At 41.7% G+C, this 72089-nt stretch overlaps 2 protein-coding genes and 1 long non-coding RNA gene across 4 annotated transcripts in view; 1 reads left to right on the forward strand and 2 right to left on the reverse strand.

The window, feature by feature from the left end:
• Window positions 1–2896: 2896 nt before the first annotated feature.
• LOC115207687 (NACHT, LRR and PYD domains-containing protein 12) lies at window positions 2897–36850 on the reverse strand. 2 transcript variants are annotated; one of them, XM_029775061.1, is made up of 12 exons: window positions 36229–36508; window positions 21486–21664; window positions 21213–21376; window positions 21027–21068; window positions 17675–19502; window positions 15385–15558; window positions 14606–14782; window positions 14256–14429; window positions 13627–13800; window positions 4064–4234; window positions 3926–3975; window positions 2897–3780 (listed from the first exon to the last, which is right to left on the reverse strand). In XM_029775061.1, exons 2-12 carry the CDS (start codon window positions 21641–21643, stop codon window positions 3245–3247), a joined length of 3648 nt encoding a protein of 1215 aa, XP_029630921.1. In that variant the 5' UTR covers window positions 21644–21664; window positions 36229–36508; the 3' UTR covers window positions 2897–3244. The 2 variants fall into 2 exon arrangements, with proteins under 2 accessions (XP_029630921.1, XP_029630930.1); XM_029775070.1 differs by having other exon boundaries at window positions 3696–3780; window positions 3901–3975; window positions 36229–36850.
• A 13478-nt stretch (window positions 36851–50328) lies between these two features.
• On the reverse strand, window positions 50329–50628 carry LOC115207694 (uncharacterized). The gene is made up of 2 exons (XR_003881039.1): window positions 50541–50628; window positions 50329–50411 (listed from the first exon to the last, which is right to left on the reverse strand). It is a non-coding gene; the product is annotated as an uncharacterized LOC115207694 (long non-coding RNA).
• A 13294-nt stretch (window positions 50629–63922) lies between these two features.
• The window catches only part of LOC115207697 (basigin), an 8315-nt gene continuing 148 nt past the window's right edge, over window positions 63923–72089 (forward strand). Inside the window, exons 1-8 of the mRNA XM_029775087.1 lie at window positions 63923–63955; window positions 65800–65844; window positions 66237–66584; window positions 67370–67630; window positions 68121–68402; window positions 70725–70821; window positions 71824–71962; window position 72089. The exon at window position 72089 is cut by the window's right edge and continues 148 nt beyond it. Coding sequence (XP_029630947.1) covers window positions 65835–65844; window positions 66237–66584; window positions 67370–67630; window positions 68121–68402; window positions 70725–70821; window positions 71824–71962; window position 72089 — 1138 coding nt within the window. The 5' untranslated portion in view covers window positions 63923–63955; window positions 65800–65834. The remainder of the gene's footprint in view (window positions 63956–65799; window positions 65845–66236; window positions 66585–67369; window positions 67631–68120; window positions 68403–70724; window positions 70822–71823; window positions 71963–72088) is intronic.

Genomic DNA, 72089 nt, shown 5'->3' on the forward strand with positions numbered 1-72089 from the left:
TGACCTAGTTTACTAGAACCCTGTTCACTTGTTATGATGAAAATATGGAGTCCTTTTGAAAGTTCACAAGAGACATGCATCTCACCAACATCGGATGTAATGTTTAGCAATGCAACGGAAGGTTCTCCTTTCAGGAAGAGCTCATGACGTCTGGCTGCAGTTTTGCAGCTGTGAGCTGGACCCTGTCACTCTGTTCCGCCACAGACTCTGGCCTGCCCCCCCCCCCCCCCGCCCCCCCACATCTGCTGCAAACAGCAATTTCAGAGGACCTCCTGTGCCAGTTTGCAGCCCTGCAGCTGGAGTGTGGGGTGTCTTTGAGGGGGATTACCTCGGCTTTCCATAAATCCAATACATGCTGGAAGGTAGTTATTGTATTTTAAATTGGAAATCAAACCATACATGTAAGTGTCCTCTCTGTCCACAGGTATGTCAATCATAACAATTAAGGAACAACTATAAAGTCATTCTTATATGCATTCAGTGTTTATCGTTTATAAGGGGAGATAAATTCAACCTCAGTTGTCTTTTTTATATATATTCTATCATTGCCTTCCCGAAAGCCAACCCTACTTCCAAGTCGTGGGAGGAGGAAACAGGTAAAGTACTGGATTGCCAGACAGGGCAAAGTTTTGTGGGTGATGGTTAGTCTATACTCCTTCCACCACCCTCTCCACCAGTCCCATACTACCACCCCCTCTCCTCTCCTCCAGTCCCCCACCACCTCCTCTCCTCCAGTCCCGCATACCACTACCACCCCCCTCTCCTCTCCTCCAGTCCTCCACCACCTCCTCTCCTCCAGTAAATACTACACCACCTCTCCCTCATCCAGTCCCCCACCACCTCCTCTCCTCCAGTCCCCCACCCACCTCCTCTCCTCCAGTCCCATTACTACACTACCACCCCCCTATCCTCTCCCCATCCCACATACTACCAACCCCAGATCCTCTTCTCCAGTTCCCACACCACCTTCCTATCCCCAGTCCATACTACCACCCCCTCTCTCTCTCCAGTCCCCCACCACCTCCTCTCCTCCAGTCCCATACTACCACCCCCCTCTCCTCTCCTCCAGTCCCCCACCACCTCCTCTCCTCCAGTCCCCCACCACCTCCTCTCCTCCAGTCCCATACTACCACCCCCCTCTCCTCTCCTCCAGTCCCCCACCACCTCCTCTCCTCCAGTCCCGCACTACCACTACCACCCCCTCTCCTCTCCTCCAGTCCCCCACCACCTCCTCTCCTCCAGTCCCGCACTACCACCCCCCCTCTCCTCTCCTCCAGCCCCCCACCACCTCCTCTCCTCCAGTCCCGCACTACCACTACCACCCCCTCTCCTCTCCTCCAGTCCCCCACCAACTCTGAACTACCCATAAACATATATGCTACACACACTACACACTAACACACACAAACTAGATGTTGCCAGTTCAACCCCCCAGTAACCAAGCTGTCAGAGCAGCAGTCCCTTAAAAAGCATGGGCTGAGGCACACCCCTAAATGTTTGTAGAGTTGCTGAGTAACGGAGGGTAAACAGTATCCAAAGAAAGAAAGGGAGTCTCTCAACAATGGTTGTATTAAATTGTTGGAATCATGTGGCGTGTGACTTCCTTCCTTGATGTTTAGAACAGCAGTGTCTGCCCATCCGTCTGAAAAACGTATCCCTTCAGATAGCTGCTATTTTTTTGAAGGTTTTACTTGCAATGATTGTGATGTGTGGTTGTTTTTGCCTACTTTAGTTGAATGCATAGTCAGTGTGGAGTTGAATGGAAATATTTAGTTGAATGGAAGTCGCTAAATGTAGTTTAGTTTGTAGAGCATGGCGCTTGCAATGCCAGGATAGTGGGTTCGATTCCCGGGACCACCATGACTAAGTTGTTTTGGATAAAAGCGTCTTCTAAATGGCAGATGATTATTATATTATTATTTTTGTAGAAATGTGTCTTGTCATTGTTGTCTGTCTTCAGTCTAGAAGATCTCAGTTGCATTGAACCAAAAGTGGTTGTGGTTTTGTACTATTTTGAGTACTAAACGTTGTCCAGTGCTCATTTTGTGATAACCGATGTGTTACTGTTGTCTGTGGTAAGCAACAGCCAATTTTTTTTTACTGTACTTCACCTCTAACAGGCTACATTTCAGGCTCCTATTGGGCAAAACATAATCCAAAACACAACCAGAACAAACTGCAAATGCATCGGAGTTTGTAGTCATTGCGTGTAAGAAATATGGGACTAAATATTAAAGATTTGACTACTTTAATACACTCCAAGACAGTGTTTCCCAACTCCGGTCCTCGAGTACCTCCAGGGAAACAACAAAATGTGTGCCGTTGGGAGTAGACTACTCTGGGACCGGAGTTGGGAAACACTGCTCTAAGTGAATTGGTCAGAATACTTATGACTTCTTCAAATGGGTGGACTAGATACGTAACGTGCTTTCATTTCTAAACGTTGAAACAGATATGCATAAAATATACCCTCAAATAAAAGGTGAAATTATATACTGTCTAATATTAAATATTTGATATCAAATCCAAAAATGCTGGACTATAGAACCAAATTGTAGCTTTACTGTCAAAATACATATGAGGACCGTATACGCATTTCTATTCCCTCTACTCAGTCTCCCTGCTTCTGCTCCTAACCTGTTATGTATAAAAATAATCAAAAGGAATTAAGGTTGTGTGTTTATACCTCTATCTGGTCTAGAAGGTTGTGTGTTTATACCTCTATCTGGTCTAGAAGGTTGTGTGTTTATACCTCTATCTGGTCTAGAAAGTTGTGTGTTTATACCTCTATCTGGTCCAGAAAGTTGGGTGTTTAAACCTCTATCTGGCCATCCACCAAATTCACTTCAATATTCACCACCAACATTGACCAATATCAGTCAATGCTAAAATTAAATGAGTGTCTAAACCAAAGCTTTATTTCTCTTGAGAAACTCTGGCCTCCTGTACACAGACAGGTGTATGTTTCTTGTATGATGCAACACATTTAACAAACGAGTAATATTTACAAATGATTTGATCACACTTAATAAAATATCTCGTATTCAAAGTCAAAGGCGTTTTACAGAACATGGATGTATAGTCACAGGAATACAATATAATCCTCTCACGACAACTGTGATTTATTCATGTCCATATCTGAATTCATGACCACTGTCAACGCCATCAAGTCACACGGTTAGAACAGGATGGTGTGTGTGACTGTTGTCATGGAGCCCCAGGTGTTCCTCCAGGACCGAAAAGGCTACTCTACCTGGCACAACGACACTGAGCAAGGGTTACAGCCGGTTAGTCCAAAAGCTGGATAGAGGGGCTCAGTGAATGTGGTGTGGAATGTGTACAGGTGGGTCAATGTGTCAGAGAAGACCGTGTAGAAGGACAGAGTGCCGGCCGGCCAGTCCAGATACACTCCTATTCTGTCCCTGGAGGGGTCCCTAAAGGGGGGGAATTCAATATCTGCGCCATTATGACAGAAATGTGTTTTGTACTCCATACACCAGGACTTGTCATTTTGTCCAATGACAAAGTCATTACTGATGCTGCCTTTTCTTTTGATTCCTTTGTACGTCACGCCGAGAACAACGTCATCAGTTGACTCCATTTCCCAGTAATGACGCTCAGTCAGACCCTCTCTACAAAGAACCTGAAAAGCACCATAAAATCTCTCCGGGTGATCAGGATATGGCTGTTCCTCAATCTCATATCTCACCACTCTGTTTCCTTCAGACAGAGAGAGGTGTTTGTTTGCTGTGTTTGGGTCCAGTGTGAGATCACAGGCATCTGTAGACAAGAGAAGAGGTAAGAGGAGAGGATCAACTGGATTAAATCAGGAGTGTATTGTTACATGGGCTGTCAAACGATTTTAAAACAATGTTTATGTGTAGTATAATACTTTTGTACCATGTCAAGTATAATGCATTCTTACACTTCTTCAGCAGCTCCAGATTCACCCAGCACTCTTCGTTGTGGTCAATACTGTGTGAGAGGCAGGAGAACAGACAGTGTGAATATACTCAAAGGTCTTAATAGAGTATCTTGCATTATTTTCATCAACTGCACTTACTTGATTTTCAGTCTACAGTCTGGATCTTCCATCGTAGCAGAGAGCATCTTCACTCCTGAGTCTCCTGGGTGATTGTAGCTCAGGTCCAGCTCTCTCAGGTGGGAGGGGTTTGACATTAGTGCTGAAGCCAGAGAATCACAGCCTTCCTCTGTGACTCTACAGAATGGCAGCCTGCAAGGAGAGGTAATGACGATCCTTGGCACTTAAATCCTGCTTTTATCACTCACAGCAGATTCAGACATGAGACCAAATTGCAAGGCTCAAGACACGCCCACTTTATGATACACCTATCGGCCAAAGGATTGCTTTCAAAATAGAAACAGACAATATTCATAGGATTACCTGTGCAAACCACCTTTTCTCCTGTACTTTACTAGCGGGGAAAAGTGTGAAACTATGTCTCAAAAGGATGGGGGTATCGTCGGAAATCGTAGACATGGGACAAAAAGTTTTGACCCACGTGTTTATTTATCATAATTGATTTATCGATGGGGATTAAACGCACCGATACAGCAACTACTTACAGTAAGTGTTCCCGTTCGTGGGATATAACATTGTTGATGTTTGATAAGATGATAATGTAGCCTAAACAAACTCGCCAGTCAGAAAAGAAAGCTGACACGAAAAATCTAAATCAATCAATTTGTTATCGTTCTCCTATTGTCTAATAAATATGCATTGGTTCTCTTCAATTCTAGAGCGATGTATATTGATGTTCACAACTGTTGGGTGCAATTTTTGGTACAAAACATTTCCGCCTTGTGTTTAAGCAGTGCTTCATTTAAGCTTCTCCGTTTTAGACTGTTTTGTTCTGGAACCTATTTGACCAGATCCGGTACCTCATGGAACATCATGGCCCGGTCCTTGATGACTTTGTAGAGTGGTGTGAGGAATCACACTTGGTCCTCAATACCAACAAGACCAAAGAGATGTGCATACAGTAGACTTCAGGAAGCGTACAACACCTACCTCTGCAACATCTATCAGAGGTCAGCATATAGAGATTGTAGAGGAATACAAATATCTGGGTGTCCTTTTGGACAATAAGCTTCAGTGGAGTAAATGTACAGACCTGATCTACAAAAAGAGCCAACAGAGACTGTACTTTCTCAAAAAGCTGGGATCTTTTAATGTAGACTGTACTATATCGACTCGGTTTTACAAATCTTTTATTGAGAGTATTTTAACTTTTTGTATTGTTTGTTGGTTTGGCAATGCCACTGTCAACCAGAGAAATATGCTGAGAAGGATTATCACCACAGCAAGCAAGGTACTTGGAGTCAAACAGACAGGCCTGGATGAGATCTTTAAGGTCAGGGCCCTCCGCAAGGCTCACAAAATCATTTTAGACCCAAGCCACCCCCTGTGCCCGGACTTTGAACTACTCCCCTCTGGGCGCAGGTACAGGGCACCTCTCAGCAGGTACAGGGCACCTCTCAGCAGGTACAGGGCACCCCTCAGCAGGCAAAACATAACTAGACATTCATTTGTGCCAGGTGTGATATCCCTCCTAAATAGCTCGGGTTAATGTTCCCATCGACTCAGTAAGGCCAGCAGGCTAGTCTTTTTATTTTATGTATTATTATTATTTTTATTGGTACGTAACTGTTATGAAAATTGTATTGTCAATTTTGTTTTGTATTTAAACGCCACTTTAAATGTGTACATGACACTGCAACAAAATTTCCCCATGGGAACAATAGTCAGTAAGTAAGTAAACTAAGTAAGTAAACAAACCTCTCCTGGCATGAAAAATAACTTTTTGCAATGTAAAAATTGTAAATGTAAAAGCGATCAAAGTTCTTTCGAGTCGCCTCTTAGTTAATTCTCCTGCCCCCACAAAAAAATTTAATGTGAAAAAGTAGATTTTATGGTTTACGCAACATTGTAACCTATGTTTGAGACCAACGCATGGTCGTGGCTGTGTGAGAAGCGCGCCAGTATCTCTCACATAAGTAGAATGAGATTCACTTTCTATGATCTCTCTCCCTCTCTGCTCTGATAGACATGAGCCTGCAACTCTCATCTCTCCAGCGTTGCACTTCATTGTTTATTTCCTTATAAAATCATAGCCGCGAAGGGTTCTGAACGAACTGCAGCACCCCATGATAAATTGAAATACATTTGACAAAGTTGTATAATTACTGCTCTCTGTTCAGAAAGAAATTAAATCGTTCAGAATAGCCTACACCACGAGAAGGCCTATAATTTAGCCACAGAGTATCAATAGTTAAATATATATATATATATATATACTGCTCAAAAAAATAAAGGGAACACTTAAACAACACATCCTAGATCTGAATGAAAGAAATAATCCTATTAAATACTTTTTTCTTTACATAGTTGAATGTGCTGACAATAAAATCACAAAAATAATCAATGGAAATCCAATTTATCAACCCATGGAGGTCTGGATTTGGGGTCACACTCAAAATTAATGTGGAAAACCACACTACAGGCTGATCCAACTTTGATGTAATGTCCTTAAAACAAGTCAAAATGAGGCTCAGTAGTGTGTGTGGCCTCTACGTGCCTGTATGACCTCCCTACAACGCCTGGGCATGCTCCTGATGAGGTGGCGGATGGTCTCCTGAGGGATCTCCTCCCAAACCTGGACTAAAGCATCCGCCAACTCCTGGACAGTCTGTGGTGCAACGTGGCGTTGGTGGATGGAGCGAGACATGATGTCCCAGATGTGCTCAATTGGATTCAGGTCTGGAGAACGGGCGGGCCAGTCCATAGCATCAATGCCTTCCTCTTGCAGGAACTGCTGACACACTCCAGCCACATGAGGTCTAGCATTGTCTTGCATTAGGAGGAACCCAGGGCCAACCGCACCAGCATATGGTCTCACAAGGGGTCTGAGGATCTCATCTCGGTACCTAATGGCAGTCAGGCTACCTCTGGCGAGCACATGGAGGGCTGTGCGGCCCCCCAAAGAAATGCCACCCCACACCATGACTGACCCACCACCAAACCAATCATGCTGGAGGATGTTGCAGGCAGCAGAAAGTTCTCCACGGCGTCTCCAGACTCTGTCACGTCCGTCACGTGCTCAGTGTGAACCTGCTTTCATCTGTGAAGAGCACAGGGCACCAGTGGCGAATTTGCCAATCTTGGTGTTCTCTGGCAAATGCCAAACGTCCTGCACGGTGTTGGGCTGTAAGCACAACCCCCACCTGTGGACGTCGGGCCCTCATACCACCCTCATGGAGTCTGTTTCTGACCGTTTGAGCAGACACATGCACATTTGTGGCCTGCTGGAGGTCATTTTGCAGGGCTCTGGCAGTGCTTCTCCTGCTCCTCCTTGCACAAAGGCGGAGGTAGCGGTCCTGCTGCTGGGTTGTTGCCCTCCTACGGCCTCCTCCACGTCTCCTGATGTACTGGCCTGTCTCCTGGTAGCGCCTCCATGCTCTGGACACTACGCTGACAGACACAGCAAACCTTCTTGCCACAGCTCACATTGATGTGCCATCCTGGATGAGCTGCACTACCTGAGCCACTTGTGTGGGTTGTAGACTCCGTCTCATGCTACCACTAGAGTGAAAGCCCCGCCAGCATTCAAAAGTGACCAAAACATCAGCCAGGAAGCATAGGAACTGAGAAATGGTCTGTGGTCCCCACCTGCAGAACCACTCCTTTATTGGGGGTGTCTTGCTAATTGCCTATAATTTCCACCTGTTGTCTATTCCATTTGCACAACAGCATGTGAAATGTATTGTCAATCAGTGTTGCTTCCTAAGTGGACAGTTTGATTTCACAGAAGTGTGATTGACTTGGAGTTACATTGTGTTTAAGTGTTCCCTTTATTTTTTTGAGCAGTATATATATATATATATATATATATATATTTAACTATTGAGCCTAGCTGTGGATTGTAGCCAAATAACAAGGAATAGCCTACAGTCGGGAACATGTTAGACACTAGACATCCTGAGTGGCACTGCGGTGTAAGGCACTGCATCAAATTGTATTGGTCACATACACGTGTTTAGCAGATGTTATTGTGGGTGTAATGAAATGCTTGTCATCTCAGTGCTAGAGGCGTCACTACAGACCCGGGTTCGATCCCGGGCTGTATCACAATGGCCGTGATCGGGAGTCCCATAGGGCGGCGCATAAATAGCCCAGCATCATCCGGGTAAGGGGAGGGTTTGGTCGGGTAGGCCGTCTTTGTAAATAAGAATTTGTTCTTAACTGACTTGCCTAGTTAAATAAAATATGCTTTAGGCTAGAGAGAGAGGGGCATTTGGCATAAGCAAATCGCCATCACCAGTGAGTGAGCAGCGCATCATTGGGTGAGTCAGTGAAACAAGAAAAACATTTTTAGGACTATAATTTCCTCCTCATATTGTAGCCTACAATGTGTCTCTCCACACACCTAGGCCTAGGCTGTTGATGGATTCAAGACAAGGTAGTTTTATTAATCTCAGATTGTCAGTTTGTCACTGAGGTAAAGTTGGTTTTATATTCACATATTCTAACATTCAACAGACATTCAACAGACTAATTCACCGTTTGTCACAGAATCATCAAACTAGATATGATTTATTCTATAAATGTCTAGTATACTTTTACAACTTTTGTTTTGTGGAAAAAATCCAGTTTTGATTTGATAGAGGGCATGTAGACCGTCTAGAGGGCATGGGGTCAAAGTTCTAACTAGTCTGTTATACCCTGTTAGAAGGGGCCTGGCATAAAATTCTGCATCTTCAGTCATATTCAATTAGATTACAGGAAAAAACTACAGGATGAAGGGGTCAGGTCTGATTAACAAAGAACAGCTGGATGGATCAAGAGGACCAAGACAACCAAGAGGATCAATATGGACATTCCACAGTGGAAATAAGGAAAACTAAGAGTGAACCATAACATACACTACCGTTCAAAAGTTTGGGTCACTTAGAAATGTCCTTGTTTTTGAAAGAAAAGCAATTTTTTTTGTCCATTAAAATATAATCAAATTGATCAGAAATACAGTGTACATTGTTAATATTGTAAATTATTATTGTAACTGGAAACGGCAGAGTTTTAATGGAATATCTACATAGGCGTACAGAGGCCCATTATCAGCAACCATCACTCCTGTGTTCCAATGGCACGTTGTGTTAGCTAATGCAAGTTGATCATTTAAAGGCTAATTGATCATTAGAAAACCCTTTTGTAATTATGTTAGCACAGCTGAAAACTATTGTTCTGAATAGAGAAGCAATAAAACTGGCCTTTAGACTAGTTGAGTATCTGGAGCATCAGCATTTGTGGGTTCGATTACAGGCTCAAAATGGCCAGAAACAAAGAACTTTCATTTTGCACATTCTAAAGTTCAAACAAACAGTAACAGAATACCTGAATACTTCTCTGCATGCTTTAGTGTCTAGCAAGCCAAGACCACTGGACTTGGTGTGTGTAGGAGCAATTTATTTTCATGGATAGGGTGGTGAACCTAATAAAGTGGCAACTGAGTGTAGATATCCCAAACAACTCCTTTTGAGCAGTGTCTGTCTGTTATACGTTTGATCAATGGGTATAATGGTAAATCTGATCCCCAAGGTCCTCATAGGCTCACTTGGATATATAGAGTTGGAGGTAAAGAAACAAATATGAAACTAGGCCATTAAAACATTGGCAGAATTCTTTCATCCACATCCACTCACATAAAATATGTATTTTAAAGTATAAATGCCCTTCTAGGACCAATGTCTTTCTGGATGTTTTAAAAGATTTGCAAATAGCACAGTCTGTGATGGTCTTTTGTGACTCAGAAAAGTTCCAAAACTGTTTTTTTAAATAATTCCAACACTCAGACTGTAATAAACTCCAACTGGACTTAAAAACTTGAACAGTCTATCTCCTTTCCCAGTTTCATCAACTGTTTTGAATTCACACTGTTCCAGATGCAAAGGGGGCTGTACCTAATAAAGTGGCCACTGAATCTATAGACTCTCCAGAATGTGTTCTGGGAATACCCGGGGTATTAAACATTTGGCTGTAAGTGTTGAACAGGTGAATCTATTACCTCAGAAGATGGTACCATTCAGCTTGTCTGAGGATGACAAAGAAGGAATTTTACAAAGCCAAAATTGAAAATGATTGGAAGGGGCCTCTTTGCTGTTAAATTAGATACGTATAAATACATAACTGTTGTGCCTTTTAACTACTTTAAAATGTGGATCCTGGACTTCCTGACGGGCCGCCCCCAGGTGGTGAGGGTAGGTAGCAACACATCTGCCACGCTGATCCTCAACACTGGAGCTCCCCAGGGGTGCGTGCTCAGTCCCCTCCTGTACTCCCTGTTCACCCACGACTGCATGGCCAGGCATGACTCCAAAACCATCATTAAGTTTGCTGACGACACAACAGTGGTAGGCCTGATCACCGACAACGACGAGACAGCCTATAGGGAGGATGTCAAAGACCTGGCCGGGTGGTGCCAGAATAACATATCCCTCAACGTAACCAAGACTAAGGAGATGATTGTGGACTACAGGAAAAGGAGCACCGAGCACATCCCCATTCTCATCAACGGGGCTGTAGTGGAGCAGGTTGAGAGCTTCAAATTCCTTGGTGTCCACATCAACAACAAACTAGAATGGTCCAAACACACCAAGACAGTTGTGAAGAGGGCAAGACAAAGCCTATTCCCCCTCAGGAAACTAAAAAGATTTGGCATGGGTCCTGAGATCCTCAAAAGGTTCTACAGCTGCAACTTCGAGAGCATCCTGACCGGTTGCATCACTGCCTGGTACAGCAATTGCTCGGCCTCCGACCGCAAGGCACTTCAGAGGGTAGTGCGTACGGCCCAGTACATCACTGGGGCTAAGCTGCCTGCCATCCAGGACCTCTACACCAGGCGGTGTCAGAGGAAGGCCCTAAATATTGTCAAAGACCCCAGCCACCCCAGTCATAGACTGTTCTCTCTACTACCGCATGACAAGCAGTACCGGAGTGCCAAGTCTAGGACAAAAAGGCTTCTCAACAGTTTTTACCCCCAAGCCATAAAACTCCTGAACAGGTAACCAAATGGTTACCCAGACTATTTGCATTGTGTGCCCCCCCCCAAACCCCTCTTTTACACTGCTGCTACTCTCTGTTAATCTTATATGCATGGTCACTTTAACTATACATCCATGTACATACGACCTCAATTGGCCCGACCAACCAGCGCTCCCGCACATTGGCTAACTGGGCTATCTGCATTGTGTCCCACCACCCGCCAACCCCTCTTTTTACGCTACTGCTACTCTCTGTTCATCATATATGCATAGTCACTTTAACCATACCTACATGTACACACTACCTCAATAAGCCTGACTAACCGATGTCTGTATATAGCCTTGCTACTCTTATTTTCAAATGTCTTTTTACTGTTGTTTTATTTATTTCTTTACTTACCTACACACACACACACACACACACACACACACACACACACACACACACACACACCTTTTTTCCGCACCATTGGTTAGAGCCTGTAAGTAAGCATTTCACTGTAAGGTCTTCTTCACCTGTTGTATTCGGCGCACGTGACAAATAAACTTCGATTTGATCTGTTGCACTAAAAATGCAAACATTGATTTAGCATACAATTTAAGATTGTAAATATTGTACAACTTCATATAGAACAAATTGCACTTGAAATTAAAATGTCTTTAAAGTTATTGCAAATAAATGCATATTTTCACTTTTTTCTGCGACAATCACTGAATTAGTTATTGATTTCTTCATCTTTAAAGGCAATATTTGAGATTTTATGTATTTCTATCAAATCAAAACTGGAATTTCTACTTAAAGCAAAGGTTGTAAAAGTATGCTAGACATTTATAGAATAAATCATATCTAGTTTGACGATTCTGTCATAATCACTGAAAACGTTATTCATTTATACCGCTTTAAATGGCATTTGATAGATTATGTATTTCTATCAAGTCAACTGGAATTGTTCCTCAAAACAAAGGTTGTAAAAGTATGCTAGACATTTATAGAATAAATCATATCTAGTTTGATGTTTCTGTGACAAACGGTAAATTAGTTATTGATTTATACCGCTTTAAATGGCATCTTATAGATTTGATGTATTTCTATAAAAATCTAAACTGAAATCTTTCCTCAAAACAAAGGTTGTAAAAGTATGTTAGACATTTATAGAATAAATCATATCAAGTTTGATGATTCTGTGACAAACGGTGAATTAGTTATTGATTTTTACATTTTTAAATTGCTTTTGGCGAATGTCTGTTGAATGTCTGAATGTGTGAATATAAAACCAACTTTACCTTGGTCAGTTTGTCAGTGTCAAAGTAGCCTGCCATTTCAATCATTTGTGCGGTATAAAAACAAAAGTTTCTGCCCATGTCTCCAGTCATGTAAAATGACGTAGAATTGCATGAAATGCATTTATAAAAAGGCCAACGTTTTACCCGACCATAGGCTACTAAAAATGTTTACAGCAGGGTTGAAATGTAAAGGCTATGTTCCTGCTTGAGCGGATAATGCATTCACGTTAAACGCTGCATGTCGGATAATGCATTCACGTTAAACGCTGCATGTCGGATAATGCATTCACGTTAAACGCTGCATGTCGGATAATGCATTCACGTTAAACGCTGCATGTCGGATAATGCATTCACGTTAAACGCTGCATGTCGGATAATGCATTCACGTTAAACGCTGCATGTCGGATAATGCATTCACGTTAAACGCTGCATGTCGGATAATGCATTCACGTTAAACGCTGCATGGCGGATAATGCATTCACGTTAAACGCTGCATGGCGGATAATGCATTCACGTTAAACGCTGCATGTCGGATAATGCATTCACGTTAAACGCTGCATGTCGGATAATGCATTCACGTTAAACGCTGCATGGCGGATAATGCATTCACGTTAAACGCTGCATGTCGGATAATGCATTCACGTTAAACGCTGCATGGCGGATAATGCATTCACGTTAAACGCTGCATGTCGGATAATGCATTCACGTTAAAAGCTGCATGTCAGATGAATCAGAAATTACCTTCACATTTCTTTCAAGGAATCTGTAATGCTTCAGTTTGACAGCTTGAATAGAGCCCTAGATGACACCAATCATGGATACGTAGCCACAAGGAATCTGTAATGCTTCAGTTTGACAGCTTGAATAGAGCCCTAGATGACACCAATCATGGATACGTAGCCACAAGGAATCTGTAATGCTTCAGTTTGACAGCTTGAATAGAGCCCTAGATGACACCAATCATGGATACGTAGCCACAAGGAATCTGTAATGCTTCAGTTTGACAGCTTGAAGAGAGCCCTAGATGACACCAATCATGGATACGTAGCCTAATGTCGCATGTCTTTGGGTAAAAGCCATGGTAAAAGTTGACAGGAGATTGTGATGGGACAGTTAAAAAGTCTCGTGGGCCGATACCTTAGAAAGAGTTGGTTGGATAGAGAGTCATTTCATGCTAATTTATTAAATTAAGCCCATATGTATATGCAAATGAGTTGTTATTTTCAAACGTTATTATTCAATCAATATAATAACAAAACATAGAAAAGAGAGTAGCCTACCAACCTCAGAGTCTCCAGTTTACAGTGGGGATTCCCCAGGGCAGCAGACAGCAGCTTTATGCCTGAATCCTTCAGGTCGTTGTTACTCAGGTCCAGCTCTCTCAGGTGTGAGGGGATGGTCTTAATGGCTGACGCCAGTGCTTCACAACTTGCGTTATTGAGATTACATTGATAGAGCCTAAATGAAACATTTCAAAGAAAAATATGAAGACAGATATTCTCCAGTCCCTGCCAGCCACCACCACGATTGAAACAGTTTTACTCAGCTACCTGTTTTGTTGGATTTGGCCCAAACCTTTTAGCCTGTGTCCCAGATCTCTTTTTGATCCATGCACAGTTTTCTCCTATATCAGCTGTTGAACTCTGTAGCTGTCTTAAAATCAACATTGGCCTCTTAATGACATCCCTCTTAATTATTTTGACCTTGCTCCAAGGAATATGTACTTAGTGTCTTGGAATTTGGTATAACTTTCCCTGATCACTGCCTGTCCACAACATCCATGGGATGTTTTAGAAATCCTCCATAAAATGTCTTTAACATTAAAAGTGTGGAGTTGAATGTGGAGATCAGTGAACATAAATCAGGCTATATCCTTCAGGTAATACAAACCTGAGAACAAGAAACATACTGACCTCAATTTCTCCAGTTTACAGTGTGGACTTTTGAGTCCAGTGGAGAGAAGCTCCACTCTTGAATCGATCAGGTCACAGTGAACAATGTCCAGCTCTTTCAGATGAGAGGAATTTGAGCTGATAGCTGAGACTAGTACTTCACAGAAGTTGTTGTGTAGTGTATTTCGATTCAGCCTGTACACAAGATGTATTTCATTTTATTAAAACATGCATTTTTTTGTAATTCAAAGATATCAACATGCTAAATCAAATGCCTGCATTTATTTTGTAAATCAAACAACCCCTGACAAAGAAATGAATGACTTTGAATTCACAGTCCAAATGAATGTACTAACAGAAAAACTACTGACCTCAGTATCTCCAGTTTACAGTGTTGACTCCCTAGTCCAGTAGAGAGTACCTCAACTACAGAATCCTGCAGTGTGAAGTTACTCAAGCCCAGCTCTCTCAGGTTGCAGCTGAGAACTGTTTTCATAGACGAGACCAAATGATCACGTCCCTCGTTTGAGAGTCCATTCCCGCAGAGACTGCAATTGCAGATATAATGCATTTTAAGGCAGCTTGTTTCATCAACACATTGAGGCAGATTTTTTTTGTGAGACATGCTATTATAAATGTACGTGTAATTACATGTTACTTAACCTCTTGTGGACAGATGCACGTAACATAACTGGTATCGTAGCATCTGTCACCAGACTGATGCGACGACGAATGAGAAAGTTTGTTTTGGCGTGGCATTAGCACATGGTTTGCAGTAACATGTAATCTTGGACAACCAGAACTAAAATCTTGCATAATTGCAACAGATGCTCGATTAATGCCGCATTCACGTGCTAGTCAGAACAAGGAAACTATTACATTTCCGACTTGCTAACTAGTTGAACGCGGCACGCGTATAACTACAACCAGTTAGCAAGTCAAAGATTTCTGAGTTTCCTAGTTGCTACTAGCACGTGAACGCGGCATAAGTCAATTTGAGGCAAATGTTTGCCTAAATGGTCATTGTAGTGACAAAGAAAATATTAACACATACAAGAAAGAAAATGTTACCTCATCATTCAATGGCACTTGCTGACATAAAATGTATTTTTCTATTTTAATCAATCAAATAAATAATCTCTTCAATTGCCTCAGTGCTTCCAGTTTACAGTCTCGGCTAGACAGTCCAGTACAGAGCACATCCACTTCTGAATCCAGCCAGATTGAATCTATCAGGTGCAGTTCTCTCAATGGTGAGTTTGGTAACTGGAGAGCTGAGGCCAACGTTGCACAGTACCATCTATCCAGATAAACGCCTTCAAATCTGCAGAAACAGAGGAAAATTTAGCCTACATTTGAGTCATTTAGCAGACTTACAAGAGCGATTAGGGTTAAGGGCCTTGCTTTTCACCTAGTCAACTCAGGGATTCGAACCAGCAACCTTGCAGTTCCTGGTCCATCGGTGTTAACTGCTAGACTACCTGCTGCCCTAATTATTCCTGTGAGGATTTGGATCTGCACAGTTCTCCATCATTTCTGTTTGCACACAGGCCCCGAGTTAAGCGCGCTTAAATGGAATGTTATTCCCTTTTTATGTGCTTTTCTCTGAGTATTTTTGACCTTGAATGCTATTCACCCACTATTCATTTGAGGTGGAGCTTGAATAAATGAAGGTGTGGTGGAGATGTGTCTACAAATATGCCGTATTCTGCCCTTGACTTAATTCCACCACCTTTACGCGTGAGGAAACCATGAATAAGGTCGAGCAAACCTGACGGTTCCAAGTGGAATTTTTGTATTTTATTTAACCTTTATTTAACTAGGCAAGTCAGTTAAGAAGAAATTCTTATTTACAATGACAGCCTAGGAACAGTGGGTGAACTACCTTGTTCAGGGGCAGAACGACAGATTTTTACAGCTCAGGGATTCGATCTAACAAACTTTCGGTTACTGGCCCAACGCTCTAACCACGAGGCTACCTGCCACCCCAAAAGTTCAATGTTTGAAAAAGCATCTACTTTCTTTTTTTCCGATAGAAATAAAAGCATTTTCCATGCACTGTAATTTATAAATTGACAAGTGAATGAGTAAATGAGTAATCCATTTGGAGAAGGGGTTTGTAAATACACAGTAATTGTTTTAGATTTTTCTTTATTAACCCTGGAGAGTGCCAAACATTCAACTTGAGGCCCCCCAGAGTGCCAAACATTCAACTTGAGGCCCCCAGAGTGCCAAACAATCAGGCCAAAAAAGCATGACGCTAGAACGTCTATACCATTAAAGCTGGAGTCCGCTCTTGGTGAAACTGCCACGTGCTTTTGGGATATTACAACAACAAAGAAGTTACTTCAAACAACGAACACTGTTTTGTTCCCCCCAACATCATTGCAGGCGCGATAGAACACGCTGCTGGACACTCCTCTCCTCCATTTCTTAAACAAAACAAAAACACTAATAAAGATATTGGGGTGAACAGTGGCGCTGTGCGGATTCCAGCTTTAAAGGGGATATCCAGTAGAAATTGAGAGTTTTCAGTTGAGAAATTATATTCTAGGGTTGGAAATTATTTTTTTACTGTTAAAGTAGCAGCCATATCAGCCAGGGAAACTAATTGTTCTCACTTTATGATTGAACATTCAGATTTTTCTCCCTGACTGTGGCGCTATTTACCTAAATTATTAGGATTTTCTTGTGATCACAAAAACTACTTATTTTGCTCAAATAGAGATATCATTAAATTGTGTTTTCTTTGGAAAGATAGGCCTGGCTAAGAAAATAACATTCAGTTAAGTAGCCTTCCTCTCCTCTTATAGTTGGGCATGCGAGATCAAGTGGGCCTAGTATACTCTGGGGGCCCATGCGCCCGTCATCTCACACCTGTGTCTGAATTTAAAAAAAATATTTAAACAAATAATTTTGACAGTAACCCTCCTTTTTAATTTCCACATGTAGCAAGCGTGGTGTCCAATCTACATGGGTGGTAGGTGAATCAGACAATATCGTTTTCATGCATCTAATTGCTGCCTGCCTCTGCTTCCTCAGTTAATTGGCTATCAAGTTAAAAAAAAGTTAGTGAATCAGGTCGGACTCGGCTGGAGAGTGAGTGCGTTGTTCAAGATGGATAAACAAAAGGTAAGACCAAGTTGTGCACAAAAACCTAGCACAAAAGCTTTATCTGATCAAGGTCGTGCCATATTACCGAAGATAACCACATCATGGGGGGGGGGGGTCCCAAATGCCGACTTTATGGGGGTCCGGAGAAACTGAGCTACACCAGTGCATATGTTCCATACTAACAGCCATCCAAATACAGACTATGCTGATTTCTCAAAAGCATGCTTATTGCAGTTCAGGTCAAAGAGTTAATGGGTAATGAAATAATAACAATTCAGTATATTCATTGTTATTTGGTATGTGTGAATTTTGACGATCTTTCTTACATTGCCTTTCTGCAGTTCCTCACAGCTGGAAGAAGTCTGAAAAACCCCTTTTGGGAGGTTTTATATTTCTTCAGGACAAACTCATCCAACACCTTCTCTGACATCAGAAGTACATAGGCCAGAACTGAGCAATGAGCGGGTGAGAGCTCTCTGTCTGCTTCCTTTTCTGACAGATATCTCTGAATGTCTTCATGTAGGGAATGGTCTTTAACTTCCTCAGTCAAAGAGAAGAGATTGAGGCACCTCTCAGGGGACACATCAATTAGATCCATCTCCTTAAGTATTATCTTCATTTCTTTAACAATCTCTGAACTGTTCTCTGTCTTTGGCAGCAGGCCTTGTAGGAGACACTGAACGGATTCCATAGACATTCCAAGAAGGAAGCGGAGGAACATGTCCATCTCTCCATTTTCTCTAGACACAGAATTGTACATGGTAATCTCCATCAACTCATCTAAGGGAAGGTCTACAGGCTCCTTCTCCAAGATAGCTTTGAGATATGGTTCTGAACCTTCCATCAGGAAAGACTTGAGGCTCGATGACGTCTTGAGGCTCTTGGTTGTGAAACAGTGGAAAACAAAGAGGGCAGCAACAAACTCCTGAATGGTCAGATGCATGAAGCAGTACACCTTCTTTTTGTACACCTTCTCTTCTTTAAAGATTTCTGTGCACAACGCAGAGTAGACTGCAACTTCACTGATGTCAATGCCATATTCATTCAGGTCTTCCTCATAGAACATGAGATTGCGTTTCTCCAGATGTTCAAACGCTAGCTTTCCCAGTTTCAGAAGGAAGTCTTTATTTGATTCCCAGATCTTCTGTTTATCTCTCTCATGCCCAGGATCCTTTTGTGCCAGCTGTATTTGAATAAGCAGAAAGTGAGTGTACATCTCAGTCAGAGTTGTAGGGATTTCTCCATTCACATTTTCTCTCAACAGTTCCTCAAGAACCTTAGCGGAAATCCAACAGAAGACTGGTATGTGGCACATGATTTTGAAGGTTCTTGATGTTGTAATGTGTGCAATGATTCTTCTGGCCACTTCCCCATTCTTGACCCTCTTCTTGAAGTACTCCTCTTTCTGTCGCTCATCGAACCCTCGTACTTCTGTCACCAGGTTGATGTATCTACGGGGAATCTGATTGGCTGCTGCAGGTCTAGAGGTTATCCAGATCAGAGCTTTGGGAAGCAGCTTCTCCTCAATGAGGTTTGTCACCAATACATCTACATTGTTACCTGTCTTTGTAACATCAGTCACCCTCTTGGTATTGAATTTTAGTGGATGTCGCTTTTCATCCAGACCATCAAAGATGAACAGAACTTTGCTCGTAGCATATATATTTGCATTTTCTATCTCTGTAAGTTCAGGGTGGAAGTCATTTATAAGTCCATGAAGACTTAACTCATCATCTTTGATTGAATGCAGCTCTCTGAAAGGGAGCACAAAGATGAAATCCAAATCCTGATTGGCTTTTCCTTCAGCCCAGTCAAGGACGAACTTCTGCACGGAGACTGTTTTTCCAATGCCAGCAATGCCCTTTGTCAGCACCGTTTTGATGGGTCTCTTCTCTTCTTTCTCTTGTCCAGCTAAGGGTTTGAATATGTCATTAGAGTTGATTGGAGTGTATGACGATGTTTCTCTCCTGGATGTATATTCAATCTGCCAAACCTCATGTTCTTCATTAACTCCTTCATTCTCTCCCAATGTGATATAGAGCTGTGTGTAGATGCTGTTCAGGGAAGTTTCTTCCTCTTCAGTGCCTTCAAACACAAAGTTAAACTTCTTCTTCAGACTGGCTTTATGTTCCTCTTTAACTCTCTGTATGAGTTCTGTAAGGACAGAGTCAGAATAAAACAGCTTAGTTAGAGCATAAGATGAAGTTTTATCCACCTTTCAACTCATATGGATGAGACTGTCTACTAATAAACCACTATAAGGTCTAGTGTGGTGCTGTGGGGTTTTCATGAGACTGTCTACTAATAAACCACTATAAGGTCTAGTGTGGTGCTGTGGGGTTTTCATGAGACTGTCTACTAATAAACCACTATAAGGTCTAGTGTGGTGCTGTGGGGTTTTCATGAGACTGTCTACTAATAAACCACTATAAGGTCTAGTGTGGTGCTGTGGGGTTTTCATGAGACTGTCTACTAATAAACCACTATAAGGTCTAGTGTGGTGCTGTGGGGTTTTCATGAGACTGTCTACTAATAAACCACTATAAGGTCTAGTGTGGTGCTGTGGGGTTTTCATGAGACTGTCTACTAATAAACCACTATAAGGTCTAGTGTGGTGCTGTGGGGTTTTCATGGGACTGTCTACTAACAAACCACTATAAGGTCTAGTGAGGTGCTGTGGGGTTTTCATAGTGTTTTTCTTAATGTGTCACTAGTCAACTAATTCTTCACCATTCCTCATCCTACTCCTTTATCAGTAGTCATCTTCAACTCATTTCATTCCTCCTCCTACTCCTTTATCAGTAGTCATCTTCAACTCATTCCATTTCTCATCCTACTCCTTTATCAGTAGTCATCTTCAACTCATTCCATTCCTCCTCCTACTCCTTTATCAGTAGTCATCTTCAACTCATTCCATTTCTCATCCTACTCCTTTATCAGTAGTCATCTTCAACTCATTTCATTCCTCCTCCTACTCCTTTATCAGTAGTCATCTTCAACTCATTCCATTCCTCCTCCTACTCCTTTATCAGTAGTCATCTTCAACTCATTCCATTCCTCCTCCTACTCCTTTATCAGTAGTCATCTTCAACTCATTCCATTTCTCATCCTACTCCTTTATCAGTAGTCATCTTCAACTCATTTCATTCCTCCTCCTACTCCTTTATCAGTAGTCATCTTCAACTCATTCCATTTCTCATCCTACTCCTTTATCAGTAGTCATCTTCAACTCATTTCATTCCTCCTCCTACTCCTTTATCAGTAGTCATCTTCAACTCATTCCATTCCTCATCCTACTCATTTTGAGTCCACACTTACTTATACTGTATCTATGGTAACATCTCCGATGAATACTCTCTTCATAATGCATTATATGTGCATGCATATGCATAATACGCAATATAACCTATTAGCTCCTATGTCATGCATCATAATAATGCATATGTGCTTATAATTAATGATGTATTTTGTCTTCTTTGTCTTTATCTTCATATTGTGGTGGTAGTGGATGGCAGTGTGTGTTCCTCGACACGCTCTGGGTCTCTCTGCACACTGGGGACAGGTAGAATAGATCACCATGCAACTCACTGCGGAAAGAGAGAGAGGGATTAACCACAAAACTTTTATTTTAAACACACACACACACACACTCTAAAGTAAAACGTTTGACACCTTACCTTTTTTGTGTGTCACTGCATTGTGCAACCTGGGAGGGGTCATCTAGAATTTGAAAAAAATGTAAAATATATGATATTCTCCTACAGTTCTGAAGGTGACTTGATTGAATACAGTATGAATTTAATGTGCCGGTGGATACTTTTTCCTCACAGCTATGTAAAGAAAGTGGAAGAGTTATGTTTTTACCGTTGTTCTGAATGACGTTCTGAGTGATGTTCTGAGTGATATTGATGCTACCTCCTACTTCATTATTGCTGATCACTGGGGCACATAGATTGCTTCCACCCTCAGCTGTGAGGGAAAACTGGGGATTGTATGCTGGGGAGAATGGGGATTGTAGGCTAGGAAAACTAGGAGAGACAAAGAGAGAAATAGAGGTAACACTGGCCCCTGTGTCCTCACCCTTGTACTACAACACAAGGCAAAACCGACAAACCATTTCAGGGAAATTGGTCTCACCTTTGTCGACAGGGCGTTTCTCCACCAATGAGACTGTTGCCCTCTGCTATCCTCCCTTCAGTGTACCCCTTTTTTCTTCTCCAAGACAAACTTTTATTTTTGGAGAAAGCGGTTGTGTCCCCATCTTCTCTCCTCCCTTTGGAGCAATTGCTCCCCATCTCTTTCTCTCAAGTCTCAATCTACGGAACATGAGTGAACTCATGAAAATCTATTGTTGTATTCTTCAGAACTCCTAATATCTAAAACGGCAAATGTGTACTAAACCATACCAAATTAAAGACAATAGCTGTTATCTAGAAAACAGTTACAAATATATTTTACTCTTATGCATTTCAAATCCATTCGAGTTTGATAAATTGTGGAGAACACTTAACCTTCAGTTCCACCATATCAGTAGCATCTGATTTAAAGGGGAATGGAAACAGTTTAGGAAGTAAATCTAAGCACTAAACATGTTCATTTAACTTAAAAAGATCTCTATTTTTTTGTATTTTGATCGCCGACAAGGTTTATTTCAGCTATGGTCAGCGCCATTTTAAATTGCCATAGCAAATTGTCTGTGGTATTGAGCTTTCGCGCAGAGTGTATCGAAGAGAGTGAGATTAGGTGCGGACAACGAAGATGGCAACAACAGGTAGTAATTTAAACATTAACTTCATAGCGCCAGACTGTAAACTACCATTGGTAAACTACCATCGGCTGTCCAAGGAACCACAACTTTTGAAGAAGTGGCTCCATGTCCCGAAGAGGAAGGACGCTCGAGCCAGTAGGATGTGCAGACAGCACTTCGCGGAGGCAGACTTCGCGATGAAGGGCACTTTTGATGCGGCAACCGGGAGTTTCCGAATGGAAAGGAGTCATAGGCCTATGTTGAAGCCCTCTGCTTGCGCCTCCATTTGACATTAAGAGGGTTATGGTGTAGGGGTTACCGACCAACCATCTTCAACATCGCTGACTTTGGAGAGTCAAGCAAAAGCAACTGAACAGAGGCGGCGACACGAGTCAATGCAATGCCAGGAGCCTGAGGTAACGTTAACCGGTCATGAATGTTGTTGACTATGCTGACGTTAGACACCGGACAATTTTGTTGCAACTCTAGTTGAATGTAAGTCGATAATTGCGTCTGAAGTGTTTTGTGTAAAACCCCACTGCAAATAACGTTAGCAAGCAACTCAACTGCAACTAAAGTTGCAACAGTTTCTGTGTACCCGTGTTATTAGGTAACGTTAGTTAGCTAGCTTCCACCTCAGTTAAGTAACGTTACTATAATACATTTTTGTTGACAGATTTGTTTTTGTAATGTTTTGTTAGCTCCACCTCATTTAGCTAGACTGAAGTTGACATTGCTAATGTTGCTGAAAAAAAATGTCCCTGTATTTGCTGTGTGTGTGTGTGGGTTGACAAAGCATACAAGACAGGTAGCTTGTTGATACCAACTGATATTAGGGTTCAGTTGTCTTAACAAAACATTTGTTTGTTTACAGGATGACATCTTCATACCTGAAAATGTTTTCATCCTGGAGGAGACTGTGCAGGAGCCATATTTCTAAGGCTATTGTTTATTTCAAGTATATGCAGTGATTCTTGAATATAACTATAACCTAATAGATGCCTTAATTGTTTTCTACCAACAGGAAAGACTGGTTAGTACAGCATGCCAAACTGACCCCTGGGTGCCAGAGTGTTCCTGTGCTGCAGTGGAGAAGAGGTCCACTGGGACTAGAGGTCGACCGATTATGATTTTTCAACGCCGATGCCGATTATTGGAGGACCAAAAAAGCTGATACCGATTAATCAGCCGATTTTATTTATTTATTTGTAATAATGACAATTACAACAATACTGAATGAACACTTATTTTAACTTAATATAATACATAAATACTATCAATTTAGCCTCAAATAAATAATGAAACATGTTCAATTTGGTTTAAATAATGCAAAAACAATGTGTTGGAGAAGAAAGTAAAAGTGCAATATGTGCCATGTAAAAAAGCTAACGTTTAAGTTCCTTGCTCAGAACATGAGAACATATGAAAGCTGGCGGTTCCTGAGTCTTCAATATTCCCAGGTAAGAAGTTTTAGGTTGTAGTTATTATAGGAATTTAGGACTATTTTTCTCTATACGATTTGTATTTCATATACCTTTGACTATTGGATGTTCTTATAGGCACTTTAGTATTGCCAGTGTAACAGTATAGCTTCCGTCCCTCTCCTCGCTCCTACCTGGGCTCAAACCAGGAACACATCGACAACAGCCACCCTCAAAGCAGCGTTACCCATGTAGAGCAAGGGGAACAACCACTCCAAGTCTCAGAGCGAGTGACGTTTGAAACACTAACTAGCTAACTGGCTAGCCATTTCACATCGGTTACACCAGCCTAATCTCGGGGGTTGATAGGCTTAAAGTCATAAACAGCGCAATGCTTGAAGAATTGCGAAGAGCTGCTGGCAAAACGCACGAAGGTGCTGTTTGAATGAATGCTTACAAGCCTGCTGCTGCCTACCATCGCTCAGTCAGACTGCTCTATCAAATATCAAATCATAGACTTAATTATAACATAATAACACACAGAAATACGAGCCTTTGGTCATTAATATGGTCGAATCCGGAAACTATCATTTCGAAACCGTTCTGTATTTTATCTAACGGGTGGCATCCTTAAGTCTAAATATTCCTGTTACATTGCACAACCTTCAATGTTATGTCATAATTATGTACAATTCTTGCAAATTAATTACGGCTTTTGTTAGGAATAAATGGACTTCACACAGTTTGCAATAAGCCAGGCAGCCCAAACCGCTGTATATACTGTTAGGGTTTGACCAAGTATTTGTTTGCATAACCTATATAATATAACAAAGAAGCTATGCTACAATATTAAGTTTATACTCTATATGATGAGAGCATACTGCTGTGTGAGAGGAAGGGGCTCATGGGATGGTGAGTCATATGGAAAGAATGCAGATGCTGTAAATCAGGGATGTGGAAGAGCTTGTTAAAAGATAAGGGCAGGATATGGGTGAAATGTATATGCGGAGGGGTGTCGGGGTTTTAGAGAACTGTGCATTGTGCAGTCACAAGATAAATCGACTGCCAAAGATAATAACTATGCTTGGCAACAAAGATGCGTCTAGAGGCTGGGACCAGCCTGCACGCCAACGATAGGCTGGAGTAAGTCTAAACCACACCCAAGCCTCTACTATGACAGGCCCTCAGGGAGAGGGAACTACGTCTGTCAAGAAGTATTTAACCTGTTGGGGGTAGGGGGCAGTATTTACACGGCCGGATAAAAAACGTACCCGATTTAATCTGGTTATTACTACTGCCCAGAAACTAGAATATGCATATAATTATTGGCTTTGGATAGAAAACACGCTAAAGTTTCTAAAACTGTTTGAATGGTGTCTGTGAGTATAACAGAACTCATATGGCAGGCAAAAACCTGAGAAGATTCTGTATAGGAAGTGCCCTCTCTGACCATTCCTTGAGCTTCTTGACTCTGTTTATTGATGACTGAGGATCTTTGCTGGAACGTGACACTTCCTACGGCTCCCATAGGCTCTCAGAAGGCGGGAAAAAGCTGAATGATGTAATTCCAGCCACTGGCTGAAACACATTAGCGCTTTTGGCAAGTGCTCTATCAGAGGACAATGGGCTGAGGCGCGTGCACGAGTCGACCCCATGTTTTTATTTTAATTTGTCTTTGAACCTAAACACAGTTTCCTGGTCGGAATATTATCGCTTTTTTACGAGAAAAATGTCATAAAAATTGATTTTAAACAGCGGTTGACATGCTTCGAAGTACGGTAATGGAATATTTAGAATTTTTTTGTCACGAAATGCGTCGTGCGCGTCACCCTTCTTTACCATTCGGATAGTGTCTTGAACGCACGAACTAAACAGAGGATATTTGAACATAACTATGGATTATTTTGAACCAAACCAACATTTGTTGTTGAAGTAGAAGTCCTGGGAGTGCATTCTGACGAAGACAGCAAAGGTAATAACATTTTTCTTATAGTAAATCAGATTTTGGTGAGTGCTAAACTTGGTGGGTGTCTAAATAGCTAGCCCTGTGATACCGGGCTATCTACTCAGAATACTGCAAAATGTGCTTTCACCGAAAAGCTATTTTAAAATCGGACATAGCGAGTGCATAGAGGAGTTCTGTATCTATAATTCTTAAAATAATTGTTATGTTTTTTGTGAACGTTTATCGTGAGTAATTTAGTAAATTCACCGGAAGTTTGCGGGGGGTATGCTAGTTCTGAACGTCACATGCTAATGTAAAAAGCTGTTTTTTGATATAAATATGAACTTGATTGAACAAAACATGCATGTATTGTATAACATAATGTCCTAGGGTTGTCATCTGATGAAGATCATCAAAGGTTAGTGCTGCATTTAGCTGTGGTTTGGGTTTATGTGACATTATATGCTAGCTTGAAAAATGGGTGTCTGATTATTTCTGGCTGGGTACTCTGCTGACATAATCTAATGTTTTGCTTTCGTTGTAAAGCATTTTTGAAATCGGACAGTGTGGTTAGATTAACGAGAGTCTTGTCTTTAAAATGGTGTAAAATAGTCATATGTTTGAGAAATTGAAGTAATAGCATTTCTAAGGTATTTGAATAACGTGCCACGGGATTCCACTGGCTGTTGAGTAGGTGGGACGATTTCGTCCCACTGGCCCTAGAGAAGTTAAGGAAGAACTTATGATGTCATTTCAGTTCTCTGTCTGCCCTGCGTGGTGTTACAGTGAGCCCGTATATACGAACAACATATTTACCATTCAAGTGTTTGCATTAATTAAAGTACAAAGAAATCAGAAGTTACTCTGTGTTAACTGTTTTATTCCAATACCAGATTGAATTGACGCGACCCAACAATTGGTGACCCCGACGTGATTCTGGTACTGGAACTTCGCTGAGTATTGATCAGCTGATTGGACATCGCTGTCGTGGGACGGTGTGTTTCACAAAGAGTCCGGACAACTAAAAACAGGTAAGCAGACACCTATTGTTATAATAACTAAAGATCTGCATATTGGCTATATCCAAATTAATTTTGTGAAGCACCTGTTCGATGTAAGTTAACTAAATTATGAATTGTTATGAGTAGATAAGGAATATTATTGTGACATGCAAACCCGTGGTGAATGTGTTGTTATTACCTTGGTACCATAGAGTATTGTTCTGTCGGAAAGGACTATTTACACAGACAAGCACATAGACATTTAAAACCACACAAAGCAGCACAGATAAATCTTAAATAAGACACTTGACAGAGAATTGTTACAGGGTAACTAAGGATGAATGCCCCAGGGAGAGTTGGACATGTGGAAAATGAAAGGGGGCAATCCTACAAGAGAAGGGCTGACGTAAGGATAATTTACTGATCTTATAAAATACATTGTTTAGATATGCAGCAAAATTGATACATGGCTTGAGCCATGTATAATTAGGGGGAGTATGGTAGAGCAGACGATAGAACAGGTTTGGATATTACTTAAACAAAAACATTTTTTGTAGAATTTCAATTCCAACATTTGGAAATGGACTTATTGAACTATTCCGAATTAAGGGGAAGAAGAGGTGTTTAAAAATAACAGATAAGTATAGCAAATGGGTAGAAGCGTTCCCAACTTACTTGGTGGACATGATTATGGTAGCTAAAATATGAGGTCAAGATATTATCCCTAGAGTTGGTTTTCTGGGATCTCTCTCTTTAAATGATGGATGACAGTTTAGCTAATCAGGTAAAGCCTATAGAATGCCAGAGTTAGGGAGAATAGAGATACCAGAACAGGTAGACATAGAAGTTGAAGAAATACTAGCAGAACACATGAGAAGACTGTTTGTTAACCAAACCCGTATGTCCAAGAATTTGTGTCCAACAGGTGAATTACAGGAGAAGGTGATTCACTCAATCCAACCAGGAGACTGGGTGTGGATCCAGTCCCTGAGGCGAAAAGACGGGAAGCAGCCCCGTTGGGAAGGCCCATACCAGGTTCTGTTAAACCACTGCCTTTGCCATTAGAGAAGCTGAGAGAGTCACTTGGGTCCACGTTATCCACTGCAAGAAGGTATGTACACATATCCACTGCTGATCACACACAGAGTTAGGAGAAGAACCGAGTACCAACAGGGTCCGGGGGCTACCTCCTTAACGAAGATTCCCTATCCCGACCGTTCATCACTGTGTGTGCTCCTAGAGGTGTGAGTATGGGGTGGTACCTAGCAGATCGACTAAGGGCAGGAGAGGGTTGGCGGTTTTTGGGAAGAGTAGAGACTCTGAGCTGCATCATAGTCTAATCTTTTTGATACATTCAGATCCACCACCTTCTGGTACTAATCATACGATACCGTTGTCATTGAGAAGAAGTAAAAGATAAACTATATAATACACTGATGAGTGACGTACAGAATGAGGAATCAAAAAAGATCAGGATGTAGGTTTAAGGTTAACATTAAACAATTTCCTGGGGAAGCAGAGAACTGTACAGGAATTGGGGTTGGCCAGTATTCAGCCAACCCACCTCGGTTCACCTTAACTCCTGATGAGTACCAGTGTTATAGATACAAGAATGGCACCGAGAACTTAGATGATTTTAATGGCTGAAAGTAATCGTTAATGTGACTGACTTTGGTTTGAAAGATGAATAGAAAATGTTTAACCTCACAGCACCTAAAACTGATGAAGGGTGGGCTAGTACCAGTAAAGGACGCATAAGACAGAAATTACCACAAAGGGTGGTTAGGAACTTGCGGCCTGGGGTTATAGGTCCAACCAGTTCAAGTTAGTCATCAGAGGCCAGTTATAGGAGGCCAAAGTAGGCACAGGAGGAGTTTTGACCAGGATGGGAGTAGCTTTGTCTAGATGGATGCTATTGGCATCCTCAGGGAAGTTCCAGATGAATACAAAGCTATGAATCAAATATGTGAAGGCTTTACCACTACATTATTTTGGTGGTTGACAATAAATAAAAATGTGGATTGGATTAATGACATATTTTATAATCAACAGAGATTCATGAATGAAACCGGGGATGCAGTAAAGAGGTTCTCTGACCAATTATCCGCCACCTCCCTCATGACCTGGTAAAATAGATTGACTCTCGATATGTTATTGGCAGAAGAGGGCGGTGTAGGTAGAATGATTAGGTTCATTGCTGTACGTACATTCCTGATAACACAGCTCCAGATGGATCAGTGACCAAGGCCCTGGCCGGTCTAAATAATTTAGCTCAAGAGTTAGCAGAAAACTCCGGTGTGGACACTGCACTCACGGGGTGGTTCGATAGTACCTTTGGAAAATGGAAAAGTGTTGTAATCATTGTGGTGTGGGCTGCTTTCACCTGTATGAGTGTGTTTGGGTTGTGTGGTTGTTGTTTGGTCCCTTGTGCGAGAGGTCTCATTTCCAGGGTTCTGGAGAGATCGATAATGGTGCAGATGGTGAGATACGGACCGAGTCCAAGTTCAGATCAGTGGGACGAGAAATACCTACCGCCGAGCCTGGTGGAGGATTCATTCAATTATGAGGAGCCCATGATTAGATGAGACCATCTTTAGAGTTTCCTGAATTAGTTTGATTTTGTGTGAAATTTCTGAATCCAATAAAAATAGATGTGTTATAATGTATGTGAAATATTTAGCCAATCGGGTGGATGTGAAGGTTTTAAGTTCTGGGACAAAGAGTCTGTCCCATACATGTTAGGTGTAGCCCCTGCCGCAAGAAGGTCTTCTTTTTATATGTTTTTTGAATAATAATGTTCTGAATTTATCCTGTGTACTATTTGTCTTTCCTTATGTGAAGGTTTGAAGTTCCTGGGTGGCTGGTAGTCAACCTAGTAAAAGTTAGGTGTAGCTGGAAGGACTGAAGGTTTTTTATTATTCTTATTGCCTAATAATAAAAGTATGATTATTTTTGTTTGTATTGTATTTTAGTGAGTGACACCCTGGGGGAATCCTACATTTCTCTGAAATATCTTATTGTGGAGTGTTCACACCCTTTGGGTGTGAAAAGGGGGATTGTTGGGTTTTATTTCACTTATTAGATGTGATGCATTACCATTTACAGTAGATGTAGGCCTAAGTATGAACGGACTGTAATGCACTAAGAGGTTTATATTGTATTAACATAGATTGAGCAACATATAATAGACATGACTAACTGGAGGGTTGCTGGCTAGTAGGAGTGTAGGCTGAGTAGACTCTTGACACACACACACAATGCCTGGTTGTGGGGCCGCTCAAGGACAGGTGTACGGGAGGGGCTGGTAGAATGGAAGCAGAAACTGTCCTAACTGTAGCATAAAAACAGGCACTGTCCTTGGGTGTCTGACTCTCGGGTACACACATGAAGATAAGCTAGAAGACAACTATGCTTGGCAACAAAGAAGCGTCTAGAGGCTGGGACCAACCTGCACGCCAACGATAGGATGAGTAAGTTTAAACCACGCTCATCCTCCCTCTGACAGGCCAGCAGTGAGCGGGAACTATCTCTGTCAGAGTATTTAATGAAAAGCAAAGGATGTGTCACTCAGTTCTCTGTTTGCCCTGCGAGGTGTTACAGTGAACCCGTATATACGAACATTGTTATGGGTGTAAGATGGCACAGTGATGCCATCTGTTGGTAAGTGTTAATTACTGCAACTCCAGTGTTTTACCGGTGTGCTTGAAATACCCGGAGGTATTGCAATATACTGAACAAGACTGGTTACTCGCATCCATGCCTCTGTCTCGTCATTTAACATTCAAACATGGTGTCAGAGTCGGATAACTAACCATGCTTTCCGCAAATTAGAGCCACCTGTTCTGGTTTACCCCCTGAAAAATGCTTATTTGAGTAAAACTTCGCCTGACGCCGGAATTGTCCTTAGCTAGAGTGAGTTTGCTAGTTAGCTTCAGTGTTGTTAGCACCGATTAGACATGGCAGCGAACATTCCCCCTCCCGCCGTTATGAAGCTTAGCGGAGACTGAAGCACAAACTGGGATACGTTTAGAGGTGAATGGGAGGACTATGCACTAGCAACGGGACTTCAGGAAAAGGACGATGAGGTAGTGGCTGCCACTTTGAGGACTATAATGGGAACAGAATGCCGACACGTATACAAACACAACCTGAACCTAGCAGCAGCTCAGCAAGGTAACGCTACAGCTATTCTTGATGCTCTTGAACATTACTTCAAGCCAGCAAAGAACGTTATCTACGAGCGTTATGTTTTCGGTTGTTGCAAACAGGAGGACGGGGAGTCCATTGACAGCTTTGTCACTAGGCTAGGGGAAAAGGCAGCTACATGTGACTATGGTGCTTTAAGAGATGAACTGATCAGAGATAAGCTAGTGCTTGGCATAACTGATGAGGGCACCCGCAGACGTTTGCTGAGAGAACGCGATCTGACGCTGGTCTTGGCGGTGGAGACATGCCGTGCAGCAGAGCTTACTGATATACGGATAAGGTCCATGGAACTAGAAAGACAACATATGGACAATGTCAATGCTACATTCAGGCAGCCAGTAAGGAAATTCCCCTTTGCCACAGCTAATGCTAATACTACAGCCAACTCTGCAGCAGACAACCCCAATACGTGCAGATATTGTGGCATTTCTCATGGACGAGGAAAAGAATACTGCCCAGCCTATGGGAAAATATGCAAATCCTGTGGTACAGCTAATCACTTCGCAAGGGTCTGCATGAAAAGCAAGAGAAAGGAGGGTAAAGTGCACTCCATTGAAACAAACACAGATGAAGGGAACAACAGCACAGAGGATGTATATGCTAGCGAGTGCATAGGGGCACTGAGGGCAAAAGGACAAAAGTGGTTTGTCACTCTGCTACTTAATAATAAACCACAGCAATGCCAGCTAGATTCAGGGGCCACATGTAACGTTATGAGCCTTAAAGACAAAAGGAGGCTCGCGCCCAGAGACAAACTCACACAGAGTAGCACCAAGCTGAAACTGTATTCAGGACAGTTCATGACCTCTTTAGGCCTGTTTGTGACAGAGTGTGTTTTACGTGGCCAGAAACACACCCTTGAGTTTGAAATAGTTGAGGCTAGTCAACAGCCATTACTGTCAGGTTCTACATGCGAGCGCCTTGGACTTATTAACTTCACCATCCCAGCTGATCTTAACATTATAGACAATGTCCAGGCTGGGCCCCTGAGCAAGGAGACACTCCTGAGCAAGTACCATGATGTCTTCAATGCACCGGTCGAGTCAGTTCCCGGCGAAGTCCACTTTGAGTTGGACGCAGCAATCCCGCCTGTCCAGTGTGCACCGCGCAATGTACCAGTGGCCATGAAAGCAGCTACAAAGGCTCAGCTTGACAAATACGAAGCAGATGGCCACATCATATCCGTCACCGAGCCTACAGACTGGATAAGTAATATGGTCATCGTCAAGAAACCAGACAAGCTACGGATATGCATTGATCCTAAACACCTCAACCGGGCTCTGAGACGCTCACATTACATTATGCCCACGTTGGAGGATGTTCTTTACAAGCTCCCAAAAGCCAGAGTCTTCACGCTCGTGGACGCCAGAGATGCCTTCCTGCAGTGCAAGCTCGACGAGCCCAGCAGCTACATGACCACCTTTTGGACACCCTGGGGCAGGAAGAGGTGGTTGAAGCTCCCGTTTGGTGTCTCCGTGGCTCCAGAGGTGTATCAGCGGAAACAGCATGAGCTGTTGATGGGACTCAGTGGCGTGGAACCCATAGCAGATGACATCCTCGTAGTGGGCTGTGGGGACAGTGATGAGGAGGCAGAATGTGACCATGACGCCAAGCTGCTTGCCCTGATGGTCAGATGCAGACAGGTCAAGCTAAGGCTAAGCATAAAAAAGCTTCAGTTTAAAGTGCCAGAGGTCCGCTTTCATGGGCACATCTTGTCCTCCACTGGATTGAAGGCGGATCCTGAAAAAGTGAAGGCTGTCTTGGAAATGCCCCACCCATCTGACGTGAAGGCAGTGCAGCGCTTCGTCGGATTCGTCACCTACCTGGCCAAGTTCCTACCGCGGCTCTCTGAAGTGTGTGAGCCACTAAGGAGGCTCATGGACAAGGACACCATCTGGCATTGGCTCCCAAAACATGACGCAGCGGTGAGGGAAATAAAACAACTGGTCACCCAGACACCTGTACTGCGATACTACGATGTGTCAAAACCTGTCACGATTCAGAGTGACTCAAGCCAGTATGGACTTGGCTGTTGCCTCATGCAGGAGGGCCAGCCTGTGGCATTCGCCTCTAGGGCACTCACCCCAACAGAGCAGAACTATGCCCAGATAGAGAAGGAGTGCCTCAGCATTGTGTTTGCATGCCAACGCTTCCACCACTATCTGTACGGGCGCGACAATATTACCGCAGAGACAGATCACAAGCCCCTTATTGCTATATTCAGCAAGCCTCTCCTGAATGCCCCGAAACGACTGCAGAGCATGCTACTGGCCCTACAAAACTACAACCTCAAGGTGGTGTATAAGCCAGGGCCAGAGATGTATGTAAGTGACACGCTCAGCAGGGCTACTGCATCAGGCACTCACACACGCTCCATGCATGAACGACACGCAGTGTGCAGCTTACAAACAGAGCAAGTGGATGTTGAACACATCAACCAGGCTGACTACCTCAATGTCACGGACCAGCGCCTTATACAAATCAGACAGCACACAGACAGGGACGAGCAACTCCAGGCATTGAGGTCTGTGATTCTGATGGGCTGGCCCGACTGCAAGGAAGAAACTGCTTTAGCCGTCAGAGATTATTGGCCAGTCAAAGAGGAGCTCAGTGTTCAAAACGGAGTAATATTCAAGGGTCAGAGAGTCGTTATTCCCCGGTCTCTGCGCCCTGAGATGTTGGCGCGCGTGCACTCAAGTCACATAGGAGGTGAGGCCTGTTACAGACAAGCACGCGACACACTGTATTGGCCAGGAATGCAGAGTGAAATCAAAGACTATGTCAGTAAATGCACAATCTGCAATGAATATGCCACTGAGCAACAGAGAGAGACGATGATGTCCCACGAGCTACCGATGCGCCCCTGGCAGATAGTAAGTCTAGATCTCTTCCAGCACAGTGGCAAAGACTTTCTGCTGGTAGTCGATCATTACTCAGACTTCTGGGAGATTGACCTCCTCCCCGACCTCTCAGCAGAGACAACAATCAAACGCTGCAAGGCTCAGTTTGCCCGCTATGGCCAGCCAGATAGGGTAATTTCAGACAATGGACGCCAATTCTCCGGAGTTGAGTTCCGAAAATTTGCTGCAGATTGGGAATTCGAGCACGTCACTTCATCACCACGACACCCAAAAGCTAATGGGAAGGCAGAGTCCGCAGTCAAAATCGCAAAGAACCTCTGCAAAAAAGCTCTGCGAGAGGGAAAAGATGCCTGGAAAGCAATCCTGCAGTGGCGCAATACCCCAACAGAAGGCATGGATAGCAGCCCGGCCCAGCGCCTCATGGCACGGCGCTTAAAAGCAGCTCTGCCAGTAGCCAGCACTCTCCTGGAGCCATGTGTGGTGACAGATGTGCTGGTGAAGCTTCGTCACAGAAGACAGGTCTCCAAGTTCATCTATGACAAATCAGCAAAAGACTTACCTGAGCTCAGGGTGGGTGAAACGGTGCGGATGAAGCCACTACCAGGGGACCGGACTGGCCTCTGGAGACTCGGATCCTGTGTACAGAAAGTGGCACCACGCTCCTACTTGGTCGAGGTGAATGGATCACGGTACCGTCGTAACAGGGTTGACCTTCGGATTGCTGAGCCAGCACCTACTCAGAACCCTGATGGTCAAAGGGGTCGCATGACAAAAGACAGAACCCCAGCAAGTCACATGGGGCCTGAGGCACTGGGCGAAGAGCCAGGGGATCACAGGTCGGCCGCTCCCTCGCCCACCAATACTCCCCTTAGACAGTCAGGTGACACGCCTGTGCGGGAACCCGCAGTCCTCGCAGACAAGCCCCCTGTCTTTTCACGCTGTGGGCGTCTGTCCCAGCCACCAAAAATACTTAATCTGTAGGTTTCCCATTAGGGATTGTTGACAGACAGAGATAAAAGTGAAGAGAGTATCAAAATGTGTTAAGTTGTAACCTGAAAAAAAAAAAAAAAAACTAAACTGTTCATGTTGGAAATTATTACTAGGTTTGTTTTGTTAGTGAATTGACAGCTCCTGTCCTATTTTATAAAAGGAAAGATGTTATGGGTGTAAGATGGCACAGTGATGCCATCTGTTGGTAAGTGTTAATTACTGCAACTCCAGTGTTTTACCGGTGTGCTTGAAATACCTGGAGGTATTGCAATATACTGAACAAGACTGGTTACTCGCATCCATGCCTCTGTCTCGTCATTTAACATTCAAACAAACATTGCATTTACCATTTATTCTGCTTGACTAATTCTATTAATAAACAGCTGAAAATATATTCAGTAGCCTAGTGTTAAATTCTGTTCTGATACCAGATTGAATTGACGCAGCCCTAACACTCTATTTAGTGAGTATTCATACCCCTCTAGCGACACATTTTCAAAAAAGCGACTAGCGACAGATCTAGCGACTTTTTCTAGTGTTATTGGAGACTGACGTGAAAGCACGTATCGTTCTTACTCTTCTCAACGAGCAGCGGGTGCTGCCGTGGGCCCCACTGGGCCCAGGCCCAGTCCTCGCGCTGCAGTCAGAGCAGGAGATGTTCACCCCTCCGCGTCCAGACTACAAATGAATCGCGCATGCGGGAAGCCGCCGCTGGCTGATCCCGCCCTTGCTTACATAAAAAAAATACAATTAACCTGAATTAGTGTCAGACTAGTTACCATAATTTTCTCACATTGCCATTGCCAGTTTTTCTATTGTCTCTTTTTGGTCCATTTAGATTGTTAATGTATTCCTGTTATTGTATACCTTTTTTTTTTTTTAATGTTATGGTTAAAAATGTTAATGTTTTACTGTGACTTGTTGTAGGCTCCTAAGTGGACCATAAGGTTAAAAACCAAACCAAATTAAGAAAACTAAACTAAAAAAAACAAAATAAAAAACGAACTAACTCCGCCAGAGTACCTCTTTTGGGTCACTTTTGCCGGTCCCAAGCCCGGAAAAAGGAGGAGGGTTGGAATTGTGACATAAAAAAACAAGAATCGACAGAAGAAAGTTAATTTGTAGTTCTAAACATATTCATGTTTTTTACTCACTTTTTGTCCCACAATTATGCAAATTAGGCGATGACGTCATCTAGCGACTTCTAGTGAATTTTAGGGACGGCCAATAGCTACTTTCCTTACTGGGTAGTTGGCAACACTGCAATTGTCTGGCAGCATTCCCACTCACACCTGTTAGTTTTGCTACGCAGATCCTCTAGCTGAGGTGTTTCAGGCGGCATATCTGTGTTGTTACTGCTACGAAAAAGAAACTTTGATCTCGGGCAATGATCGGCTCAAACATGAACGGCTTCAGTAGGTTTATTGGCTCCCTAACTAACTAACATTATTTCATTCTCTGTAATAAACTCATTCTCAGACTCGGAGCTACTTGGTAAATTCAGCCATTTTTGGGAGTTCCAACATTTTCTCTCCTGCCGGTGACGTAACAATGCCAATATGGCGATTTACAGTTAGCTGGCGTTATAAATCCTAGTGTTTCCATTCCTCTTTATGGTGAAACTAAATATTCGGTTCAACAAAGATTTACTTCAAAAGTTACTCCAAAACAAATCTAATATATTGTAATTATTGAAAGAAGATCCTTACCTTTCTGGTAATAGAAATTTACTGCGGTGTGAATGTCTTGTTATTGTGTGTATGTTTGTGTGAGAGAAAGAAAGACAGAGAGCGCGAGAATGAAAGAGAAAGAGAACTATCTTGGCAGGTTGTTATCTTAGACTCAGGGCACAGTAGGACTGTCAGCAAACAATCTCTACAAAGATAAGCGCCGTTCTCAAAAAGTCCCCAACAGTAGAGTTCCAGATGGTCCATTGTTTGGCTAGTACACTTTATATTCTATTAGATGTCTTTGAAGTGTGCACATACTATTTCTCTGTGTAGAAAACACTGATCCTCTTCCAACATTCACTGTTTTTCTAAGTGTACAACATACGTTTTCTCAGTATACCCCTAACTAAGTGTTATTACCTGTTGCAACAACAGACCTACTCTCCTCTTCTTTCCCCCAAAGCTCTCTTACATTAGCAGTATTCATATTTCCTCTAACTCAACATCTAATTAACATTTCAAATTCCTAATCAAATTATATTTTTATCACATTTTCCAACAGCACGCACTCGCACACTAAAATAAAAAAATATTTTGGGCAGGATAAATTCTCAGTGTGAAATACTAAAATCAAATCAAATTTATTTATCTTACATCCGCTGATATCTCAAAGTGCTGTACAGAAACCCAGCCTAAAACCCCAAACAGCAAGTAATGCAGGTGTAGAAGCACGGTGGCTAGGAAAAACGAATAAACAGTTATCTTTTCAATTGTGAGTTTTGCCATTATTTTTCCGTGAAGGGCGGAGTTTAGAGAGGCGTAGACAATGAGTCCATTGGTCCGATTGTTTTGGAGTGACAGTTCGTCTTAACACAATCAATGAACATGATAGACATGCTTTTAAGATCAATTGGATAAAACAATTCCTAAGAAGACCCACTTCTATGTGGAATTGTATTCCTCATCATGTCTTCTCTACTTTTGGTGGCCTTAACTTCATGTTGGTTTGCAATTATAATATTGACAAAGTTCCAGTGAAACTTTCTGCTTTTCATCGGCAGGTTTTCTTGTCATGGTCCTTAATTTATAAGCATAATTTTTCTCCACAGAGATATTCTATATGGAATAATTGGGATATATTGTATAAAAATACTTATTTGTTTTTAGAATATTGGTTCTGAAATATCCTATTGGTGAGCCAACTGGTAAATGCAGAGGGTCTTTTACTTAGTTATAAGGAATTCTTATCACTTTACAAGGTCCCTGTAACACCTAAAGATTTTGCAATTGTTTTAGATGCCATTCCCTCAGGTGTTGCTTTATTATTCAGGAACGTGTCAAGACCTGACCCTCACAGCCTACCTTCCATTGACCCTGTTGACTCTTCAGTAGGAAAGATTTGTTTCTCTTTTGGTCCATTCAATAACAGAGCGATACGAACCTTGTTTCAGCAGGATGTTGAACATATACCTTATGTCATGCCTTATTGGAACAGATTTATTGATAATATCTGTTGGGAAAAAGTTTGGATGTTGCCACACACATACCTACTTGTTAACAAAATGAAGGAAGTTTCCTTTAAAATTATTCATAAATATTATCCTGCCAACCACTATATGAAGAAGTTTAAGGAAAACATCAACTCAAAATGTACCTTTTGTAATGACCACCCAGAAACAGTGTTGCATCTTTTTTGGCATTGTATTCATGTAAGAAACCTGTGGCAAGACATCAGTAGATTTATAAATGAACACATTCATGAAGATTTTACACTATTGTGGAGATATGTATTACTTGGATTCTTTACCTACGATAGAAATAAGCTGAAACAATTTTATGTAATTCATTTCATTATTCTTTTGGCCAAATTTCATATTCACAAATGTACATTTACAAACAAAACACCACATCTTCTTACCTTACAAAAAGACATTGAACTGTATTTTAAGACAATTAAATACTCTACTAACAAAAAAGCTGTTAGAATTATAAGTGTATGTATGTCCCTTAAGGTCCTTGTGTAATGTGATATTGTACCCCCTAGCCCAATTGTCCTTTGTATATTATTTATATATACTTGTGTTCCCACATGTACTTCCTGTATTGATTTGTTATTAAGAAAAAAAAGAAACAAAAAAACATGCTTTTTTCCTATGGCCTACTTAAGTAAACGGTCTGACGTCACCACTACGCGCCAAATCTTCCCCTATATTCTGAACACGGCGAACCTGTTACCAACACCTGCGCCGAACGTTGTGCAACAGGTAATTCATGTTTACCTAAGTTGTTAGAAGGGTCAGAGCCAGTGACACATCAAATCATTGATTGGGTTAAGACGAACTGTCACTCCAAAACTAGCAGACTAATGGAGACTCATTGTCTACGCCTCCCTCTAAACGCTTCATGGAAAAATAATGCCAAAACTCACAATCTAAAAGACTGGCAGTTTAAGCAAAGAAACAGTCATCGAAAGAAAATATGCGAGTAGCGTAACCAAAAGGTAGTACATGCAGGCAAGAGCGTATGCAAAATGTATTCAATAGGATTGGTTGCTGGGAAAGTTTAACCAAAAACGATTTTTGCATTCGTTTTCAAATATTAAAAAAATCATTTGTCATAGTTTTGCTCTCGCTTTAAAATTATTTGCTTATACGTTTTGGGGTTTTGCTTTTGATGTCTTATTTTTGTTTACAATTCTACATTTATATTTTACATTTTAGTCATTTAGGAGACACTCTTATCCAGAGCGACTTACGGTAGTGAATGCATACATTTCAATTCATTTCATACATTTTTTTTTCTTCCCTGTACTGGCCCCCGTGGGAATCGAACCCACAACTCTGGCGTTGCAAACACCATGCTCTACCAACTGAGCCACAATTGTTTCGTTTTGGTTTTTGATTTCAACATCCATTAGTTCACCCATCCTCGAAAATATGTTTACATTCACAACTTTATTTTTCATGTTCACGATTTATTTTATTTTGAATTCAATACATATGGCGTGAAATTGACCCCACACATTACCACCACTTACTGTTCTGGAGCGCCCCTGCCTCTCACCTATGAACTGTCCCGGAATCATAACAGTGTTCGAATACTCATACTAACCGTACTATTTGTGATGTGAATGGAGTATATAGTATGGATATAGTTAGTATGGCAAAAGTTGCCGGATGTCGTACTAAATTCGCCAAAATAGGAAGTATAAGCGCATTGGATACTATTTACGGCCCATAGTGCAATTCTTCAGAAAATGGGCGTGGCTTCACAACGTTTTCAGAGTTGAAGAAAATGGTGGAAAATATGCAGCCGAAGTCCAATGAGATACAAATTCATTGCAACTAATTATGACAAATGTTAAGAAATATAATAAAGTAATGACTTTTCCAATAAGTTACACATTATGTTGGCGGACAATTTGTTAGCTACGCTATCCTTACGAACTGCATAGCATTACAGCAATATGTACCGTATGTTAGCTAGTTACCTAATGTTAGTTGTCTACTACATCAAACTTGCAAGGCAGTATATTAACTAACTAACTACCCAACATTTATTGACTTTATTGACTTGATTATTCACATCATGCTTAGCTAAGTGGTATAGTCATTGTGCCTTTAAATGGAGTTAACAGCACTCTGTCTGAGTGTGCCAGAGCACAGAATAACTGATGAATTTACGAACACTCAACACTAGTTGAATATGGTCAGTAACCATAAGCAAAAAATAAATTAAAAAAAGCTTAATTAAATTGTTGCCAGCAGCACAGTTACAGTCACCAACGCACTGGGTAACATGAAAACAGCCTAACCAGCTCTGCTAGGGTGAATAAAATAGTCAGAGTGAGGTGTTCTCTCATTTGTGTCTAAAAGTAGCTAGCCAATGTTAGCCAGTTAGCTTGGGTGCCTGACTGCAGTTGAACGCTCGGATCAACCCCCCTCGGCCAGAGCGTCCAGTACGCTCCGAGAGCAAAACGCTCTGAATTTGACGAACTGACAATCTGGATTTATGAACGCCCAGAGCGCACTCTGGCACTCCAGATTGAATTTACAAACACACATGGAATTGTAAAATGTCTAGCAAGTAATTTGTTATGCTAACAAGCTAGCAAGAGGTTGCATAGCAACAGCATCAACTTCCGGTAGACATGCGAAGCGCTAGTACGCTCAACTGAAACGATACCGTTCCTTTACAGTATACTAAAATTAACTAATAGTATGTAGTATATACTCATTAAGTATGTAGTATACAGTAAAGGTATTAGAACACAGCTTAAAAATGTAGCAATATAAGTACAAAGAGGGGTTCCTACTGATGCCCCCCCAAAAACCATGAATTTCCTTCAATTCGCAAGATGCTGAATGTGTCTCACTCGAGAAACCATCAGAGCGAACGAAACAGCGCCCATCTGACTCACGTCTTAGTATGTGTAGAGTATCTATCTAATCCTGTCTGGTCAGAAAGAGTGTGACATTGTTGCCGCCCAGAGCATTGAATGCAAGGGAAGCCAGCAAGCATTTGACCTCCCTTGATTAAACAATTTATTAAATAATAGCCAATCAGCATTGAGCTAAACTGAACGAGTTCAGCTGTGAATGGTCCTAGCGCACCAAAAAAATGTGAAGGGAAGCCAGTGATTCTGATCCAACCATGAATTAATACTGTGCTGCTGGCCTGAGATTATGGAAGTTCAACATGGAGCGAGATGTAGTATGCTAATGTTAACTAGCTGGCATGGCGTATCATTGCCCATGAAAGGAAGTTAGGCAAGCGAGTAAGTATTTTAACCAGGTAGCCCAGGACAACAAAAAATGCAAATGTGTACTGTATGACAGTCATAGACCGTTTAGGCAACATGAAAGAGAGTAGGATGGCATTGGCATTTCTCTACAAGGTGAGTCAACATGTTTTTCTACTTGCACGAACAAGCATGCACACAGAAATCAGAACCATGGATAACCACATATTTAGCTTCGGTTGATTGGACTAAATCGTTATATTTTAGTTGTCACTGTATTAGACGATTAGATGATGCTGACATTTTGAACTTGAAATGGTGGCGGAATAGTGGATGTGTAAGCAGGTTCTGGACCAGTACCTTTCTGCGTTTGTGTTCTGGTGAGGTGTAAGTGGAAGGGAAGGCTCTGAACACAATTCTGTCAGTTGTCTGTCTTTTAATGGCTGCATGGAATGGATACAAATGCAAGGCAAACTTTAATGCTGCCATCTGGACTCATACACAAGTATATTTGCCTCTCCTCATCACGCTTTGAGCAAACACCATATAAAAAAAAATGCATTGTAGAAAATGTACATGTTCATATTTTCAAGAGACTCACATTTCATTTTATAAACGTTTAACACTAATTGTCTAATAACTGCTAAATATTTGAGTGTACTATTGTACCATTATACCTGAGGCATACTAATGAGGCAACAACCCCATTTTTGACATGACCGGACAGGTAACAAAATGAACGACAGCTAACTAGGCACATTAAACATGAAATACAAAAACGTCACATTTGACAACATACCTGCATGGAATGGATACAAATGCAAGACTAACTTTAATGCTGCCACCTGGACTCTCATACACAAGTACATTTGCCTGATAAAAGACAGTGCAGAATGCCCGTGAGAAAATCGTCAGAAAACTCAAGCTGTCTGTAATGTTACCCGAAAGAGATCCTCTACCGCAACCAAAGCTAACCGTAGCTGAGCTAACCTTGCAAAGTTGCAATCGAAAATTATCCCCATTCACGCTAATCTATATTGCTACAAACAGTAGTGCAACAACACTAAATCAATGACGGCATCATTTTTTGCTTGTCTTTTTTTGTGCATTTGCGAACATGTGCATACATAAACACATACCTCTCCTCATAAAGCCTTGAGCATACTGAGGAGTAAAAGCATGGCTCCCGATGATGACATTAACACAATTTAGAAAATAAATACAATAAAATAGTTCACTCTTGAAAATAGTGTAATACATCTCAAAATAACCTTAAAATAATAAATGAGAATAAATGAGGGATTTTCGGTGAAATACAGTACAAGTATATTTTACACCTGAATTTCACCAAAATCCTGAATGCATATCAAAACAGGATATACAGCACAAGGGACAACAAACTCTACTGAGTCACTACTGGCACATGTGAATGTAACAGTGTAGGTTTTGTCCCTCTCTTCGCCCCAACCCGGGCTCGAACCAGGGACCCTTGCACACATTAACAACTGACCCCCCACGAAGCATCGTTACCCATCGCACCACAAAAGCCACGGCCCTTGCAGAGCAAGGGGAAACCCTACTTCAAGTCTCAGAGCGAATGACGTCACTGATTGAAATGCTATTAGCGCGCACCACCGCTAACTAACTAGCCATTTCACATCGGTTACACTCACCCCCCCTTTGACCTCCTCCTTTTCCGCAGCAACCAATGACATCAACTCAACTCGTCGTGTTTGGAGGAGGAGGAATGCTGCCTATGACCCCAAGAACACCATCTCCACCATCAAACATGGAGGTGGAAACATTATGCTTTGGGGGTGTTTTTCTGCTAAGGGGACAGGACAACTTCACCGCATCAAAGGGACGATGGACGGGGCCATGTACCGTCAAATCTTGGGTGAGAACCTCCTTCCCTCAGCCAAGGCATTGAAAATGGGTTGTGGATGGGTATTCCAGCATGACAAGGACCCAAAACACACAGCCAAGGCAACAAAGGAGGGGCTCAAGAAGAAGCACATTAAGGTCCTGGAGTGGCCTAGCCAGTCTCCAGACCTTAATCCCATAGAAAATCTGTGGAGGGAGCTGAAGGTTTGAGTTGCCAAACGTCAGCCTCAAAACCTTAATGACTTGGAGAAGATCTGCAAAGAGGAGTGGGACAAAATCCCTCCTGAGATGTGTGCAAACCTGGTGGCCAACTACAAGAAACGTCTGACCTCTGTGATTGCCAACAAGGGTTTTGCCACCAAGTACTAAGTCATGTTTTGCAGAGGGGTCAAATACTTATTTCCCTCATTAAAATGCAAATCATTTTATACCATTTTTGACATGCATTTTTCTGGATTTATTTGTTGTTATTCTGTCTCTCACTGTTCAAATAAACCTACTATTAAAATTATAGACTGATCATTTCTTTGTTAGTGGGCAAACGTACAAAATCAGCAGGGGATCAAATACTTTTTCCGCCACTGTAGTATAGGATACAGTATATACATATAGATGAGTAATGCAAGATATGTAAACACTATTAAAGTGAATAGTGTTCCAAATGCAATTTTCATTATGTTAATTCAGAATGTTATATATATATATATTTTTTTAAATGTGAGCAATAATACCAAACTCTGTGTCCATTGATATCAGAAATGTGCCCTATGGATTGTAGGTACTTCGCAGATAGAGTTTAGTGTGTCAAATCGGAGGGCCTGTTGTCCGGACCTCTTGCAGTCTCTATGGGGGTACCACAGGGTTCAATTCTCGGGCCAACTCTTTTCTCTGTATATATCAACGATGTCGCTCTTGCTGTGGGTGATTCCCTGATCCACCTCTACGCAGACGACACCATTCTGTATTGGAGGTCGACTGATTATGATTTTTCAACGCCGATGCCGATAATTGGAGGCCCAAAAAAAGCCGATACCGATTAATCGGCCTATTTATTTATTTGTAATAATGACAATTGCAACAATACTGAATGAACACTTATTTTAAGTTAATATAATACATATAATAATAAAATAAATTTAGCCTCAAATAAATAATGAAACATGTTCAATTTGGTTTAAATAATGCAAAAACAAAGTGTTGAAGAAAGTAAACGTGCAATATGTGCCATGTAAAAAGCTAACGTTTAAGTTCCTTGCTCAAAACATGAGAACATATGAAAGCTGGTGGTTCCTTTTAACATGAGTCTTCAATATTCCCAGGTAAGAAGTTTTAGGTTGTAGTTATTATAGGAATTATAGGGCTATTTCTCTCTATACCATTTGTATTTCATATACCTTTGACTATTGGATGTTCTTATAGGCACTTTAGTATTGCCAGTGTAATAGTATAGCTTCCGCCCCTCTCCTCGCCCCTACCTGGGCTCGAACGAGGAACACGTCGACAACAGCCACCCTCGAAGCATCGTTACCCATCGCTCCACAAAAGCCGCGGGGGAAGGGGAACAACTACTCCAAGTCTCAGAGCGAGTGACGTCACCGATTGAAACACTATTAGCCGGCACCCCGCTAACTAGCTAGCCATTTCACATCGGTTACACCAGCCTAATCTCAGGATTTGATAGGCTTGAAGTCATAAACAGCTCAATGCCTGAAGCATTGCGAAGAGCTGCTGGCAAACGCACGAAGGTGCTGTTTGAATGAATGCTTACGAGCCTGCTGCTGCCTACCATCACTCAGTCAGACTGCTCTATCAAATATCAAATCATAGACTTAATTATAACATAATAACACACAGAAATACGTGCCTTTGGTCATTAATATGGTCGAATCCGGAAACTATCATTTCGAAAAGAAAACGTTTATTATTTCAGTGAAATACGGAACCGTTCCGTATTTTATCTAATGGGTGGCATCCCTAAGTCTAAATATTTCTGTTACATTTCACAACCTTCAATGTTATGTCATAATTATGTACAATTCTGGCAAATTAATTACGGTCTTTGTTAGGAATAAATGGACTTCACACAGTTCGCAATGAGCCAGGCAGCCCAAACTGTTGTATATACCCTGACTGCTTGCACGGAACGCAAGAGAAGTGACACAATTTCCCTAATTATAAGAAATTCATGTTAGCAGGCAATATTAACTAAATATGCAGGTTTAAAAATATATACTTGTGTATTGATTTTAAAGAAAGGCATTGATGTTTATGGTTAGGTTTGGTGCAACAACAGTGCTAAATCATCACCCGTTTGGCGAAGTAGGCTGTGATTCGATGAGAAATTAACAGGCACCACATCGATTATTTGCAATGCAGGACACGCTAGATAAACTAGTAATATCATCAACCATGTGTAGTTAACTAGTGATTATGTGAAGATTGATTGTTTTTTATAAGTTTAATGCTAGCTAGCAACTTACCTTGGCTTCTTGCTGCCCTCGCGTAACAGGTAGTCAGCCTGCCACACAGGCTCCTTGTGGAGTGCAATGTAAAGCAGGTGGTTAGAGCATTGGACTAGTAACCGGAAGGTAGTAAAAACGAATCCCCGAGCTGACAAGGTAAAAATCTGTCGTTCTGCCCCTGAACAAGGCAGTTAACCCCCACCGTTCCTAGGCCATCATTGAAAATAAGAATGTGTTCTTAACTGACTTGCCTAGTTAAATAAAGGTGTACGTTTTTTTTAACAAATATTTAAAAAATATATAAATAAGAAAATCGGCCAAATCGGTGTCCAAAAATACCGATTTCCGATTGTTATGAAAACTTGAAATCGGCCCTAATTAATCGGCCGCCCTCTATTCTGTATACATCTGACCCTTCTTTGGACACTGTTAACTAACCTCCAAACGAGCTTCAATGCCATACAACTCCGTGGCATTCAACTGCTCTTAAACGCTAGTAAAACCAAATGCATGCTTTTCAACCGTTCGCTGCCCGCACCCACCCGCCCGACTAGCATCACTACTCTGGACAGTTCTGACCTAGAGTACGTGGACAACTACAAATACCTAGGTGTCTGGCTAGACTGTAAACTCTCCTTCCAGACTCATGTTAAACATCTCCAATCCAAAATCAAATCTAGAATCGGCTTTCTATTTCGCAACAAAGCCTCCTTCACTCACGCCGCCAAACTTACCCTAGTAAAACTGACTATCCTACCGATCCTTGACTTCGGCGATGATCATCTACAAAATAGCTTCCAATACTCTACTCAGCAAACTGGATGCAGTCTATCACAGTGCCATCGGTTTTGTAACCAAAGCCCCTTATACCACCCACCACTGCAACCTGTATGCTCTCGTTGGCTGGCCCTCGCTGCATATTCATCGCCAGACCCATATCATCATCTGCTCATCTATCACTCCAGTGTTAATCTGCTAAATTGTAATTACTTTGCTACTATGGCCTATTTATTGCCTTACCTCACACCATTTGCACACACTGTATATAGACTTTCTTTTTTTCCTTTTGTGTTATTGACTGTACTCTTGTTTATTCCATGTGTAACTCTGTGTTGTTGTTTGTGTCGCACTGCTTTGCTTTATCTTGGCCAGGTCGCAGTTGTAAATGAGAACTTGTTCTCAACTAGCCTACCTTGTTAAATAAAAGTGAAATAAAAAAATATATATAAAAAGTAGCTGAGGGTCAAACTGACTGCATTACACAGACTCCCTGTGATGACAAACAAATGCAATTCTAGAGCTCAATGCTATTTTTTTATTTTAACTAGGCAAGTCAGTTAAGAACACATTCGTATTTACAATGACAGCCTACCGGGGAACAGGGAATGAACAACCGATTTTTATCTTGTCAGCTCGGGGATTCAATCCAGCAACCTTTACGGTTACTGGCCCAACACTCTAACCACTAGGCTGCCTGCTTACAGTTGATCTTTTTTTATTTCTATTGTCTGGATATCAACACTTCTGACTCTGAAGTAACAAGCTATATGTCCATGTGAAAACAAATCTCCTCCATCATTTATTCATTATTTTATAGAAACAATATGTTCCTCCAGCCTTGTCTTGAATAGTGATTTCCTACTCATTGTAATGGCACTATACATCCACTAGATGGAGGTGTTTTGACTAAAGTACCTACTTTTCCAAAACCCCATCTGTTTGATTATTAGATGAATGTATTAATAGTCACTAGCCTTTCCAAGGGAAAAAGCCTGGATGAAAATATTGTTTCTGCAAAGGATTTAATAAACTGCTGAGGAGGCTGCAGTGGAGGAAGGACCAGGGTCATTCCAATTCCCACTAATTCTGGAACTCAAATCAAGCTCTATTTATATAACACATTTTAGACATGAATGAGCTAGAACACAATGCACTTCACAGGAAAAAAATCTGAAAATAAAAACTGAAATATTTACTACACAAGAAACATAAGAGGATAAAAAAACACAAAAGTAACAATTTAAAACAAAGCAAAGGTAAAGCTAAAACGGTTTGTTTTAAGATCTTTTAAATATGTCCACAGTTTCAGCCCCCCTCAGGTTCTCTGGCAGGCTATTCCAGAGGCAGGGGGCATAGTAACTCAAATCTGCCTCTCCATGCCTCTTGGTCCTAGGCTTTTGGATAGTAAAGGCCAGTGCCAGAGGACCTGAGGGACCTACTGGATACAAAACTTCAAAGCGTGTCTGATATGTGTTGGGGTGCATGATCGTGGATTGATTTGAAATTCAATAGAAGAATCTTAAAATGTATTCTAAAACTCACAGGCATCCAGTGCAGAGACTTTAACCCTTGTGTGGCGTTCAGGTCTGTGGGACTCATTTTGTCACGCCCTGATCTGTTTCACCTGTTCCTGTGATTGTCTCCGCTCCCACCAGGTGTCGCTTATTTTCCACAGTGTATTTATCCCTGTGTCTCACTGTGCCAGTTCATCTTGTATGTTAGTTAAGTCAACCAGTGTGTTTTTTGCCGTACACCTTTTGCTATTCTCTTTTTGATAATCTTCCCGGTTTGGACGCCTGCCTGACTCTGGACTACTTTCCCACCTGCCTGATCATCCTGCCTGCCCTGACTTTGATTCTGCCTGCCCTTCGGTACCTTTTTGACTATTAACTGGTTTTGACCCTTTTGCCTGTCCACGACCATTCTCTTGCCTTACCCTATTGGATTAATAAATATTGTAAGACTCCAACCATCTGCCTGCTGTGTCTGCATCTGGGTCTCGCCTTGTGTCATGATACATTTTCAATGTTTACTAAAAGAAAAATTATACAATTAATTATTTTTCAAACTGAGACTCATTGGACTAAAACATGGGTCGGCAACCCAAAATGTTGAAAGAGCCATATTGGACCAAAAAAACAAAAAACTAATCTGTCTGGAGCCGCAAAAAATTAAAGCCTTATATAAGCCTTATAATGAAGGCAACACATGCTGTAAGTGTCTATATTAGCCTACTATCAAAATGATAAGTAGGCTACAAATACATTATGAGCATTCATGATTAAACGTTTATTTTACCTGCAGCGCATCCTGGAGAGAATGACGCACCACGTGACTACTCTGCTGTACGATGGTGCTTTAAGTTTAACTTCCATTATAATATTAATGTATTATGTTTCCTTGCATTGATGAAATTATAGAAATACAATACAGAAATCAGATTTTTGATGTCATTTTTATTTTAGGATTCAAAAAAACAATAACAAAATGTGCAACGTGCATAATAGGCCTCCTGTAATTTCAGACCTCCCCATGGAAATAAAATGCAGTCCTTTTCAATCCTCAATACAATACTCTTCTCTTTTCCCCCTTATCTGGGCAACAGAGAGTGCAATAAAACAGCAGCCTTTTGAAAAGGTAAAGTATACTGCTCAAAAAAATAAAGGGAACACTTAAACAACACATCCTAGATCTGAATGAAAGAAATAGTCTTATTAAATACTTTTTTCTTTACATAGTTGAATGTGCTGACAACAAAATCACACAAAAATAATCAATGGAAATCCAATTTATCAACCCATGGAGGTCTGGATTTGGAGTCACACTCAAAATTAAAGTGGAAAACCACACTACAGGCTGATCCAACTTTGATGTAATGTCCTTAAAACAAGTCAAAATGAGGCTCAGTAGTGTGTGGCCTCCACATGCCTGTATGACCTCCCTACAACGCCTGGGCATGCTCCTGATGAGGTGGCGGATGGTCTCCTGAGGGATCTCCTCCCAGACCTGGACTAAAGCATCCGCCAACTCCTGGACAGTCTGTGGTGCAACGTGGCGTTGATGGATGGAGCGAGACGTGATATCCCAGATGTGCTCAATTGGATTCAGGTCTGGGGAATGGGCGGGTCAGTCCATAGCATCAATGCCTTCCTCTTGCAGGAACTGCTGACACACTCCAGCCACGAGGTCTAGCATTGTCTTGCATTAGGAGGAACCCAGGGCCAAACGCACCAGCATATGATCTCACAAGGGGTCTGAGGATCTCATCTCGGTAAATAATGGCAGTCAGGCTACCTCTGGCGAGCACATGGAGGGCTGTGCGGCCCCCCAAAGAAATGCCACCCCACACCATGACTGACCCACCGCCAAACCGGTCATGCTGGAGGATGTTGCAGGCAGCAGAACGTTCTCCACGGCGTCTCCAGACTCTGTCACGTGCTCCGTGTGAACCTGCTGTCATCTGTGAAGAGCACAGGGCGCCAGTGGCGAATTTGCCAATCTTGGTGTTCTCTGGCAAATGCCAAACGTCCTGCACGGTGTTGGGCTGTAAGCACAACCCCCACCTGTGGACGTCAGGCCCTCATACCACCCTCATGGAGTCTGTTTCTGACCGTTTGAGCAGACACATGCACATTTGTGGCCTGCTGGAGGTCATTTTGCAGGGCTCTGGCAGTGCTTCTCCTGCTCCTCCTTGCACAAAGGCGGAGGTAGCGGTCCTGCTGCTGGGTTGTTTCCCTCCTACGGCCTCCTCCACGTCTCCTGATGTACTGGCCTGTCTCCTGGTAGCGCCTCCATGCTCTGGACACTACGCTGACAGACACAGCAAACCTTCTTGCCACAGCTCGCGTTGATGTGCCATCCTGGATGAGCTGCACTACCTGAGCCACTTGTGTGGGTTGTAGACTCCACACATGCTACCACTAGAGTGAAAGCACCGCCAGCATTCAAAAGTGACCAAAACATCAGCCAGGAAGCATAGGAACTGAGAAGTGGTCTGTGGTCCCCACCTGCAGAACCACTCCTTAATTGGGGGTGTCTTGCTAATTGCCTATAATTTCCACCTGTTGTCTATTCCATTTGCACAACAGCATGTGAAAGTTATTGTCAATCAGTGTTGCTTCCTAAGTGGACAGTTTGATTTCACAGAAGTGTGATTGACTTGGAGTTACATTGTGTTGTTTAAGTGTTCCCTTTATTTTTTTGAGCAGTGTATATAAAATTAAAATAATACAGTTTAAGTTCGATTTCTGTGCATTATCCTCTTCTCTTAGGTTTTCTGCAAATGTGCAAGGGTAAAATGCAGCAGCACCCTCTTCTCTTTTGACACGCACAATACAATGCAGCCATCCTCGGACCTGAGCAACAAAACACAATAATATCCCTATGTGTCATTCCAAATATATACTGACAAAAATCAGAAATCACTTTATAAAAACAGCCACTTTGTTACTAAATATGTGCCTATGACAGGATTGTGTTCTTACCCGTTTAATGTGACTTCTGTTTTCGGACATCACTGGACAGCTTCTCAACATCGGGCATGTAAGATGTAACTTTAATCTTCACGCAGGACTGCAAGCTCTCATCTGTGAGGCGGGTGCGGTATTTGGATTTTATGTAGTTCATGTTTGAGAATATCTGCTCGCACAGGTATGTATGTTGATCCAAAGATGGATAATACTCCAAATGCATATTTCTTCATGTTCCTATAACTGTCAGGAAGAGCATTCCATGTTTCAAACACAAGTTTCTCGGGTGTTGGGAGGCTTTCAATTTCGCTCCATTTGTGGCTTTGGGCAAGCCGGGCTTTCTGGCGAGTGACGCCTTCAAGCTCGGCTGTCAGACTTGAATTTGGACATCCATAAATCTTTGTCAGCTATATCAGCCATTTCCATTTCAAGGTCAGCTTGATTTACTCCTGGGAATGTGTTCAACAAGGACGGGTCAATCTACAGGGGTGTGACAGGGAAAGATAGGAAAAAATGACACTTTCGGACCTCGCTAAATCTGCTCCCAAATGCAGTTTGCATATCAACGATCGCACCTTGTAAATAATCACCGTTGAGTGTGTGATCGTGATGGGCTTCTTTGAACTCTCTCAGGGAGGGGAAGTGTACATCTCTGGCGAATACAGTCAGCTTGCGCTCGAATGACAAAACAGCTTCCAGCATTTGCAGTGCAGTGTTTCCCCGCCCCTGGAGATTTTTATTCAGCATGTTTAGGTGACTTGTCATATCCACCATAAAGTGCAGTTTTTCCAGCCACTCGGTATCTTCCAGTTGCGGGTAGTTCAGGTTTTTGCTTTTCAGGAATGTTTTCACATGTTCTAAACAAGCAACAAAGCGATGCAAAACCTCACCCCTGGACAGCCATCGGACTTTGTTGTGTAGCAGGAGATCGGAATATTCGCTGTCAACTTCATCTAGCAATGCACGGAACTGACGGTGGTTTAATGCTTTTGCAATTATCTTGTTCACCATCTCGATGACAAGGTTCATCCCCTCCATACACTCCGGTGGGAATGTTTGTGCACACAGTGCTTCTTGGTGCAAGATGCAGTGAAATGCAAGCAGATTTCGATCCAACGCTTTCTGTAGTAAAGTCACAAACCCCTTTTGTGATCCTCTCATACTGGGTGCCCCATCTGTAGCCACTGAAATCAGGTGGTTGGGGTTTATTCCATTGTCATTTAAACACTTCAGCACAGCCTCACATATGTCCTCCCCGCGTGTTTGGCCTTTCAGTAGTATTAATTCGATCATTTCTTCTTGCGGCCCATCAGAGTTCACATACCTGCATAACAGCGCTGCCTGTTCAATATCGATCACATCACACGACTCATCACAGGCAATTGAGTATGCTGGAGCTGAATTAATGTCCTTGATTTGCTGATTGGTGATGTTGCCTGCCATTTTAATGGCCCTTTCCTTCACTGTCTTTGCGGAGAGAGGCATGTCTTTAATTTTCTGTATTATCTCGGTTTTGTTTTTGAAGTCTGAAAATAGGTGCTCTGATATTTTAATGAATGAATCCTTCATGTAGTCATCATCTGTGAACGGTTTTCCACGCTTTATTATCTCCCGGGTTGCAACAAAACTAGCAGCAGTAGTGGAGTTTGGAGATGCAATCCACTTCTTAAATCTATCTTTGCGCTCCTCTAATTTCTCCAGAAGTAATGCAATCGCACTTTTTCTCTCACTCCCAACTGGGTACTCGGCTGCAAATGTAGCATGCCTCCCCTGGAAATGTCTTTCCACGTTACTCTTTTTGTTATTTGACAACTTCTCATTACAAAGCAAACATGCAGGCAATCCTTCCGCATTGGCAATGAAAGCAAATGATTCGGTCCAAGAACTGTGTAATCCTCTGTTCTCCTCAGCTATCTTTCTCTTTTTCCCTTTGGGATCCATGGCCCATGACACACCCGCCGGTTTGTTTGCAACAGCCACTTGTCTGGCACTACGCCGAGCTGAAAGAAACGTGTGTCGCAGGCTATGACGTAAATCTTCGTTGACAGAAATGTTGAAATTAAATATTTATTATACACATTTTTACAGCATTGGATAATAAATTATATTTAAAAAATATATATATTCACACCATCTTTTTCCATTTTCATATTTTTGAAAAAGCTCCAGGGAGCCACTAGGGCGGCGCTAAAGAGCCGCATGCGGCTCTAGAGCCGCGGGTTGCCGACCCCCGGACTAAAATAACACATTTCATTGAGTGCACACTGTGCACCCCCCTACACATTTATATTACATATGTGGTGTTTGTGTCCACCCGTGGGTAATAAAAGTGTGAAAAAGTGTGTGTGTACAGTGAGGGAAAAAAGTATTTGATCCCCTGCTGATTTTGTACGTTTGCCCACATACAAAGAAATTATCAGTCTATAATTTTAATGGTAGATTTATTTGAACAGTGAGAGACAGAATAACAACAAAAAAATCCTGAAAAACACATGTCAAAAATGTTATAAAATTATTTGCATTTTAATGAGGGAAATAAGTATTTGACCCCTCTGCAAAACATGACTTAGTACTTGGTGGCAAAACCCTTGTTGGCAATCACAGAGGTCAGACGTTTCTTGTAGTTGGCCACCAGGTTTGCACACATCTCAGGAGGGATTTTGTCCCACTCCTCTTTGCAGATCTTCTCCAAGTCATTAAGGTTTCGAGGCTGACGTTTGGCAACTCGAACCTTCAGCTCCCTCCACAGATTTTCTATGGGTTTAAGGTCTGGAGACTGGCTAGGCCACTCCAGGACCTTAATGTGCTTCTTCTTGAGCCCCTCCTTTGTTGCCTTGGCCGTGTGTTTTGGGTCATTGTCATGCTGGAATACCCATCCACGAAACCATTTTCAATGCCCTGGCTGAGGGAAGGAGGTGCTCAACCAAGATTTGACGGTACATGGCCCCGTCCATCGTCCCTTTGATGCGGTGAAGTTGTCCTGTCCCCTTAGCAGAAAAACACCCCCAAAGCATAATGTTTCCACCTCCATGTTTGATGTTGTTCTTGGGGTCATAGGCAGCATTTCTCCTCTTCCAAACACGGCGAGTTGAGTTGATGCCAAAGAGCTCCATTTTGGTCTCATCTGACCACAACATCTTCACCCAGTTGTCCTCTGAATCATTCAGATGTTCATTAGCAAACTTCAGACGGCATGTATATGTGCTTTCTTGAGCAGGGGGACCTTGCGGGCGCTGCAGAATTTCAGTCCTTCACGGCGTAGTGTGTTACCAATTGTTTTCTTGGTGACTATGGTCCCAGCTGCCTTGAGATCATTGACAAGATCCTCCCGTGTAGATCTGGGCTGATTCCTCACCGTTCTCATGATCATTGCAACTCCACGAGGTGAGATCTTGCATGGAGCCCCAGGCCGAGGGAGATTGGCAGTTCTTTTGTGTTTCTTCCATTTGCGAATAATCGCACCAACTGTTGTCACCTTCTCACCAAGCTGCTTGGCGATGGTCTTGTAGCCCATTCCAGCCTTGTGTAGGTCTACAATCTTGTCCCTGACATCCTTGGAGAGCTCTTTGGTCTTGGACATGGTGGAGAGTTTGGAATCTGATTGATTGATTGCTTCTGTGGACAGGTGTCTTTTATACAGGTAACAAGCTGAGATTAGGAGCACTCCCTTTAAGAGTATGCTCCTAATCTCAGCTCGTTACCTGTATAAAAGACACCTGGGAGCCAGAAATCTTTCTGATTGAGAGGGGGTCAAATACTTAATTCCCTCATTAAAATGCAAATCAACTTATAACATTTTTGACATGTGTTTTTCTGGATTTTTTTGTTGTTATTCTGTCTCTCACTGTTGAAATAAACCTACCATTAAAATTATAGACTGATCATTTCTTTGTCATGGGCAAACGTACAAAATCAGCAGGGGATCAAATACTTTTTCCCTCACTGCACGTGAAAACAAGTCAAAATGAAACAAAAAGGTTTGTTGTGTGTCTTCACTCTGTCCTCCTCCTTCCTGGGCCTGCTGTTTCAACATATCACCAACAACCTGACTGTCTGTCTGCCTGTCTCCCGCTTTTCTCACACTCTTTAACCTTTGTAGTGTGTGAAACTACACAATGTCTTGCGGGAACCTGAACAATGTTATTACAATACATTATTTTGATACACTGTAAAAAATGCAGTATTTTCCCACACAAATTGGGGGAGGGACACAAATAAATATCTTTACATGTGTGGCTCCTTATCAGCAGCCTATAACCAGGACCAACCCATCAGCAACCAGCTCAGCAGCCTGCAGGACATAAAGTCTTCTATTGAATTGTTCATCCCAGACACCATCCAGAAAATCATTCTGGACTGCACTAATTTGGAGGGAAGGTGTGTTTTTGGAGAGAGATGGAAGGAGATGGACCAAACTCATTTACATGCATACTTTGGTGTTCTTATCCTTGATGGTGTTTTCAGATCCGATGGGGAATCCACAGGATCCCTGTGGGATGCAGAAACTGGCAGATAATTTTTCCGTGCAACAATTTCTCTGGAAAACTTCCACATTATTTCCAGGATTATCCATTTTGATAACTGAGACACCAGACCAGCTCGGCGGCAGAGAGACAAGCTAGCTGCATCAGGTCAGTGTGGGACAAGTGGATGGACCGCCTTCCCCTGTTTTACAACCCTGAGCCCAACGTTACTGTTGACGAGCAGCTTATGCCATTTAGGGGCCGCTTCCCCTTCAGGCAGTACATACCGTCTAAACCCGCAAAATATGGAATCAAGATCTGGGCTGCCTGTGATGCTGCTTCATCACATGTGTGGAACTTGCAAGTGTATACGGGGAAGCCAGATGGAGGAGCCCTGAGAACAACCAAGGGATGCAGGTTGTCCTGGACGTGACACAGGGACTTTGTGGCCACAACATCACATGCAATAACTTTTTTACTTCGCACAAGCTGGGACAGGAGCTCCTCAAGAGGAAGCTGACGATGGTAGGAACAGTATGAAAAAACAAGCCAGAGCTCCCACCTCAGCTGTTGAATACATGGAACAGGCCTATCAATTCCTCTAAGTTTGTGTTCACGGCCGACACGTCCCTAGTGTCATATGTGCCAAAGAAAGGCAAAAATGTGGTGCTCATGAGTACGCTGCATACGGATGGGAGAATCTGTGGCCAGGAACATCAAAAACCAGAAATCATAATGGATTATAATGCCACAACAGGAGGGTGGACAATTTAGACAAGCTGGTGACTGGCTACAGCTGCAAAAGAAGAACCCTACGCTGGCCACTTGGGATATTCTTCAACATCTTGGACATCTCGGCGTACAACGTCGTTGTCATCTGGATGGTGTTGAACCCAGATTGGAACAGAGGGAAGCTCCAGAGGAGACAGCTCTTTCTCGAGGAGCTGGGCAAGTCATTGGTAAGACCTCAAATCCAGAGGAGGCAACATATCCCAAGGACCCCAGCTTCTACAGCCATCATGAGGAGGATTCAGGAGGAGGATGCTGATGCCCCATCCGCCCGACCCACAGAACCAACAACTCCAATACCAGAAGTAAGTGTGAGTGATGTTGATGCATGTGTGTGTGTCTGACTCTCCTACCTTGGCCTGCTGTAACTATATATGTGAGTGATGTTGATGCATGTGTGTGTGTCTGACTCTCCTACCTTGGCCTGCTGTAACTATATATGTGAGTCAGATGATAGTAAAATTCCTGAACTAAGTGTTTTCATCATTCTAGATTGCAGCCGGTAGCAACAAGAAGAAGCACTGCGATGTTTGTGGACCCAAGAAGGACAGGACGACACAGTACACATGCATCAAGTGCAAGAAATACATTTGCAACACATACAGTAAAACTCCAGTCCCTCAGGTGGTCTGTAGACCGGCCTTAATTTGTGTCCAATGGGGCTCATTTATAATTTCCATAAAATACTGTTTTTACATTTGTCCTTCTAATTTGTTCACTTCAAAGCAATAAACATCAATAGTGATAACCTTGTTTCATTTATATTTTTTCAAGATAAACATGACTTATTCCACCCATGTCTTGATTATAATTGATTTTTGTTTACAAAAATAACATTTTATAAAAAAAAATGAATAGCGCTTTTATTGATAAATGTGATCTAGCAGAGGTAAAGGGCAAATATTAACCATTTATGCTGTCTATATTGCTTGTAATTGATATAAGTCAAGTCAAGTATTAAGTATTTGTATATAATTGTTATGGCTGTATTGTTTTAAAAACTCAATAATGTTGTGGGTCCATCAGACCCGTGAACATTGGGTGAAAAACATAAACACCACACAAGGGTTAATACCGGTGTAATGTGTGCTCTCTGTCTGGTCTTGGTCAGTACCCGTGTTTCAGCATTCTGGATGTTTTGCAGTTGACCAATGGCTTTCTTGGGTAGTCCAGACAGGAGAGCATTACAGTAGTCAAGCCTGCTTGTAATAAAAGCATGGCTGAGTCTCTCTGTATCAGCCTGAGATAGGAACATTGCCAAGGTGCGGCCGTTTCTAAGGTGGTAAAAAGCTATTTGGTCACATTCCTAATGTGTAATCGAAATTGAGTTCGGAATCTAAAATGACACCTAGGTTTTTTACCTGGTGTTTTATCTTTATTGCTCGTGAATTAAAATGTGCGGCCAGATTCTCTCTCTTTGCTTTGGCTCCAATAATAAGTACCCCGGTCGTCTCTTGATTTAGCTGGAGGAAGTTGTGAGCCATCCAAGTATTTAAATACTGTGTGTGTTGCTTTATCAATAAAGTAGCATAACAACGGTTGGAATGTGAAAACCATAACAAATATTAACAGGCTACATATGTGTCCTGAGCAAATTATTAAAGCCACAAAATAAAAATAGGGAATGGGGAATTTGTATTGTTTACAAGCAGTAGGCTAGGCCATGACATGTTATATAATTGTTTTAATATATATATATATATATATGTATAAATAAATCACTACAGTGGGGAAAATAAGTAGTGTGTACACTGGTGTAAAATTCCAAATGCACTTTGATGTGCTAAACTGTGTACACGACGAACACACTTTTAATTGACCACTATATGAAGCCCCCATTGCCACAACAATTGAAGTGTAATTTAATTTAGAACAACTGACATAGAACATTTTATGTATAATACAGACAGCCACCTTGAATACATCAATCACACATTTAAAAAAAAAAAAAATCATAGCAATTTACAATATCCCGAACCAAATAGTGTTCAACATATCAATACAATAGATATTAAGATCAACAACACTAATGGCTAAGCAAAGGGAGCTAGGAAAGGGAGAGGAGCTAGAATAGAAAAGAGGAAAGGAAAGGAGCTAGAATAGAACAGGAGGAAAGGAAAGGTACAGGAGCTAGAATAGAACAGGAGGAAAGGAAAGGTAGAGGAGCTAGAATAGAACAGGAGGAAAGGAAAGGTAGAGGAGCTAGAATAGAAAAGAGGAAAGGAAAGGTAGAGGAGCTAGAATAGAAAAGAGGAAAGGAAAGGTAGAGGAGCTAGAATAGAACAGGAGGAAAGGAAAGGTAGAGGAGCTAGAATAGAACATGAGGAAAGGAAAGGTAGAGGAGCTAGAATAGAAAAGAGGAAAGGAAAGGTAGAGGAGCTAGAATAGAACAGGAGGAAAGGAAAGGTACAGGAGCTAGAATAGAACATGAGGAAAGGAAAGGTACAGGAGCTAAAATAGAACAGAGGAAAGGAAAGGTAGAGGAGCTAGAATAGAACAGAGGAAAGGAAAGGTACAGGAGCTAGAATAGAACAGAGGAAAGGAAAGGTAGAGGAGCTAGAATAGAACAGGAGGAAAGGAAAGGTAGAGGAGCTAGAATAGAACAGGAGGAAAGGAAAGGTACAGGAGCTAGAATAGAACAGGAGGAAAGGAAAGGTACAGGAGCTAGAATAGAACAGGAGGAAAGGTAGAGGAGCTAGAATAGAACAGAGGAAAGGAAAGGTACAGGAGCTAGAATAGAAAAGAGGAAAGGAAAGGGAGATGGCAAAGGAAATAAAGACAAGGAACTAGGATATGAGGAAAGGAAATGATGAAAGGGAGAAAAAACAGCACAGAAAACAAGGGAACGTTTAGAATAATTCCTGTTTGCCAGTAGTTGTTGATGTTTATTATGTAATGTAAAATAGTCTTACAGTATATGATATAGGCTACTGCACATTACGCACGGCATGACAGAAAAACATAACAGCCCATCAATGTAGCTAGCTATAGATATTTAAATATTTTTGTGTGAACTGTATCACTGTATTGTAATATACTGTAGCATATTGTCTGGAATTATGCACGTCATTCAAAACATGATAAAGCAGAAGAGAACATGTGATTCTGGTGCAGCACATGACGCCTACAAAGTTACAAGTATAGGCTAGCGAATTAGATTTAATTTAGAAATATAATAGAGCCTATTTGTATAATTAGTAGGCTGACGCATATATACCTTTCATAACATTTCCCCTAATGTTATTAGCCTTCCTCCTCTTTCTCTCTCTATTGTTGCCTCATTCCTTCCTCGCTTTCAACGGTTAAATGAAATACATTTCATTGTCTTTATCTTCATCATTCTAATGACATCTTTGAATAATATAGGACTAGAATTAGATGCAGAAGGCTTTCACTTCTCTTCATGAAGATTGAACGGTTGGGTCTTAATAAATAACAACTATAGCCTACCGCCATCGCGCGTCCGCGCTTCTTTCGAACTACGGGTGAGTTCTACTGGCTGCTGTATTTAACATCCAGCAAAAAAACAGCTTGCTAGTACGGAAGAGTACTAGGGCCAAGTGAAAAGAAAAAAATAAACAGCGACGGGGGTGTTCGTTGGATATTTTTGTTGTTGCACGACACTACCACAGATAGAACAATTGATAGTACTTAAAAAAGTGGCAATATTTCGAGAATAAAGTGGCAATATTTTGAGAATAAAGTACACATTTTGAGAATAAAGTCGCAGTTATATTTTAACCGCATGTCTCCCTGGCTCCCTGCTGCTGTACCCGCCAACGTTGAAATGTCTGCTGTTAGATTACCTGGTAAAACTATACTTTAGAATTGGCTTTAGTAACAAGGACATCTTTTCCAGGCCTATTAGGACCTGGAAGAGGTTGTGCCACAGATTATTTTCAGAAGGATGAACCACATTGACTCGGATGAGGTACATAGGTAGAGACAGGTGGGTTGTGTGTTTGTGTGTGTGTGGGGGGGGGGGGTCACACAAACACAAGTTATCCCCAAGGCAATAACATTCTAACAGCCATGGTGCGTTGTCAGACTGCAAAGGGACATGGAGTTGTGTGCATCAGGCCCTGTCATGGTAACCTTTGAATTCACTACAATGTTATACTCAGGCCCCTGCGTATACCAACACCTTGCATAGTATATTTTAGAGAGTAACAGCTCGGCCAGCAGCCTGTAGGTCGATAGAACGGTTAACTTTTAAATGTGTGCTTAATGGCACGGTGTTTTATGTAGGCTACACTTCTAATGAAGTAATGTCATAGGCCTGTGTTTATAATCTTGTGAATATAGGTCACGGATTGTTTAGAGAAGGATTGCGCGTTCCTGTCGGGCTCAAGGGCTACTGCCCCCAAACCCCTGTCATGGACCTTACATAGCCACGGGGCAGGGGGTTCGGTAAAGCCACGTCTGAGACAGTTATTTTACGTTCCATTATAACAACCAACAGGTCGAGCCTACGGAGAACATCAACACATTAACATCAACACGCCAGAGGATATACTCATTGGACTTGGGGCTCTGCTGGGAGTTTACCTCATATTTAGATTTATTAATCTGCTTTGCCACTAAAATCATAATAAACACTGACAACAAAGATATTGTGTTATTGTGCGTATTATTAATAATATATTTGACTATTTCTTTACAGCCTATGTAGCCTATCATCATTGATCTAATAGGCCTATATTTAGATAAATTAATATATTAAGAAAGGGAGAATCCATTAATTAATATCTGTGATTCAAAAAAATAGTAATTATACAGGTGATTAACAAAATATGCACACGACAGTATTCATACTTTGGTTTTTGTAAATGAATAAAAAGTGTTTTGATAATGGTTTTCATACACATACCTTGTTCATAATGTAGAGGCCTATGGGATATTCATTGAAGAGGTAAGGGAGAAGGATGGTAAATGTGATCTGCATAACATACCAATACCAATTGACATAGCTTTGCATGCCTCCTCTGTCTGTATACCTGCAGATACAGACACAAAAGTGAGCAGTTCAGTCATCTGCACACAATACAGCTAGCCTTCAACATGTTCTTATAGTCTACATAGTCTTATCTCTTTGTTGATTGATATCCATTGAATTGTGTCCATTTTCTGTTTTAGAAAGATTTGCACAAATATGAAAAGATAGATGGTAACATCATAAAACAATATACATTTAGATCATACAAGGGACAAACCTTAAATTGAGGAGATCTTTACATTTTTCAGTTAAGTGCCTGCACCTGCTGTCCTTTCAAGTCCAAATGTTTCAGTTGGGCAGTCAGGTTCCTGCAAGAACCCCCACCAACTAAGGAGGTTCCTCAATGAACCCCAACTCCTATGGGGTTCTTGGAAGAAGCTTTTGGGGGCCATTTTCAGTGCCTTTTAACCTAAGGTTATTCAAAGAACTTTGAGGATCTTAGCAGAACCCTTGTTGAACCCCTAATTTTTAGAGTATACCTCACCATGGCCGTTAGAAGACTGTATGATAGACTGAAATTGCCAGGGGGAAACTCTCTCTCTGTGTGTGTGTGTGTGTGTGTGTGTGTGTGTGTGTGTGTGTGTGTGTGTGTGTGTGTGTGTGTGTGTGTGTGTGTAAGTTATTAGATTGATACGAGTGAGCAGTAGCGGTGCGTTAGTAAAATTACTGGGGAAGCCAGAAAAAAAAGCCATATTGCAACCTATGTGTTTGCTCTATAAACTGTTCATTCATATTCCTTGCGGCCGTGATATATAGGCTTAAAGACAGAGACAATAGGAAGACACAGTGGCAGAATGAATTGAACCACACCTTTGTTTGGGCTTTGGGCTCCCGAGTGGCGCAGCGTTCTAAGGCACTGCATCTCAGTGCAAGAGGTGTCACTGTAGTCCCTGGTTTGAATCCAGACTGCATCACATCTGACTGTGATTGGGAGTCCCATAGTGCACAATTGGTCCAGGTTTGGCCAGGGTAAATAAGAATTTGTTCTTCACTGACTTGCCTACTTAAATAAAGGTTAAACAAAAATAATAATAATTTGTTTTATCACAAAACCGGATAGCAACCTCTGTCCTGTGAAGTCCACAAAGTATACTGTATTTAACAGACAGTTACTACATGATCTACAGCATGGTCAAGCAAGGTAATGTTTCCGACATTTTCGGACTATTAAACAACTGTTGATTTAGAATCACAGAGAGTTACCGCAAGTCCCAAAGAAAACAGGAGCTGCCTTCACTATTCCAGCACCATTTCAACTTCAACATTTCAACATCGTCAAATCACCGCTAATATAATTGACCGGTTTCTCGCAGTTATTTATCACGGTAAATCTTGGTAACCGTGTTTACGTTTATGCTGTTGAGGGGAGTTTCTTCCTCTTCAGTGCCTTCAAACACAAACCTAAACTTCTTCAGACTGGATTTATGTTCCTCTTTAACTCTCTGTATGAGACTGTCTACTAATAAACCACTATAAGGTCTAGTGTGGTGCTGTGGGGTTTTCATGAGACTGTCTACTAATAAACCACTATAAGGTCTAGTGTGGTGCTGTGGGGTTTTCATGAGACTGCCTACTCATAAGCCACTAACCCTAACCCCTAAGTTTAAAATAGCCTTTGTCCTCATAGGGACATGGGAAATGTCCCCACGATGGAGAATTGTACTTGTTTTACTATCCTTGTGGGGATTTTAGGTCCCCACAAGGATAGAAGAACCAACACACACACATAAAATAAAAGAAAATTGGTCTGACAACTTTCAAATCGTCCAGTATATTTGCGGCCTGGTAATTATTCAGCGTGAAATACTAAAAAAAAACTATGACAAAAAGAGAAGAGGAAGTTCCATCAGTGTCTGTCTACATTTTCTACCTTTCTAGTGACGGTGAGGAAGAGCTCTGGCTGTACACTTGTTTCAACATGGTAAGAGTCTCTGTTACTGGACTCCTGTTTCAACATGGTAAGAGTGCTTCTAAATTATTTTTTATCTTTGTTCAAGTTCAGCTGGTTCATTTGCAGGTACTAAAATAAATGCGTACATTGGAATGATTTGGTTAGAGATCTCACACAGTAGTATAAATACACACACGGTAGGAGGATCTGAATCACCATAAAGGGTATTTGACAGTCCCTTGTGGTGGTCTGGATGTGAAGACCCCACTATCGAGAAAAATATAGTTGTAGTATTAGAATAGAATGATTTGTTAAAACCAGGTTTAATTAGCCATTTAGTATTATGTATGTTGTACTTATGAACAGGTGTTCCTCTTATCAGGCCTTGTGTGTCGTCTCATACTTTTCATATCATAGAATTTCTTCTCAAATTATTTTGCATTGAGTATACTGTACATGAAGTATGTTCTGTCATTATGATGATGTTGACTGGTTAGTATACTGTACATGATGTTCTGTCATGATGATGATGTTGACTGGTTAGCCTCTTATGGCTAGGGGGCAGTATTTTCACGGCTGGATAAAAAACGTACCCGATTTAATCTGATTATTAGTCCTGCCCAGAAACTAGAATATGCATATAATTATTAGCTTTGGAGAGAAAACACTCCACAGTTTCTGAAACTGTTTGAATGGTGTCTGTGAGTATAACAGAACTCCTATGGCAGGCAAAAACCTGATATGCTTCTGTTCAGGAAGTACCCTGTCAGACCTTTTATTTTCTTTGTTTGACATCTCTTCCAAAAACTCAGGATCTCTGCTGTTACGTGACACTTCGCACGTCTCCAATGGAGTCTCAGAGCCCGGGAAAAACAGGAATGACGTAATTCAAAGCCCTGGCTGAAGCACACGAGAGCAAAAGCTAAGTGGTCACTCAGTGGACTAAGCCTTAGGCTCGCGACCCGCCCTGCCCCCGGCTTTCGGTTTTTCCCTCAGTATACAGACAGGCAGATTCCCGGTCGGACTATTATCGCTTTTCTACGAGATAAATTACATAAAAATTGGTTTTAAACAGCGGTTGACATGCTTCGAAGTACGGTAATGGAATATTTAGAATTTTTTTGTCAAATTCTGCGTCATGCTCGTGGCCGAGATTTAGCTTTGGGATAGTGTCTAGAACGCACGAACAAAACGTCTTGATGGAACATAACGATGGATTATTTGGGACCAAACCTACATTTGTTATTGAAGTAGAAGTCCTGGCAGTGTATTCTGACGAAGAACAAGCAAGGTAAGAACATTTTTCTTATAGGAAATGTGATTTTGGTGAAGGCTAAACTGGTTGGGTGTCTAAATAGCTAGCCCTGTGATGCCGGGCTATGTACTTAGATTATTGCAAAATGTGCTTCATCCGAAAAGCTATTTTAAAATCGGACATATCGAGTGCATAGAGGAGTTCTGTATCTATAATTCTTAAAATAATTGTTATGCTTTTTGTGAACGTTTATCGTGAGTAATTTAGTAAAATCACCGGAAGTGTTCGGTGGGAATGCTAGTTCTGAACGTCACATGCTAATGTAAAAAGCTGGTTTTTGATATAAATATGAACTTGATTGAACAGACATGCATGTATTGTATAACATAATGTCCTAGGTGTGTCATCTGATGAAGATCATCAAAGGTTAGTGCTGCATTTAGCTATGGTTTGGGTTTATGTGACATGATATGCTAGCTTGAAAAATGGGTGTCTGATTATTTCTGGTTGGGTACTCTGCTGACATAATCTAATGTTTTGCTTTCGCTGTAAAGCCTTTTTGAAATCGGACAGTGTGGTTAGATAAAGGAGAGTCTTGTCTTTAAATAGCTGTAAAATAGTCATATGTTTGAAAAATGGAAGTTTTCGGATTTTAGAGGAGTTTGTATTTCGCGCCCCGCCCATCATTGGATATTGGAGCAGACGTTCTGCTAGCGGAACGTGTAGATTAATATACTGTACATGAAGTATGTTCTGTCATGATAATGATGTTGACTGGTTAGTATACTGTACATGAAGTATGTTCTGTCATGATGATGATGTTGACTGGTTAGTATACTGTACATGAAGTATGTTCTGTCATGATGATGATGTTGACTGGTTAGTATACTGTACATGAAGTATGTTCTGTCATGATAATGATGTTGACTGGTTAGTATACTGTACATGAAGTATGTTCTGTCATGATGATGATGTTGACTGGTTAGTATACTGTACATGAAGTATGTTCTGTCATGATGATGATGTTGACTGGTTAGTATACTGTACATGAAGTATGTTCTGTCATGATAATGATGTTGACTGGTTAGTATACTGTACATGAAGTATGTTCTGTCATGATGATGATGTTGACTGGTTAGTATACTGTACATGAAGTATGTTCTGTCATGATAATGATGTTGACTGGTTAGTATACTGTACATGAAGTATGTTCTGTCATTATGATGATGTTGACGGGTTAGTATACTGTACATGAAGTATGTTCTGTCATGATGATGATGATGACTGGTTAGTATACTGTACATGAAGTATGTTCTGTCATGATAATGATGTTGACTGGTTAGTATACTGTACATGAAGTATGTTCTGTCATGATAATGATGTTGACTGGTTAGTATACTGTACATGAAGTATGTTCTGTCATGATGATGATGTTGACTGGTTAGTATACTGTACATGAAGTATGCTCTGTTATGATGATGATGTTGACTGGTTAGTATACTGTACATGAAGTATGCTCTGTTATGATAATGATGTTGACTGGTTAGTATACTGTACATGAAGTATGTTCTGTCATGATAATGATGTTGACTGGTTAGTATACTGTACATGAAGTATGTTCTGTCATGATGATGATGTTGACTGGTTAGTATACTGTACATGAAGTATGCTCTGTTATGATAATGATGTTGACTGGTTAGTATACTGTACATGAAGTATGTTCTGTCATGATGATGTTGACTGGTTAGTATACTGTACATGAAGTATGTTCTGTCATGATGATGTTAATTGGTTAGTATACTGCACATGAGGTTTGCTCTGTAATGATGATGATGATGATTATGCTTTTGTTTCCTCTTCGTCCTCTTGTTTCTCTGCAGGATCTCAACACTCCAACCTGGTAATCATTCTACTCATGACTACAGGTAAACTGGATGAGATGAAATATTATTTTAGTTGTATTTGTTTGTTTCCCTCCTGAAAAGGAATGATCTGGATTTATGACGTTGTTGAGCATATAGTAGTATACAGTCATACAGGGAAAATAGGGTGTGTACAGTTTCCAGTTGACAACTAAACCTCACAGTACTTCTCTTTTGGTGGTTTTTCTCTAACACTTGGAACTCTCTTAGAACAGATTACAACACCCCAAATGTACTTCTTACTTCTTGGAACTTCTTCTTTAGTTTGTCAGTTAAAAACACATTCACCACAAGAGGTTGACCTCTCATAGTATATAGAGTGTGACCATCTTCAGTATCAATTCGTTAACGATGGAATTATGATTCAGCATCCTGATGTGTGACCTATGTTTCAGGGTGTCTGGGTCAGGACAACGGGAGTGTGACTTACACCCCCAGGAGAGTCTGCTCCTTAGAGGGCTCTTCTGTGACCATGCCCTGCTCTTACACATTTCCCAAGGATCACAAAGTCACAACAGCTTTCTGGTTCAAAGGTCAAGGGCCTGGTGCTGAGTCTCTGGATCTGAATTTGAACCCTGAGTACAAAGGCCGGGTGGAGTATCTAGGGGACAGTGACCAACTCTGTACACTGAGAATCACAGACCTGAGAGAGAGCGATTCAGGCACCTACAGCTTCCTGTTTGGGACTGACGTCAATCCTGGGGGATGGATGGGGAATCCAGGAGTAAGGTTAAATGTGACAGGTAAGGTCACGGCATGAATTCATCCACATGAATACGGTTAAAATCAATGTCCGTCAAATGTTCGAACGAGTTGCATACGCACAAAGTCTGCACAAAGGCCGACAAAAGCATATACGTAGAAAAAGATGAAGGGAAGCGCTGCTAAGGTACACAATAGTAGACGTTGGTAGACTGAAGGTGCTCTTTGGTAAAAGGGGTAAATTGGTCATCAAAAAGAGAGGACCAAGGCCCTCTTCATATAAAACAAAGTTTAAAAACTCCAACGCGTTTCAGCTGCATGGCCTTCGTCAGGGAGTACAAAGAAATGATAATACAATGTCCTCTTTTGAACAGCTTATTTTGGGGGGGAAAAAGCTGTTCAAAAGAGGACATTGTATTATGATTTCTTTGGCCGCCCTGACGAAGGCCATGCAGCCGAAATGCGTAAAAGTTTTTCAACTTTGTTTCTGTTGAACATGCCATACAAATAAAGGCATTATAATTAATTATATGAAGAGTGACTTGGTCCTCTATTCTTTTTGAAAAGCATATGCGTCTTTTAGACTGACAATCATCTCCGCTGTCCATCATCCGTCAGCGGATTACTCCCATTGAAAAAAACATTGGCTTCATCTGTAATTTTAAGAAACAATAAAATAGGAGAATCTTGTAGAAGCTTTGGGAGGAGAATGTATTATGCTTTATGTTACTGTCTGTTATTTTCCTGGGTTTGACTTGATCTAATAAAGCTATTTTGTTTGAAATCAAATCAAAACTCAAATTAAAATGGCCCCCACTCTACCCAGGGCTCCATGTTGATTTGACCCCTGACCTAGCATTGGACGGCGAGTGGGCAGACCTTACCTGTGGCTCCTGCTTCTTGAGTGAAAATCCCACCTACACCTGGTACAGGGACAAACAGCCTTTGACCTACACCAACAAGGTCAAGGTTATGGCCAACTACCTGGAACTAGACCCGGTAGGCAGGGAGGATGCAGGCAGCTACTCCTGTGCGGTGAGCGGCAGAGAGGATTCCCCTGGTCCGGCAGTGATCCTTGTAGTGGGATGTGAGTAGAGGGCTTAGAGAGGATATTAGAAATGTATGAATTTCATCTGTTTATGTTCCTAGCAAATCATCTATTGATTCTGAGAGTCAGCAACCCAAATATGGTTTTGTTTACTGACCTACATGTTAGCATTAGCTTGAAAAACAACAAAGGGGTATACTAAAGGTAACTTTGATAAACAACTAGAAATAACCATTGATTTTCTGATTCATTAAGAAAGCTGAACTTCAATATGTGTTTTTGGTTGTTCAGTCAATTAGACCATGTCATTTTAAGCTTTTTTTCTATGAATAAAATGTTATTTTTGAATATTTAGTCAAGTTAGCTGGCTAACTCATTGACCCTGCTTCGTAGTAACCCCCTCTGGAGTGGAAGGACCCCAGTCAGCATGCGCTAAATAACATGCCATAAACAGCTCAATGTCACCACAACGTCAGCTGTGGGTGTTAATCTAGAGGTTACAAACTGTCTTCATCGTTTTCTCCTCCAGACATCCCAGAGAACACCTCAGTGTCAGTCACAGTCAGTCCCTCTGGTGAAATAGTGGAGGGCAGATCAGTGACTCTGACCTGCAGCAGTGATGCCAAGCCACCAGTGGATAAATACACCTGGTACAAGAAAAATGAAGAACGGACGGGGTTCTCAGAAACAGGATCAGGGCAGAATTACATCATCCTTAACATCAGCAATGAGGACAGTGGGCAGTACTTCTGTAAGGCTGAGAATCAATACGGACCACTTGACTCTGCACCTGTGCATCTCAGTATAGCAGGTAAGATATCCATTTAATTAAGGCAGAATAGACCGGCCATACTGTAGGTCAGGCAAATGTCAGATGGGCTGGTTTATATTTCTCCTAGTGGGCCGGTCTACATGATCATTATTAAATGTCAGATGGGCTGGTTTATATTTCTCCTAGTGGGCCGTTCTACATGATCATTATTAAATGTCAGATGGGCTGGTTTATATTTCTCCTAGTGGGCCAGTCTACATGATCATTATTAAATGTCAGATGGGCTGGTTTATATTTCTCCTAGTGGGCCGGTCTACATGATCATTATTAAATGTCAGATGGGCTGGTTTATATTTCTCCTAGTGGGCCGGTCTACATGATCATTATTAAATGTCAGATGGGCTGGTTTATATTTCTCCTAGTGGGCCGTTCTACATGATCATTATTAAATGTCAGATGGGCTGGTTTATATTTCTCCTAGTGGGCCGGTCTACATGATCATTATTAAATGTCAGATGGGCTGGTTTATATTTCTCCTAGTGGGCCAGTCTACATGATCATTATTAAATGTCAGATGGGCTGGTTTATATTTCTCCTAGTGGGCCAGTCTACATGATCATTATTAAATGTCAGATGGGCTGGTTTATATTTCTCCTAGTGGGCCGGTCTACATGATCATTATTAAATGTCAGATGGGCTGGTTTATATTTCTCCTAGTGGGCCGGTCTACATGATCATTATTAAATGTCAGATGGGCTGGTTTATATTTCTCCTAGTGGGCCAGTCTACATGATCATTATTAAATGTCAGATGGGCTGGTTTATATTTCTCCTAGTGGGCCAGTCTACATGATCATTATTAAATGTCAGATGGGCTGGTTTATATTTCTCCTAGTGGGCCGGTCTACATGATCATTATTAAATGTCAGATGGGCTGGTTTATATTTCTCCTAGTGGGCCAGTCTACATGATCATTATTAAATGTCAGATGGGCTGGTTTATATTTCTCCTAGTGGGCCAGTCTACATGATCATTATTAAATGTCAGATGGGCTGGTTTATATTTCTCCTAGTGGGCCGGTCTACATGATCATTATTAAATGTCAGATGGGTTGGTTTATATTTCTCCTAGTGGGCCAGTCTACATGATCATTATTAAATGTCAGGTGGGCTGGTTTATATTTCTCCTAGTGGGCCGGTCTACATGATCATTATTAAATGTCAGATGGGCTGGTTTATATTTCTCCTAGTGGGCCGGTCTACATGATCATTATTAAATGTCAGATGGGCTGGTTTATATTTCTCCTAGTGGGCCGGTCTACATGATCATTATTAAATGTCAGATGGGCTGGTTTATATTTCTCCTAGTGGGCCAGTCTACATGATCATTATTAAATGTCAGATGGGTTGGTTTATATTTCTCCTAGTGGGCCGGTCTACATGATCATTATTAAATGTCAGATGGGCTGGTTTATATTTCTCCTAGTGGGCCGTTCTACATGATCATTATTAAATGTCAGATGGGCTGGTTTATATTTCTCCTAGTGGGCCAGTCTACATGATCATTATTAAATGTCAGATGGGCTGGTTTATATTTCTCCTAGTGGGCCAGTCTACATGATCATTATTAAATGTCAGATGGGTTGGTTTATATTTCTCCTAGTGGGCCGGTCTACATGATCATTATTAAATGTCAGATGGGCTGGTTTATATTTCTCCTAGTGGGCCGTTCTACATGATCATTATTAAATGTCAGATGGGCTGGTTTATATTTCTCCTAGTGGGCCAGTCTACATGATCATTATTAAATGTCAGATGGGCTGGTTTATATTTCTCCTAGTGGGCCAGTCTACATGATCATTATTAAATGTCAGATGGGCTGGTTTATATTTCTCCTAGTGGGCCGTTCTACATGATCATTATTAAATGTCAGATGGGCTGGTTTATATTTCTCCTAGTGGGCCGTTCTACATGATCATTATTAAATGTCAGATGGGCTGGTTTATATTTCTCCTAGTGGGCCAGTCTACATGATCATTATTAAATGTCAGATGGGCTGGTTTATATTTCTCCTAGTGGGCCGTTCTACATGATCATTATTAAATGTCAGATGGGCTGGTTTATATTTCTCCTAGTGGGCCAGTCTACATGATCATTATTAAATGTCAGATGGGCTGGTTTATATTTCTCCTAGTGGGCCAGTCTACATGATCATTATTAAATGTCAGATGGGCTGGTTTATATTTCTCCTAATGGGCTGGTCTCATCTTATCTTCGGTAGGTGGTCACCTTCACCAGGGTTGTAGGTTAAATGTTCTGATGTGAGTAGCTGTGTCTTTATCTGGTAATTCGTCCTCTCCCAGGTAAACCAGTGTTTCCCTGGGCTCCCGTTGTGGGGGTGGTGGCTGTGTTGGCAGCTGGATCTCTCCTAGTCATCCTCTATGGCACACTGAAGAAGAGGTGAGTCCATTAACCTCTTATTAATAAGATACCAGGGTTGGGGTCAATTCCACTTAAATTCCAGTCAATTCAGAAAGTAAAACAAATTCCAATTTCAAATGTTCCTAATTGAAAAGTATTGAAATTTCAGTTTACTTCCTGAAATGACTGGAATGGAATTGATCCCAACCCTGCCATTAGGATACCTATGTTTTAAAGACACAGCATTTGATTCAACAGCTTATTGTGCTTCTAAGAGGCGAAGTATTTAGAATCCAGTTAGGAAATGATGGCGGCATGGGGCGGCAGGTAGCCTAGTGGTTAGAGCGTTGGACTTGTAAACGAAAGGTTGCAAGATCGAATCCCCAAGCTGACAAGGTAACAATCTTCCGTTCTACCCCCTGAACAAGGCAGTTAACCAACTGTTCCTAGGCCGTCATTGAAAATAAGAATTTGTTCTTAACCGACTTGCATAGTTAAATAAAGGTTAAAAAAAATATATAAAAATAAATAAATAACTGCGTCTACTCTACAGTGTTATGGTCTGTGGTCCTGGGACTACTACATGACCTTTACTCTACAGCATTATGGCCTGTTGCCCTGGGACTGCTGCATGATCTTTACAGTGTTATGGCCTGTTGACCTGGGACTGCTGCATGATTTTTACAGTGTTATGGCCTGTTGACCTGGGACTGCTGCATGATCTTTACAGTGTTATGGCCTGTTGACCTGGGACTGCTGCATGATCTTTACAGTGTTATGGCCTGTTGACCTGGGACTGCTGCATGATCTTTACAGTGTTATGGCCTGTTGACCTGGGACTGCTGCATGATCTTTACAGTGTTATGGCCTGTTGACCTGGGACTGCTGCATGATCTTTACAGTGTTATGGCCTGTTGCCCTGGGACTGCTGCATGATCTTTACAGTGTTATGGCCTGTTGACCTGGGACTGCTGCATGATCTTTACAGTGTTATGGCCTGTTGACCTGGGACTACTTCATGTCCTCTGTCACTCTCTCCAGGAAAGCCCCAAGAGGAATGGACTTTGGAGGGGAGGCACAGATGGTACCTTGTGGTAAACCGACACACACGGCCCAGTCTGATGACACGTACATGACTCTGAATAAAAGGACAATGTCTCCTGAGTATGACACGCTGGCTGTAAGTTTCTCCCTTGAAAAAAACTGAGATGACTTACAGGTTAGTCACAATAATATTTCCTTTCTCCCGAAGTGTGCACATGTTCCCCAAGTTTAAAGTGACATCTAGTTCTCTCTCTCCTCTCAGA

Source organism: Salmo trutta, chromosome 1, assembly GCF_901001165.1.
Source record: "Salmo trutta chromosome 1, fSalTru1.1, whole genome shotgun sequence".
Taxonomy (NCBI): domain Eukaryota; kingdom Metazoa; phylum Chordata; class Actinopteri; order Salmoniformes; family Salmonidae; genus Salmo; species Salmo trutta.

Bases quoted from the DNA above. Each gene is read 5' to 3' on its own strand.
- LOC115207687 (XM_029775061.1), bottom strand. From the start codon at position 21,643: ATGGGGAGCAATTGCTCCAAAGGGAGGAGAGAAGATGGGGACACAACC. The intron at 21,377-21,485 runs GTGAGACCAATT...TGTCTCTCCTAG, and splicing joins GAAACGCCCTGTCGACAAAG to TTTTCCTAGCCTACAATCCC. The intron at 15,559-17,674 runs GTAAGAAAGATC...CTGTTTCTGCAG, and splicing joins AGGAACTGCAGAAAGGCAAT to ATTTGAAGGCGTTTATCTGG.